Source organism: Ornithorhynchus anatinus, chromosome 6 (assembly GCF_004115215.2).
Source record: "Ornithorhynchus anatinus isolate Pmale09 chromosome 6, mOrnAna1.pri.v4, whole genome shotgun sequence".
Lineage (NCBI taxonomy): Eukaryota > Metazoa > Chordata > Mammalia > Monotremata > Ornithorhynchidae > Ornithorhynchus > Ornithorhynchus anatinus.
This window is the reverse complement of record NC_041733.1, coordinates 44,331,492-44,401,616: the sequence shown is the minus strand read 5'-3', so window position 1 is coordinate 44,401,616 and position 70,125 is coordinate 44,331,492. Positions and strand designations below refer to the sequence as shown.

Below are 70,125 nucleotides of genomic sequence, written 5' to 3'. Positions count from 1 at the left end.
GGGATGGAGAGACAGAGAGAAACCCAGAGGTGGGCCAGAGTGGTCGGTGGGAGGCGTACAGTGTGGTGGAGTTGAACTATGGGCAATGAGAGAGAGAGAAGGAGGAGGCAGCATGGTCTAGGGGAAAGAACATGGGCCGGGGAGTCAGAGGGCCTGAGTTCTAATTCCGGCTCTGCCAGTTGTTTGCTGGGTGACCTTGGGCAAGTCACTTTAACTCTGTGCCTCGGTTTTGTCAACCGTAAAGTGGGGACTGAGAACCTATTCTCCCTCCTGCTTAGACTCTGAGCCTCCTGTGGGACAGGGACTCTGTCTGACCTAATTAATTTGTAAAATAAGGTTGGTATTTGTTAAGCGCTTACTATGTGCAGAGCACTGTTCCAAGCGCTGGGGGAGATACAGGGTCATCGGGTTGTCCCACGGGAGACTCACAGTTAATCCCCATTTTCCAGATGAGGTCACTGAGGCACAGAGAAGTTAAGTGACTTGCCCACAGTCACACAGCTGACAAGTGGCAGAGCCGGGAGTCGAACCCATGACCTCTGACTCCGAAGCCCAGGCTCTTTCCACTGAGCCATGCTGCTTCCCCGTACCTACCCTACCCTAGTACTTAAAACAGTGTTTGACACGTAGCGAATACTCGTCTTATGCCGTCGAGTCGTTTCCAACCCATAGCGACTCCAAGGACACATCTCTCCCAGACCACCCCACCTCCATCAGCAGTCGTTCTGGTAATGTATCCTTAAAGTTTTCTTGGTAAATATATGGATCGGGTTTACTATTGATTTCTTCCATGCAGTAAACTTGAGTTTCCACCCTCAACTCTCTCTCATGACGCTGCTGCCCAGCACAGGTGAGTTATGACTTGTAGCATTTCTAGCTTGGGGAGTGGAAGGCCTCTGCTTGACTTTGCCTCCCGTAGCGGAGACGGGTAGAGTCGTGGAAACTCTCCAGGTGCGATCCTTTGATTAACAAATACCCTAAGAAAAAGGAGGAGGCGGAGTGGGAAGAGTGATGTGGTTCGAATAATAATAACTGCAATGCTTGTCCCTCTAGACTGTGAGCTCCTTGTGGACAGGGAATGTATCTTCCAACTCTATTATACTGTACTCTCCCAAGCACTTAGTACAGTGCTCCGCACACAATAAGTGCTCAATAAATACCGTTGATCGATTAGCACTTGCCATTTGTCGAGCACAGGATAATCAGGTCAGACGCAGGCCCCGTCCCTCATGGGGCTCCTCACCTAAAGGAGCAGGAGAACAGATGAGGCAACTGAGGCCCAGAGAAATGAAGTGTCTTGCCCAAGGTCGCACAGAAGGCAAGTGGAAGAGACCTCAGGTCCTCCGACTCCCAGGCCCAGACTCTTTCTACAAGGCCAAGCAGTTGCCCCTGATGTTGGGGGATGACTCTCCCCCGTTTCCTCGGGTGAGGGGCCGACTGACTCCACCCCATTTCCCCATGATGGCCGGGAGAGGATGCAATCTCCTCAAAACAGAGTAAGTGGCAGGGGAGACGGTGTCATAAAGCCCGCCGATTCTCCATGTGGGTGAGGAAGGGGGATGGAGAAAGGAGGAGAGAGGAGGGTGGAGACCCGGAAAAGGCAGAGCCTGAAGGAGAGACAACTCTCTCACTCTCCCTCCATCTCACCGCCGACCCCTAGCCAGTGTCCTGCCCGTGGCCTGGAAGGCCCTCCCTCCTCGAATCCCACAGACAATGACTCTCCCCCACTTCAAAGCCTTATTGAGAGCGCATCTCCTCCAAGAGGCCTTCCCAGACTAGGCCCCTCCTTTCCTCTTCTCCCACTCCTTTCTGCATTGCCCTGACTTGCTCCCTTTGTTCTGCCCACTTCCCAGCCCCGCAACATTTATGTATATCCGTGATTTATTTAATTGTATTGATGTCTACCCCCCCGTCTAGCCGGTAAGCTCATTGTGGGCAAGGAATGTATCTGTATACTGTTGTAGTGTACTCCCCCAAGCACTTAGTACAGTGCTCTGCACACAGTAAGAGCTCGATAAATATGATGGAATGAATAAGAGTTTGTTCACAGTAAGGCAATGGAGAGCTGAGGGAGGGGAGAATAGAGTTGGGGAGGAAGAAGAGGATGGTAGTGGGGGGGGCGGGGAAGGTTGCAGGGAATAGAAGCTCAAGAAGTGCTTTGGGGGTTTGGGGGGGCTTTGGGAGAGGTGGGAGAGGATAGCAGAGATGGGAAAGAAGGGGAGGGAACTGAGAGAGCCTAGACCATCTGACACCTTTTCTGGGGCACTGAGGGGTTGAACTGCTGCTGCCTCCAAATGTTGGGACGGCAGCTGGGAACCCTCTGCCTGGTTCTGGAAGCGGAATGGGAGAAGAGAGGAGGGAAGGAGAGAAGAGGGCGGGGGAGACGAAGGGAGGGAGGGGGCAGCAGAGAGGACATACTGTCCCCGGGGCCGGGGGGCTTGAAACCCAGGGCTTCAGCCGGTCTCCAGCTCAAGGAGGCTACGGAGGAGGGTCCTCCCCAACCCGCGGCCCCTCCCGAGCCCATTCCTGCCACGGACCACCATTATCATTGAGGAGATCCTTCCCTCCATTTCATAGGCAGAGTAATGGAGGCCCAGAGAGGCTGAGCGGCTTGCTCCGCGTACCACAGCGAAGAAGCGGCGGGCCCCTGGCGGTGCGACCGTGGTGGGGCCCTGGGCAGGCTGATGGGGCCTGAGCCCCTCTCCCTCTTTCTCTGCGATTCTGTCCCTCCATCTCTCTCTTGCCACCACCCCAGTTCTCCCCCTCCCTTCCTTCCTGCCCAACCTCCTGACTCATTCCCTCTCTAGAGAGGCCCGGCCATCGCTCTGTCCGGGCTCCTTTAGGAAAAGTCAAAGCGGCTTTTCCTGTTTGGGAAGCCTTGGATCTGCCAAGAAACTGAAGAAGTCTCAGTCAGACCTGCGTCCGCCTTCCTGTGCGGGCTGCCTCGGCTGCCTTATAGGGGCTTCGGGGCCCAGCGGAGGCGGGGGTGGGTGGGGGCGGGCAAGGGAGGGCAGGGGCGGGCAGGGGAGCTGCTTGGCTCTTGGGGAGAGCTGAGAGTGATGTCATGATACATTTTGGGCTACAACAACAGGAAGCTGGGGAGTGTTTACATTGGCAGCCCCACTTGTGATGTGATTTTTTTTTCTTCACTTCCTCAGTCTCTCTGTTTCCTCCGATTGAAACACCACAGTCAGGGCGGCCTGGTCAGGGAGAGCAGAAAAAGCACAAAGGCAGAGAGCGTGTCCCGCCCCTCGCCCCCTTCACGAGCCTATGCCCCTTGAACTGCACCCCCAAACGCGTGTCCCCCGGTGGGTACCCCCCAGTCTGCACCCCTACCCTGCCCTCCTCAATCTGTGCCCTCTGGCTTATAACCCCAACCAGCTCCTCTCAGCCTGCGCCCCCAACCCTGTTTGTCTCCAGATTGTACCTTCCAGCCTCCACCCTCAAACCTGTACCCCCTAGCCCTGGCCCCCAAACCGCCCCCCAATACCTGCGCCTCCAAATCTGCATCCGGCCGGTGGCCCCCGACCCTCACTGCCAGACCTGCCCCCGAACTCCAGGGAAAGGCTGCTGCCCGTTGCTCCTTGAGTCTCGGTCCAGTCTTCGGGCCTCTCGGGCCCAGCCAGGGGCGTGGGGCCCGTCGGGGGCGGGGGGGGTGAGGGGGCCGGCCAGCTCCAACGAGCAACCTTCCAAGCCTCCCTGCCGGCTTGCGGCCCCCTACACTGAACGGAGCTTCCATACTGGCCCCAAGGTTTTCAGGCCAAGTGTAGCCCCTCCCCAACTTTAATCCTCAGGCCAGACTGAGCCAGGTCTGGCCCAGGCCTCCAGCTCGTCGTCTTCTCCCCGGGCTCACTGGGGACGTCCTGGAGGCTGAGGGCTAGGCCAGACGGCAGACTTCTGGGGCCTGGGGTTCAGAAGAGATCCCGGTCTAACGCGGGCCTGGGAGTCCGAAAGACCTGAGTTCTATTACCGGCTTCACCACTTGTCTGCCGTGTAACCTGTGCAACTCATTTCTCTTCTCTGTGCCTCAGTCACCTCACCTGCGAAATAGGGATTCAAAGGCAGTGAGACCTATGTGGGACAAGAAACGTGTCTAACCCGATTATCTTGCACCTACCGGGGTGTTTAGTAGAGTGTCTGGCACATAGTAAACACTCAAAAAATACCGCAATTATTATTATCATATCTTTCACGAGAGAGCCAGCGGAGAAGAATTTGTTAACTGGTGCCAAGAGTGGGCACGCTGCCGCCCCCCACCCGGACCCGACCTGGGTGTGAATAAAACGCACACATTGCTGTGACCCTCAGGCTAGGGTCAGAGGGCTATGACCTGGCTGGGGTGGGCTGTGTCCACGTGGAAACCAGGAGCCCAAACTTCTGCCTGCCAGACACTGCTCCTCCCCACTGGATCCTTGCTTTCATTCATTCATTCATTCATTCAATAGTATTTATTGAGCGCTTACTATGTGCAGAGCACTGTACTAAGCGCTTGGAATGTACAAACCGCTAACAGATGGAGACAGTCCCTGCCCTTGGACGGGCTTACAGTCTAATCGGGGGAGACGGACAGACAAAAACAATAGCAATAAATAGAATCAGGGGGATGAACATCTCATTAAAACAATAGCAAATAAATAGAATCCAGGCGATGTACATTTCATTAACAAAATAAATGGGGTTCTAGTGTCAGAGTGTAACAGCCCCACGATCCTGGCCGCAGTGGCCTGGGACGTTGGCTTTCAGCTTCCTGGGGGTCCCGGGGCCTAACTTCCCCGGGCTGCAGGGTGGTCCCAGCTCCGCTCCGGCTAAAGGTCAGTTTCCCGGCCCACGGACCCACTCACCTCTTCATGTTGGCTAGCTTGGCATCCATGCTGCTCTGCTGCTCTCGCATCCCCTGGACCTCAGACAGCACTTTCTGCAAGGCTTCCGGGCACACTTTGAGATCCTCCGCTCACTTTCACTGAAGCAGGAGGCTTAGCTTTGTCTCCTCCTCTTTTATTTTTATATCTGCTAAGCAGTTACTCTGTGCCAGGCACTATACTCATCACCAGGGTAGCTACAAGATCATCAGGTTGGACACAGTCACAGCATCTGTCCCCCTTTTACAGATGAGGTAACTGAAGCACAAAGCAGACAAGTAGTGAAGGCAGGATTAGAACACGGGTCTTCTGACTACCAAGCCAGTGTTCTTTTATACTGATTTTGTGCTCCTAGTGTTTTACTTTCTCCTTGGGTGTCTGTCACCTGTTCTCTTCTCTTACTCTTAGATTGTGAGTCCCTTGAGGGCCAGAAGCCTATCTAATTCTCACCTGGGTATTCTTTCCCATAGTTTAGTAGAGTCCGCTGCACATAGTAAGCACCTAATAAATACTACATTACTTCGACTTCTCCTACCAGGGTTAGGTGTTCAGAATCTACAGCCCAGAGATAATAATGAACTGCCAAGGCTATGAACCTCCTAGCCCAGAGGTTCATTCATTCATTCAATAGTATTTATTGAGCGCTTACTATGTGCAGAGCACTGTACTAAGCGCTTGGAATGCACAAATCGGCAACAGATAGAGACAGTCCCTGCCCTTTGACGGGCTTACAGTCTAATCGGGGGAGACGGACAGACAAGAACAATAGCAATAAATAGAATCAGGGGGATGAACATCTCATTAAAACAATAGCAAATAAATCGAATCAGGGTGATGTACATCTCTTAAACAAAATAAATAGGGTGATGAGGATATATACAGTTGAGCAGACGAGTACAGTGCTGAGGGGATGGGACGGGAGAGGGGGTGGAGTAGAGGGAGAGAGAGGAGAAGAGGGTTTAGCTTTGGAGAGGTGAAGGGGGGGGTAGAGGGAGCAGAGGGAAAAGGGGGGAGCTCAGTCTGGGAAGGCCTCTTGGAGGAGGTGAGCTTTAAGTAGGGATTTGAAGAGGGGAAGAGAATCAGTTTGGCGGAGGTGAGGAGGGAGGGCGTTCCGGGACCGCGGGAGGACGTGGCCCGGGGGTCGACGGCGGGGTAGGCGAGACCGAGGGACGGTGAGGAGGTGGGCGGCGGAGGAGCGGAGCTTGCGGGGTGGGCGGTGGAAAGAGAGAAGGGAGGAGAGGTAGGAAGGGGCAAGGTGATGGAGAGCCTCGAAGCCTAGAGTGAGAAGTTTTTGTTTCGTGCGGAGGTTGTTAGGCAACCACTGGAGGTTTTTAAGAAAGGGAGTGACAGGCCCAGAGCGTTTCTGCAGGAAGATGAGCCGGGCAGCGGAGTGAAGAATAGACTGGAGCGGGGAGAGAGAGGAGGAAGGGAGATCAGAGAGAAGGCTGACACAGTAATCTAGTCAGTGTCACAGTGTCATGGTGTCTCAGAGGTGTCACAGTGATGCCCTAATCTCTGCCATTGCCCTGTTATATGGGAAAATCACTTAACCTCTCTGAGCCTCAGTTTCCTCATCTGTAAACTGGGGATAAAATACCAGCTCTTCCCAACTCTTTGATCGGGAGCCTGGTTTGAGACAGGATTGCGTCCGAACCGATGTATCTAGCCCAGTGCTTAGCGTAGAGGTTTGGCACTTAGGAGGTGCTTAATAAATGCCCAGTTTAAAGACGGGTTCACTAACTGAACCCAGAGGCTTTAGAATCGATTGGGGTTGCCCAGGCAGGATCCACCCTGGAATCTGACTAGAGCTGGGAGTTTCCCTCCCTGCAGCCAATCCCCAGCTGCCAGTGTGAACACCACCACCAGCATCCGCCATCCATTATCATCTCCATCATCATCGGTACTTACCGAGGGGCTAAGGCGAGCACTGTAGTGAGCACTTATTGGGTTCAGAGCCTTCTACTGGGAACCCGCAGAAAGCAGGGGACCGGACTGAGCACCTACTGCAGGAGCACTGCATTCAGAGTTTCTTGTTGCCGAGCACGGGGAGGCATTAGTCTTCCCTCAGTCTCTCCCATCGCAAGGCTCTCTTGCCTGACAGAATCACCACTGTTACCGTCCTCAAGCACCAAGCGGGACCGACTTCTCCATCGACTTCACTGAGGGTATTTATGGAACGCTCACTGTGTGCAGAGCACTGTACGAACTGCTTGGGAGCGTATACCCCGACCTTTCCCTCCCCCCCGCAATTCCAGTGCTCATTTGTTAAGCGCTCACTCTGTGCCGAGCACTGGAGTTGAAACGAGAGCACCAGGTCAGACACACTCCCTCTCCCACTTGGGGCTCACGGCCTAAGTAGTAGGGAGAGCAGGTATTGAACGCCTAATCTACAGATGAGAATATGGAGACCTAGAGAAGTGAAGTGCCTTACCCAGCGTCCCAAATCTCAAGATTTGAACCCAAGTCTTCTGACTCCCAGGTCTGAGGTCTTTCAGCGAGGCCTCACACCTTCTCTGTTGGGTCACATTTGAATCCAGGCCTTGCCATAGACCCCTGTTTAGCTGGGTTCACCCCTCAGAGTAGCTGCCGGAGCTGACTGCCCACGTCCCCCCTCTATCCCCAGCCCCGCTCCTCCTCGGTTTCTCCCTCCCTCTTTCGGCCCTCCCTCTCGGCCCCAAATGGACCGGGGTGGTGGGTCGGGGGGGGGGGGGGGGGATGGCGGGGCTGCCCCATTCCTCTCCCACTCTCTCCCTCCTCCGCCCCGGGATTGGCCACAGCTGTGCTCACCCACCCACCCTCCAGCCGACGCCGGCTACAGCTGGGCCCCCAACCTCCGCGTCCCAGTGGAGAGAAAGCCCGCTGGGCCTGTGGGAGTGTCCTCTGCAGAAGTCATCAGAGGGGCGACCAGCCCATCCCCTCCCCAGAACCACCACCTGTTCCCTACCCACAAAGACTGGTGCTGAACAGCCGCCCCGTAAACGCACACGGCAGACACGAGTTGAACACCATTCTTGTACACACACGGCAGACAGGTGCTAAACACCCACCCTGTACACACACAACACACACATACATGCAAACACACACACACCAGACATGTGATGAATACCCGCCCTTCACAAAGACACAAGACAGACAAGTGATGAACGCCTGCCCTGTACACACACACATAAACATGGCAGATACATTCACTCAGTAGTATTTATTGAGCATTCAGTATGTGCAAAGCACTGTAGTAAGTGCTTGGAGTGGACAATTCATCAACAGATAGAGACAATCCCTGCCCACTGACGGGCTTACAGTCTGAACAGGCTCACACTGCAGGCAAACACACACTTACACACATACAAAAAAACCCGAACAAAACCCAGCCCTTTGCTTTCAAAGATGACATTATTGAGAGCGAGAGTCTGTTCACCTGTATTTTTATTATTATGGAAAAGCAGTGTGGCCTATTTCGAAGAGCACGGGCAGGGGAAGCAGGGGACCTGGGTTCTAATCATTCATTCATTCATTCATTCAGTAATATTTATTGAGTGCTCACTATGTGCAGAGCACTGTACCAAGTGCTTGGAATGGACAATTCGGCAACAGATAGAGACAATCCCCGCCCAATGACGGGCTTACAATCTAATCCCGGGAGACAGACGGACAAATCCTTACTCTGCCTCTGGCCTGTGATGTGACCTTAAGCCAGTCACCTGACTTCTCTGTCCTTCAGTTTCCTCATCTGGAAAATGGGGAAAGCAGTGTGGTCTAATGGATCGAGCACAGGCCTGGGAGTCAGAAGGACCCGAGTTCTAATACCAGCCCCGCCACTTTGCTGTGTGACCTGGGGCAAGTCACTTTACTTCTCCGTGCCTCAGTTACCTCATCTGGAAAATGGGAGTTAAGAATGTGAGCCCCTCATGGAACAGGGACCGTGTCCAACCCGATTTGCTTGTGTCCACCCCAGCGCTTAGTACAGTGTCTGGCACACAGTAAGCACTTAACAAGTTATTAATACCTGTTCTTCCTTCTACTTATGCTCTGCGTGGAACAGGGACTGTGTTCAACCTGATTATCTTCTATTCACCCCAGTGTTTTTTACATTCCTTGGCACATAGTAAGCGCTTCTAGCACTGAGAACTGCAATAAGCTCTTGGGAGAGAACAAAAGAGATAAAGGACACGGTCTCTGCCCTTGAGGAGTGGCTATCTAGACTGTAAGCTCTCTGTGGGCGGGGAATGTGTCCGTTTATTGTTCTATTGTACTCTCCCAAGTGCTCAGTACAGTGCTCTGCACACAGTAAGGACTCAATAAATACAGTTGATTGACTGACTTTCTAATGGGGGAGACAGACACAGATGAATCTGCAGAGAGGATGAAGACCTTAGGTAGTAGAGACGGTAAATCAGGATGAGCCAAGGGTGCTGGGAGGTTGTTTGGGCCTAAGGGCTCAGCTGAAGGGAGATGAAATTGAAGGCTTTGCACACAGTAAGTGCTCAATAAATACTACTGAATGAATAAATGAGGGAATGAGGAGATGACCCAGGGAGAAGAAAAAGGAATCAGGGAAGGCATCCCGGGGATACGGAGATTTCAGAAACACCACACAGAGAGCGAGAGCCAAGTCCGGCAGGTTGCTCAGGGTGGAGAGGCCAGGCAGGAGGGAGGGCGTGAGCCGGGGGTCGGAGGTGGGACGGTCAAGGAGGAGGCCCAGGGAGGATGAAGAAGCGCAGTCCCGGTCTCCTCGCTCCGTTAGGGCGGCCATGCCACCTCCCCGGCACCCACGCTGGCTCCCCACCTTCCCATCACCGACATGGTCTGGACTGACCAGCCCACGGGGAGCAAAGCTGCTGCCAAGGCCCCTCGGCGTCCCCGCCACGAGAGAGCCGGGCCCGCCGCGGCTCCCTGCGCTGGCTCTCCTCCGGGCTGCCGAGGAGGCTCCAGCCCGTCTGGCCTTCTGCCACCCCGGAGAGACAGTTCTGCCTCATGTCACACCCAATCTTTCCCGCTGCAACTTGAGCGTATCGGGGCTCTGAGAGTGCGATCGACCGGTTTCCCGAGTGAGATGACTCTCCTGCCAGGACGGGGCAGCCCTGTCGAAGCGAGAGGAAAATGAAGCAGCGTGGCTCAGTGGAAAGAGCCCGGGCTTGGGAGTCAGAGGTCATGGGTTCGAATCCCCGATCCGCCACTTGTCAGCTGTGTGACTGTGGGCAAGTCACTTCGTTTCTCTATACCTCAGTTACCTCACTGTAAAATGGTGATTAAGACTGTGAGCCTCACGAGGGACAACCTGATGACCCTGTATCTACCCCAGCGCTTAGAACAGTGCTCTGCACGTAGTAAGCGCTAACAAATACCAACATTATTATTATTATTATTATTATTAAATGCTGGGGGACAGCTTCCTGACTCTGGGAAGGATGGTGGGCCGTTTGGCTCGATTAAGACCATGAGCCCTGTTATTAATAATAATAATAATAATATTTGTAAAGCGCTTACTTTGTGCCAAGCACTGTTCTAAGCTCTGCAAGGTAATCAGGTTGTCCCACGTGGAGCTCACGGTCTTAACCTCTATTTTCCAGATGAGGTAAACTGAGGCGCAGAGAAGACAAGTGACTTGCCCAAAGTCACACAGCTCATAAGTGGAGGAGCCAGGATTAGAACCCACGTCCTCTGACTCCCAAGCCCGGCTCTTTCCACTAAGCCACGCTGCTTCTCTAAGAGGACTGTGAACCTCTGCTGTGAGACGGGGACTGTGTCCAACCTGATTATCTCGTATCTATCCCAGTGCTTAGGACAGGGCTTGGCACACAGTAAGGGCTTAATAAATACCACAGTTATTATTATCACTATTATTCTCACAGAACCTTAAAGACAGAGAACAACCACCGCGCCCCGACCATCTGGGGAGCTGATGAAACTGTTGTCTCCTGTAAAAAGTGCTTTGGGATCCTTGAGGAGTGGAGAGAAGAGGTAGAATCTGAGAGCAAGTGGTTGGGGAGCGAGTGCTCTCTGCAGAGACATTCCCAATCTCCAGTAGCAGCATTCATTCGTTCAATCGTATTTATTGAGCACTTACTGTGTGCAGAGCACTGTACTGAGCGCTTGGAAAGTACAATTTGGCAACAGATAGAGACAATCCCTACCCAACAACGGGCTCACTGTCGAGAAGCGGGGGGAGACAGACAACAAAACAAAACAAGGAGCCAGGCATCAATAGCAGCATTCATTAGAGAAGCAGCGTGGCTCAGTGGAAAGAGCACGGGTTAAGGAGTCAGAGGTCATGGGTTCTAATCCCGGCTCCGGTGCTTGTCTGCTGCGTGACCTCAGGCAAATCACTTCACTTCTCGGTGCCTCAGTTACCTCATCTGTAAAATGGGGATTAAGCTGTGAGCCTCACGTGGGACAACCTGATTATCCTGCATCTACCCCAGCGCTTAGAACAGTGCTCGGCACATAGTAAGCGCTTAACAAATACCAACATTATTATTATTATTCATTCAATTATATTTATTGAGCACTTACTGTGTGCAGAGCACTGTACTAAGCTCTTGGAAAGTACAATTCAGCAACAGATAGGGATAGTCCCTGCCCAATGACGGGCTCACAGTCTAATCGGGGGAGACAGGCAACAAAACAAAACAAGCAGACAGTCTTCAGTAGACATCAGGTTGTCCCATGTGGGGCTCACAGTCTTAACCCCCATTTTACGGATGAGGCAACTGAGGCCCAGAGAAATGAAGTGACTTCCCCAAAGTCACCCAGCTGACAAACTGGGATTAGAACCCACAACTTCTGACTCCTGAGCTGATGCTCCTGCCATTAGTAGTAGCCGTAGTAATAATAATAATAACGTTGGTATTTGTTAAGGGCTGACTTTGTGCCGAGCACCGTTCAGGGTAATCAGGTTGTTCCACGTGAGGCTCACAGTCTTCATCCCCATTTTACAGATGAGGCACAGAGAAGCGAAGCGACTTGCCCAAAGTCACCCGGCTGACAAGGGGCAGAGCCGGGATTAGAACCCACGACCTCTGACTCCCAAGCCCGGGTTCTTTCCACTGAGCCACGCAATAGCGTTAGCAGTAGCAGTCGTAATCATTGTAGTAATATAGTAATAATAATAATGATGGCATTTGGTTAAGCGTTTACTATGTGCCGAGCACTCTTCTAAGCGTTGAGATAGATACAGGGTAATCAGGTTGTCCCACAGGGGGCTCACGGTTTTAATCCCCATTTTGCAGATGAGGTAACTGAGGCACACAGAAGTTAAGCGGCTTGCCCAAGGTCACACAGCAGACAACTGATGGGGCCGGGATTAGAACCCATGTCCTCTGATTCCCAAGCCCCGGTTTTTTCCAGTAAGCCACGCTGCTTCCTTCCCCCCCACCCACCTCCTGCCCTCTGCTCTTCCCCCTTCCCCTCCCCTCAGCACTGTGCTTATTGGTACATATTATTTATTACCCTATTTATTTTATTAATGAGGTGCATATCTCCATGATTCTATTTATCTTGATGATCTTGTTTTGTTCTCTTTTGCTCTGCTGTCTCCCCGGTTTAGACTGTGAGCCCGTCGTTGGGTGGGGATGGTCTCTATCTGTTGTCGAATTGTCCATTCCAAGCGCTTAGTCCAGTGCTCTGCACATAGTAAGCGCTCAGTAAATACTACTGAATGAATGAATGAGTGAATGAATGAGTGAACTCCCTTCTGTGCCACTCTTGCTCCTTCATTCATCCTCCCTCCCATCTCCACGGCATGTATGTATATATCTGGAATTGTTTTATTTATCTATTTATTTATATTAATGTCTCTCTCCCCCTCTAGACTGGGAGCTCACTGTGGGCAGGAATGTCTCTGTTGCTCTGTTGCACTCTCCCAAGCGCTTAGTACAGTGCTCGGCACACAGTGAACGCTCAATAAATGCGATTGAATGAACAGAAGTAGAAGAATATCGGTCGCAATAATATCTATTGAGCACCCACTGGGTGTAGTGCACTGCATTAAGCAGTTGGGAAGGACAAAACGAAGAAATCCCTATCTCATCTCCCTCATTCAACCGACATATTCAGCCTGTCCCCAAATCCTGCCGGGTTCACTAAAATCCGCCCTTTCCTCTCCATCTAAACTATTACCATGCTGATTGGAGAAGCAGCGTGGCTCACTGGAAAGATCACGGGCTTGGGAGTCAGAGGTCATGGATTCTAATCCTGACTCCGCCACTTGTCAGCTGTGTGACTTTGGGCAAGTCACTTCACTGCTCTGTGCCTCAGTTCCCTCATCTGTAAAATGGGGATGAAGACTGTGAGCCTCATGAGGGACAACCTCATCACCTTGTGTCCCCCCCAGCGCTTAGAACAGTGCTTTGCACATAGTAAGCGCTTAACAAATACTATTATTATTATTACTATTATCTGAGCATTTATCCTACCCCACCTTGACTACTCAGTCAACCTTCTCACTGACCTCGCTGCCTTCTGTTTCTCCTTTCTTCAGGTTTACTTCACTCTGCGGCCGGGGTCATTTTTCTCAAAAAAAGCGCAGTCCACGTCTTTCTACTCCTCGAAATCTGGCCCCAATTTTCCAAACATCTCTGTATCAAAGAGAAACTCCTGGCCTTTCCACTATCAGATCTCTCCTCCAGCTTATTATTATTGTTATGGTATTCAAGTGCTTATTATGTATCAAACACTGTTCTGAGCACTGGGATGGATATAAGTCAATCGGGACAGACCCAGTCCCTGTCTCCGCGTCATCTCAACTCGCTCTCTTTTCTCTTCCCCCCTTCACTCCGCCCCACAGCACTTATGTATTATGTATAATTATGTATAATTAGATTTATTTCTATCGATGCCTGTTTACTTGTTTTGTTGTCTGTCTCTCCCCCGAGCCCCCAGGCTGTAAGCCCGTTGTGGGCAGGGACTGTCTCTCTTTATTGCTGTATGGTACTTTCCAAGCGCTTAGTACAGTGCTCCGCACAGAGTAAATGCTCAATAAATACGATTGAATGAACTGGGAAGCTCACAGTCTAAGAAGGAGGAAGTATTTATTGCGCATTTTGCAGTTGCAGAACCTGAGGCGCAGAGAAGTGAAGGAACTTGCTCAGGGTCATACAGAGAAGAAGTTTGGCCTAATGGATAGAGCACAGGCCTGGGAGTCAGAGGGACCCACTTGTCTGCTGGGTGACCCTGGGCAAGTCACTTCACTTCTCGGTGCCTCAGTTACCTCTTCTGTACATTGGGGATTAAGACTGTGAGCCTGATGACAGGGACCGCATCCAACCGGATTTCCTCCTCTACCCCGCCCAGCACCTAGGCGAGTGTGCCTGACACATAGTAACTGCTTAAGAGATACCACAAGTAAAATTATTATTATCATACATGCAGAGCTGGAATTAGAATCCAGGTCCTCCGCCTCCCGGGCCCGGGCTCTTTCCACTGGCTTCTGCTCCCAGTTTTCTCACTGCTGACGTGCATACGCTGGCTCGGCTTTAGAGCCGGCGTTGAGTTTTTCACAAGATCTAACCAACTAAATGTGTGAAGATGGCTGCTGACACTGATTGACTGGTGTGTTGACTGACCTGACCGAGGAGAAGTTAGATGAGGAACAAAACAGGGGGTGTTGGGGTGGAGGGAAGAATTTTCCAATCGATTGCTGGATGGATTGGGTTGGGATGAGGGAAGGAATTGAGGGAACAACAGGACAAGGGAACTGCTGGATGGGGCCTGAGGGTCTCACCCTCCAGCTCCGACCCCAGACGTCCGGGCTTGGGAGTCAGAGGGCATGGGTTTGAATCCCGGCACTGCCACTTGTCAGCTGTGGGACTGTGGGCAAGTCACTTCACTCCTCTGGGCCTCAGTGACCTCATCTGGAAAATAGGGATTAACTGTGAGCTTCACGTGGGACTACCTGATGACCCTGCATCTCCCCCAGCGCTTAGAACAGTGCTCTGCACATAATAAGCGCTTAACAAATGCCAACATCATTATTATTATTACATCCTTTCCTTTGGTCCTGGGGCTTGAGCTGAGGCGGGAGAGGGGTTTGGGGCCTGGGAGTCGTGGGGAGGGGTTGTACATTCTCATCCCTGCTCCTCTCCCACTAACCTTCAGGCTGCACACTTCACTTCTCTAATACCAATCTGTTAACTCCGCCTCGAGCTTGACTCTTTTGCCCTCCATCCCTTGTTCACTCACATCTTCCTGCCTGGAACTCCCTATCTCGCTCATATTCTGTTGCCGAATTGGACATCTCAAGCGCTTAGTACAGTGTTCTTAGTAAGCGCTCAATAAATACTATTGAATGAATGGATCTGACAGACCACCGCTCTCCCCACCTTCAAAGCCCTCCTGAAATCCTGTTTCCTCCAAGAGACCTTTCCCTTTTCCCCTCTCCTTCTACGTCACGTGTGCGCTCAGGTCTGTGGCCCTTAAGCACTTTGATACTCACCCAACTTCATCTCCACAGCACTTCTATCCATATCTTTATATTCTGCCATTTCCCCTAGCTGAAATTTATTTTAATACGTGTCTCCCCCGTCCCAACCCCCCAGCACTTCTGTACATATCTGTAATTTATTTATTTCTATTAGTGTCTCTCTTCCCCTCTAGACTGTCAGCTCATTGTGAGCAGGGAATGTGTTTATTGTTATATTGTACTCTCATTCATTCATTCATTCATTCAATAGTATTTAATAATAATAATGTTGGTATTTGTTAAGCGCTTACTATGTGCAGAGCACTGTTCTAAGGGCCTGGGGGAAATACAGGGTAATCGGGTTGTCCCACGTGAGGCTCACGGTTAATCCCCATTTTACAGATGAGGCAACTGAGGCACAGAGAAGTGAAGCGACTTGCCCACAGTCACACAGCTGACAAGTGGCAGAGCCGGTACTTACTATGTGCAGATCACTGTACTAAGCGCTTGGACCGGACAATTCGGCAACAGATAAAGACCGACCCTGCCCAATGATGGGCTCACAGTCTAAACTGGGAGGCGGACAGACAGCAAAGCGAAACAGCACAAAACAACAACATCAAGATAAATAGAATCATAGAGATATACACGTCATTAACAAAATAAATAGGGTAATAAATAAAATGCACAAATATACACAGTGCTGAGGGGAGGGGAAGGGGGAAGAGCAGAGGGCGGGGGGGGCAATGGAGAGGGGAGGAGCAGAAGAAAAGGGGGGGGCTCCGTTTGGGAAGGCCTCCTGGAGGAGGCGGGCTCTCTCCCAAGCGCTTAGTATAGTGCTCTTCACACAGTAAGTGCTCGATTGCTATAACTGACTGACTTCCCGGCTAGATGGCAAGCTCTTCGTGGACAGGGATCGCATCTACCAATTAAACTGCCTTGTAGTAATTATTAATTATTATGGTATTTGTTAAGCGCTTACTATGTGCCAAACACTGTTCTAAGCACCGGGGTAGATACAAGGTCATTGAGTTGTCCCACATGGGGCTCATAGCGTGGCTCAGTGGAAAGAGCCCGGACTTGGGAGCCAGAGGTCATGGGTTCGAATCCTAACTCTGCCACTTGTCAGCCGTGTGACTGTGGGCAAGTCACTTCACTTCTCTGGACCTCAGTTACTTCATCTGTAAATTGGGGATGAAGACTGTGAGCCCCACGTGGGACAACGTGATCACCCTGTATCTACCCCAGCACTTAGAACAGTGCTCTGCACATAGTAAGCGCTTAACAAATACCAACATTATTATTATTACCATCCCCATTTTACAGATGAGGTAACTGAGGCACAGATAAGTTAAGTGCCTTGCCTAAGGTCACCATCTGACCACCTAGTCACCCAGCTCTCTATCGGTTGCCGAATTGTACATTCCAAGCGCTTAAGTACAGTTCTCTGCCCATAGTAAGCGCTCAATAAATACTACTGAATTGAATGAATGAATGACAAGTGACAGAGTCGGCATTAGAACCCACGACCTCTGACTCCCAAGCCCGGTCTCTTTCCACTAAGCCACGCTGCTTCCGCCCTCCCAAGCACTTGTAAGCTCTATAAATAGACTGTGAGCCCGTCACTGGGCGGGGATTGTCTCTATCTGTTGCCGAATTGTCCTTTCCAAGCGCTTAGTACAGTGCTCTCACCTGGTAAGTGCTCAATAAATACTATTGAATGAATGAAATACCGCTGTTTGGCGGCCCGATTGAAATGACATGTTCTCAGCCCTCAAGGAGCTCAAACCCTGATGGGAAAATGGACTTAAAAAAGGGAATTTACAAGTAGAGTAATAAAAGTAAGTAACTGAATGTACAATTGGATGAATATGCGTACCACATTTCTGCCAAGGTTGTGGGTCTGGGAGGCTGGAGGTGTCGGGTACAAGGATCAGAACAGCCTTGAAGGAAGAGGAGGAGGAAGAGGACGGGCCTGGGAGTCAGAAGGACCTGGGTTCTAAACCTGCCCCACCACTTGTCTGCTGTGTGACCTTGGTCACCTACCTTTCTCTGTGCCTCAGTTACCTCATCAGTAAAATGGGAATTAAGAGTGTGAGCCCTATGTGGGACGGGGATTGTGTCCAACCCGATTAGCCTGTATCCGCCCCAGCGCTTAGAATAGTGCTTGGCACATAGTCAGCGCCTGACAAATATCATTATCGCTTGCCTGCTGTGTGACCTAGGACACGTTGCTTTGCTTCTCTGGGCCTCAGTTCCCTCATCTGGAAAACGGGGATTAGATACCTGTTCGCCCTCCTATTTAGACTGGGAGTCCCATGAGGGACAGGGGCTGGGTCTGACCTGATTAACTTGTTCTTTCCCCAGCATTTAGTACAATGCTTGGCATAATTAATTAATTAGGTGAAGATGTGAGACTGTAGTTTAGATGAGAGGTCAGGACCAGAGAGGTAGATTGGTGGGGTGGGACACTGCTGAGTTTAGAGAAGCAGCGTGGCTCAGCGGAAAGAGCCCGGGCTGGAGAGGCAGAGGTCATGGGTTTGAATCCCAGCTCCGTCACTTGTCAGCTGGGTGACTGTGGGCAAATCATTTCACTTCTCTGGGCCTCGGCTACCTCATCTGTAAAATGGGGATTAACTGTGAGCCTCACATGGGACAACCCAATGACCCTCTATCTACCCCAGCGCTTAGAACAGTGTCGGCACATAGTAAGAGCTTAACAAATACCAACATTATTATTATTATTTCCTGAGAGAGTGAGGAGCGCAAAGAGTGGGGAATGGCAGGCCGAAGGGAAGCCAGCCAGAGAAACCGAGACTGAGCAATCAGGGAGAGAGGAGGGGAACCAGGTCTGCGCTTAGTTCCGTGCCTTGCACCCTGTAAGGGTTCAATAAATACCACTGATTGGTAACAGCCTGGCCTAATGGGGAGCGCACAAGCCTGGGAGTCAGAAGGACCTGGGTTCTAGTCCCTGCTCTGCCCCTTGTCCGCTGGGTGACCTCGGCCAAGTCGCTTCATTTCTCTGGGCCTCAGTTTCCTCATCTGTAAAATGGGGATAAAGACTGGGAGCCCCATGTGGGACAGGGACTGTGTCCAACCTGATTGACTTCTTTCTACCCCGGAATTTAGAAGAGTGCTTGACACACAGTAAAGGCTTCACAGAAACCATCATTACTATTATCCTTAACCTTTTCTACAAGGGCCTACCTCCGCCCAGGCTTCCAAAAGATGGAGGGGGGAGGAACAGGCAGGAGGGGAGATGAGGACGGGTGTGGGGGGGGGAAGGATTAAAGCCCCCAGGGGGTCTTTGTCAGCTTCTGGGGTGAGTGGAGGTTGGGAAGGAAGGAGGGGAGTGGCAAGAACACGGGGTTGGGAGTCAGAGGCCGTGGGTTCCAATCCCGGCTCCGTCACTTGTCTGCCGTGTGCGCTTGGGCGGGCTTACTTTACTCCTTTGCGCCTCAGTCACCACATCTGTAAAATGGGGATTGAGACTGTGAGCCCCACTTGGGGCAGGGACTGTGTCCAACCTGATTTCCTCGTATCCACCCCAGCGCTGAGAACGGGATTTGGCACACAGTAAGCGCTTAAGAAATACCATAATTATTATCCTGCTGTGTGACCTTGGGCAAGTCGCTTCACTTCTCTGTGCCTCAGTTGCCTTATCTGTAAAATGGGGATTATGACTGTGAGCCCCATGCGGGACAAGATGTTTACCCTCTCTCCACACCAGCGCTTAGAACGGGTTTGGCACAGAGTAAGAGCTTAACAGACACCATCATCATCATTATGATTACTGTCTGCTGTGTGACCTTGGGCAAGTCGCTTCACTTCTCTGTGCCTCGGTTACCCCATCTGTAAAATGGGGATTATGACTGTGAGCCCCACGCGGGACAAGATGTTTACCTTGTATCCACCCCAGCGCTTAGAATGGGGCTTGGCACAGAGTAGGCGCTTAACAGACACCATCATCATCATTATTATTACTGTCTGCTGGGTGACCTTGAGCAAGACTGTGAGCCCCTTGTGGGGTAGGGATTGTCTCCAGCTGTTGCCGCATTGTACTTTCCAAGCGCTTAGTACAGTGCTCCGCACTCCGTAAGGGCTCAAAGCGTAGGACTGAATGAAGTCCCTGTGCTCCTCTGGGCCTCAGTTACCTCGTCTGTAAAATGGGGATTAAGGATGTGAGCCCCACCTGGGACAAAAGTGTTTCCCTGGCATCCCCCCGGCCCCCAGCGCTTAGAAGGGTGCTTAGCACATAGTCAGGGTTTAACAGATACTAGTATTATTATGATTTTGTTCCGTCTCGCTCTGCCGTCTGTGTCCCCCGTTTGGACTGTGAGCCCGTCGTTGGGCAGGGAGGGTCTCAATCTATTACCCGACTGGCGACAGGGAAGCAGCGTGGCTCAGTGGAAATAATAATAATGATGGTATTTGTTAAGTGCTTACTATGTGCTGAGCACCGTTCTAAGTGCTGGGGCAGATACAGGGTAATCAGATTCTCCCACGTGGGGCTCACATTTTTTTAATCTCCATTTTTACAGATGAGGTCACTGAGGCACAGAGAAGTGAAGTGACTTGCCCAAGGTGGAAAGAGCCCGGTCTTGGGACTCAGAGGTCATGGGTTCGAATCTCAACTCTGCCACTTGTCAGCTGTGTGACTGTGGGCAAGTCACTTCACATCTCTGTGCCTCAGTTGTCTCATCTGGAAAACGGGGATGAAGACTGTGAGCCTCACGTGGGACCACCTGATTGCCCTGTATCTCCCTCAGCGCTTAGAACAGTACCCTGCACAGAGTAAGCGCTTAACAAATACCAACATTATTATTATTATTAAAACGGGGGTGAAGACTGTGAGCCTCACGTGGGACAACCTGATTGCCCTGTATCTCCCCCAGCGCATAGAACAGTGCTCCGCACATAGTAAGAGTTTAGCAAATACCAACATTATTATTATTGTCCATTCCAGGCGCTCAGTACAGTGCTCCGCACAGAGTAACCGCCTAACAAATACCAACATTATTATTATTGTTATTAAAATGGGGATGAAGACCGGGAGCTTCACGTGGGACAACCTGATGACCCTGGATCTCCCCCAGCGCTCAGAACAGTGCTCTGCACAGAGTAAGCGCTTAACAGATACCAACATTATTATTGTCCATCCCCAGCGCTCAGTATAGTGCTCTGCGCAGTGGAAGGGCTCAATCGAGAGGACGGAATGATTATTAATGAGGGAGGGAAGGAGGGGAGGGGAGGGGAGGGGAAGGGAGGGGAGCGGGCCCCACCCCCAACACGTGTCCGGGGGGCGGCTCTTCCTGGGTGGGGTTTGGGGAGCGGGGCCCGTTAGGAGGAAGCCGGCCCCAGTCCCGCCGCCCAGCCCGAGGAGGAGAAAGTCCCTGCCTCCCTGCTCCTGCCGCCAACTCGCCCCACTTCGCCGCCACCATGCCCAAAACGGTGAGTCCGCCCGGCTGCTCCGCGCTCGGGGCTCCCCTGGCCCCAACCCCGGCTCGGGGTCTCTCCTGCCCTCTCCCCACCCCCGGGCCCGGGTTCTCTCCTGCCCCCGCCCCACCCCCGGACCGGGGTCTCCCCTGCCCCCGCCCCACCCCCGGACCGGGGTCTCCCCTGCCCCCGCCTCACCCCCGGGCCGGGATCTCCCCTGCCCCCTCCCCATCCCCGGGCAGGGTCTCTCCTGCCCCCTCCCCCACCCCCGGGCCGAGGTCTCTCCTGCCCCCTCCCCCACCCCCGGGCCGAGGTCTCTCCTGCCCCCTCCCCCACCCCCGGGCCGAGGTCTCTCCTGCCCCCTCCCCCACCCCCGGGCCGAGGTCTCTCCTGCCCCCTCCCCCACCTCCGGGCCGAGGTCTCTCCTGCCCCCTCCCCCACCCCCGGGCCGGGATCTCTCTTGGCCCCGCCCCACCTCCGGGCCGGGGTCTCCTCTGCCCCTTCCCTACCCCAAGGCCGGGGTCTCCCCTGCCCCCTCCCTCCTTCCTGGGCCGGGGTCTCCCCGCGCCTCCCGCTCCGCGTGGGTCGGCCCGCCCCGCCCTTTCCCCCGGGGGTCTCCCCCGGACCGGCGGCGGGAGTCTTCCCGTTCCCGCCCCGTTCCCCGATCCTCGCCCACCGCCCCCCACCCGGGAAAAGTCCCGGGCCCGGCCGCCTCCGGGGGCGGGGGGCGGCCCGGGGGGATTTATCGTGATGATGTTGTCTTGTTTTTGCCCGCCTGTGTCCCCCGATTAGATTTTGAGCCCGTCAGTGGGCAGGGGTGGTCTCTATCTGTTGCCCAACTGGCCATTCCAAGCGTTTAGCACAGTGCTCCGCACTCAGTAAGCGCTCAATAAATACTGTTGAATGAATGAGGGCTGGGCAAGACCTCGACCGCGCGTCGTGGCCGAGGCCGCCGCCCCCCGCCCCTCGCCCCCCTCTCCCCCCCGCAGCCCACCCCCTCCCCATCGACCGCAGGCCCATCGAGGCAGCGGCCCCCGAAAGAGCAGGAGGCCGGAGGCCGCTTTGGGTGTGGCTCCGTGGGTCTTCCCGCTCCGACGAGGAACCGCCTGTTACTCTTCTCATTCGTGTCCCGGGCGAACCCAGGGCGCCTCCCGCGCCGTCGCCTGCCTCCAGCTCACGGCCGAAGAACCCCAGGAATTCTCCCCTCCGCCCACTCTCCACTCGAGAGCCCTGGGCTCTCTCTAGAACACGGACCTCCCCCTCCCGAACCCCCCCACGCGTGCCGAGCCCTCTTGCCCGGTTGAGAGCCGGTGCCGGCTCGCCCCTCTTTCCCCCCGCCCCGATCCGAGGTGCTGGGCCCTGCCCGCGTTCGTTCGATCGTATTTATCGAGCGCTTACTGTGTGCGGAGCACTGGACTGAGCCCTCGGAGTGAACGGATAGAGATGATCCCCGCCCGATAACGGGCACACGGTCTAAACGGAGGACCCACGGTCCAGATCCCGTGGATCGCTCGATCTCCGCTTCCCCGGAGGGGTCCCCGGGGAAGGACGTATCGATGCCGCGTATTGGTTTTATTAAAAGGTCCCCGGGCCCGTCCTCCCGCCCGCCCCTCGGCCGAGACGCCCGCGGCGACCGGGGCCGGGCCGGCGGCCTCCGGCTTCCCGGTTTAGGCCCGTGGGACGGCGGGCCGGAATTCGAGGGCTCGTCTGCGGCCGTCCGCGCCGGGGCCCGGCGGCGACGGTGCGGCTGGAAGGAGAGATCTCCCTCTTCCAGCGTCTTTGGAAAGTCACTCCGGATGAGTTCAGATCTCTGTGTTCTGAATGAAATTGCAGCGGTCGGGGCGGTGGGCCTCGGGAAGGAGGAGGAGAGGCAGAGAGGTGCCTGGCTCCGGGCGTGTGTGTCAGGCTAAACTTTAACAGTGGCACCGAGGGCGCTCTCCCTCAGACCATTCCTAGCGTGACTCCGGCCCCGAAGAGGCCCTTGAGTGGCCCTCGGTTAATAAGAGGCAGTTTCAGCTCTGTGACCCTTGAGTCAGCCCTGCCCTGGTGTGATGCTGAGGGTGCGGGAGGGGGAGGGTGGAGTGGGGACGTGTGAGTGTTTGTGTGTGCAGAGAGTGTGATGGAAGTGCCTTCCGGGGTAGAAAAAGGCCCGTTGGGGGAGAGCAGCGGAAGATCCCGGTCGCGGGAGTCCCCGTCACCCACTCTCCTTCTTCTGGGTGAACTCTTCTCTGACCACCTGCTGGGCGGCCGAGGAGGAGTTGGGGGGGGTCTGCTCCGAAGGGGTGCCGATGCCTCAGACTCACAGTGCCGCAGGCAGAAGGCCCGCTTCCTGAGTTTCTTGGCCAGGGACCGGGTGGGAGGGAGGGAGCTGAGTCTGTAAATTCCCTTCCCGTCTCCCGCTCTCCCGGGCCCGGGAAAGTTGCTGGCCCGGTCACTTCCCAAGCTGCCGATTGGTCAGGGGAGAGGACTGGTCTGATTGTGAGTGGCCGGCTGCCCTGTCTGTCTCCCCACCCGGGTCTCCCGACTCATTTCACGCTTGGTAGAGCTGAAAACCACTCCTGATGCCAGATCCCAGTTGTGGTGAAGGCTCCGTCCCTGGAAAGCTCAGGCCCCGGGCTTCATTAGTCTTGAAAACTAAAGCAAAAACCCTCTTCCATTGGCCCCAAGTTAGGCCCTCCGCTACCTTCCACCTCCGCCCCCTTTTCCCGGCCATCCCAGCTAAGCCCCGTTTTAGAAAGCACGTCCAAAGAGAAGCAGTATGGTCTAGTGGTTAGAGTCAAGGTCCGAGGTCAGAAGGACTTGGATTCTAATCTCGGCTCCACCGCTTGTTTCAGTGTCCTTGGGCGAGTCACTTAACTTCTCTCTGCCTTCCTTCCCTCATCCGTAAAATGGGGATTAAGTCCGGGAGCCCATATGGGACATGGACTAGGTCGAACCCTATTGTCTGGTATCTATCTCAGTGCTCGGTACAGTGCCCGGCACCTAGTGAGTGCTTAATAAGTACCATTAAAAAAAAAAAAAGGCAACAAGGCCTAAGAGCAAGGAGTCAAAGGAGCTCTGCTCCCAGCTCCTCACTTGGCTGCTGTGTGATCTTGGGCAAACCTCAGTTTCTACATCTTTAAAATGGTGATTTAGTACCTGTTCTCTCTCCCACGTAGACTGGTGAGGACTGTGTATCTACCTCAGCGCTTGGCACAGAGTGATTTACATGCTATTATTAGTAATAGTATCTTCTCTGCCCTCTGCCCAGACCTACTCTCCCCAACTCTGGCGCGGAAATGAAGACCCAACACCCCCTTCTCCTGAGTTCCGCTTCCAGCAGGGGCTCTTGAGAGCTGAGAGTTGGGGGTTCAGAATGGGGGTGTTGAGTGGGAATCCTTCTCCTTCTCAGGATGGGTTAGCATTCGTCTTAATTCAACTTTCCGGGTCCGTGACGAGGTGCTAGTTTGGGGGGTGCAGCCGGGTCAGCCTTAAGAACAAGGCTAGAGGGATTTAGGGTAGTCCAAATGAAGAGCTCCCTGCCTATAACTCTCTTGTGAGCCAAAGCACTTTGAGCTCCCTTAGCTCCTCTGTACAATGCCTCAGGAAGATAGGAGCAACCATTCCCAGATGGGAGGGAAACTGAGCCCCAGAGAGGGCAAGAGACCAGTGACGGATCTGAGACTAGACCCAGCTTCTTTCCCTCCAGCCCGGAGTTTTCCCCCAAGCTTTGCTGCTCTTTGTCAGACGGTAGACTCCTTGAAAGTAGGGATCATGTCTACCAACTGTATTATCCTCTGCGGAGTGCTTAGTACGGTGCTCTGCGCACAGTGAGCACTCAAATACCACTGACTGATTTGAAACAATCTCCAGGGGAGGTTTCCTGCTGGAGGGTTTTTCAGGATCTGCTCCTGCTTGTCTGTAGTAGCTTTGGTCCTGGGAGAAGTTTGCAGGGGGCAGGGCAGGGGAGGGGAAGCCTATTTGCTGGACTCCTCTTGGTCACTCCCCTTCTCCAGCTGGGGCCTGGTTGAGCCTTAGCACGATCCTTGTCCCTGTTTGCCCCGGCCTCAGGGAGCCCCCCCCCCCCCCCCCCCATCAAGCCAGGCCTGCAGTTCCTCCCCCAGCAGTGCCCTTGCGAATCGGGGGTCCAGTCCCCCCGGCTGCTCTGGCCGCCCACCTGCCCCCAGCTTTGATCTCATCTGTCTGTTGCTGTCTGGTCTGGGCCTCCTCTGCCCCTTCAGCAGGTTCTCTCCCCCGTCCTTTGCTCCTAGTCTCCTCCCAATCTGCTCTGCATCCATCTCTCCCTCCCTTCCTCTCTCCTCCCCAAAGCAGGAAGTCAACCAATCTAGCATTCCAGGCACAGATCCCGCCAATACTTGGGATCTGTTTGGCCAGGAGGTGGAGAAACTGAGGCCCCAGGGAGGGTAGGTGCCTGGCCAGAGGTCGTCCCACTTGTGGGTTATGAGACAGAGCCAGGGGTAAAGTGTAGGTTTCACTGAGCCCAACTTCTCTCCCTGCTCATACCCCAAGGCCCTGCAGACTTGGGATGGGAAGTGGCCTCCCCCAGACCTTGAGTTCAGGTTCTGCTCTCTATCCCAGCCCGCAGTCAGAGCCAGTTGGCTTCCACTGGCCATTCGGGCCCAGGGAAGAAGCTGCCGGGCTGGCAACGGGCAAAGTGCCCCCTTCCCCAGTGCCAGGGTCAAGGCACTGTGGCCGGCTTGCCTCGGCAGTCAGAGCCACCCACTCCACAGGAGCCATGGGGGTCCATCATCCCTGGGGCCTTTTTGACCTGGACGGCCAGCCCGGCCTCTCCCATCCCAGATACCTGAGGAGGTCTGAGCATTTCCTGTCAGAGTCGAAAAGACCCACAGCTTCCTGGCCCACCCCACCCGCCCAAAATGGCCGGCCGCCCTCAGCCACCCTGCTAGGGGCCGGGTTTACTTCGGCCGGCCGCCCGACCGGAGGGCGGCACTTGCTAGCCCAGTCGCCTGGCATCCACCGGGGTGGATTCCTCTTTCTCGGGGGCGTTTGTCTCACAAGATGGCCGCCTGCCGGAGTTCCCCTAGAAAGCACCCTCGCCTTCGGGAGGCTTCGGGGAGGCTGACTCAGTCCTTCCCTGGCCTGCCCCGCCCTCCCCATTTCTAGTTTTGAGTGCTGAGCTGGAGCGGTTTCCCCAGCCCCGGGTTCTGCTCTGACTCTCAAGGTGGTGGGGGAGGAAGCCAGCCACTCCCCCCTCCCCGGCTGAAACCGACTGGTCCCCTGAGGCTTCTGCATCCCCAGCCGGAGGAAGGATGTCCCTGATGGACTGGACAGGGGATGGGGGCTGGGGGGGGAGAGGCTGGGCAACACCCCGAAGGGCGGTGACTCTGGAATGAAGCTGCCGCAGAACACTGGCTGATAAAGATCCATCGGGAGTATGGATCAGCTCCTGTGCAGCGGAAGGGCAAGAGGGGAGGAAGATCGCAGCCTGGGAAGTTGACCGAGGCTGCCCGACGTCCAGTGTAGCAGAGAGAGGCCCGGAGGTCTTAGTTGACCACCAGCGTCGGGAGAGGCAGCCGAGCAGAGCCACGGAACGGGGTACTGGGATGTGGCGAGGCCGGCGGGGATCCTTCTGCTCTACGCCAAGTGGCCCAGCTTGCCAAGAAAATGATGTGGAGAGCGGGGAGAGGGTATGGACAGCTGACAGCTTGAAGGAGATGGAGCTGGGTTTTTTAAAAATGATATCAGTTAAGCACGTACTATATGCCAGGCAGCGTTCTAAGCGCTGGGGTTGATACAAGCTAATCAGATGGGACAGAGTTCGTGTCCCCAAAGAAGCTCACAGTCTTTATACCCATATTGCAGATGAGGGAACTGAGGTCCAGAGATATAAAGTGACTCATCCAAGGTCACCCAGCACTCGAGTGGCGGATCCGGGATTGGAACCCAGGTCCTCCTGACTTCCAGGCCTGTGCTCTATCTACTAGGTCGTGCCGCTTCCCGCACTGCTTCCTGTTGGGAGTCCGCTGGTCTTCTCTGGTCACGGAGCACGCTTGTTCCGTCAAACGAGATCACAATCGGTCAATCGTATTTACTGAGCACTTACTGTATTCAGGGTGCTGTACTAAGGGTCTTGTACAACAGAATTAGCAGAAGTGTTCCCTGCCCGAAACAGGCTTACCATCTAGAGGGGGAGGCAGACATTAATATGAATAAATAATTTATAACATTTAAGGATATGTACATACGGGCTGTTGGGTTGGAGGTGGGGCGAATATCAAGTGTCCAGAGGTCACAGGTCGACGTACGTAGACGAGGACACCCCAGCAGGACTCGAGGGGGGACACGAGGACACCGTGCAGGGGTAAGCAGGCTCCCCAAGCATTCCACGGGGTAGACACCCTGTGTGTCCTGAGAGAACTTGGCGGGAGAGATCAGATGGCGGCTGGGTCCGAGTAGGCATTGACATGGCAAGGTTGGGCTGTTGGGAGCAAGGGGGTGGAGGGTTCCCCACTGGGGCCAGGAAGACTGCCTTCCTGCTCTTCTCCCCCCACCCCGGCTCTTGTCCCCTCCTGTGGGGGGGATGGGGACAAACAAGAGCCTTGGGGCGAGGGACTCTGTGTTGCCCAAGTGTGACATTAGGCAATTTCCCAAAATGTCATGTTGAGTGACAGGCACCAGAGTTGCTGTTTCTTTGAAATCCCTTCCCACTCTATGGGTGGGTTGTGGTGTATGCGAGGTCCTGCTGCAGCACAAAGCCCCATTGTGTGTGTGTGTCACTGGCCACCCTGGTCCTGGAGGTCCTGCGGAGGTCTGCATCTCTCCCGTAAGCGGCCCTGACGCCCCTCTGTGTGTTGGGAGAGCTGAGAGAGGTCGGTGCCCCGTTTGATGTGTTTGGTACCTGGTCTTTCCCCTCCAGGCAGAGGGTGGCACCCCGCCCTCTCACCCCTCACCCACCCCAATCTCTGTGGGCTCCTTCCGACCTCCCCACCCCCGGAAGACTTTTGGGTTTGGGCAGGGAAGGGTGAGAGAGAGAGCCGCAGCCCATCTCTTGCAGTGTTGAGCGAGTTCTAGGCCGCTTGGCCTGCGGCCCCTTGAGCAGAGCAGAACCGGCCCCAGCCCCCCGCTGCGTCTCTATGCCCTGGCCGCGCTGCTGCGGCCGGTGGGGGGACTGGCGGCCAAGAGAGTGGCCAGGAGGGCGGGCGGGCTGGGTGTCTGCCTCATGGCTCCCAGCCAGCTGCCAGAGGAAACTGATGACAAAAGGCTTCCTCCCGGCGACGTCAGCTCCTGGATGCCTTTCCTGGTCCTGCCCTCCCTCAGCCGGCCTTGGGACGGCCCTCTCCTCACCACCCTCCTTCACCTCCCTGCCCCCACCTTCTCCCCCTCGCTATCCCCAAGACCCCCTCCCTCCGGTCTCTCTCATGTAGCTCCTGCTGCCCTCCACCCCCTCCATGGTCCCCCGGATTAGCAGCATTTTGAAGGCCCACAGAGTAAGAGGTAGGGGAAAGGACACTAGAAATAGATCCCCCCCACCCTTACACCGGATCGGCCACTCTCCCCGCCCCCCCCCATCCTCCCGGAGTCCCCCAGGGGCGTAGTTCTGCAGTGTCAGCCTCCGCCTGGCCCTGTCCCTTGATGGCTCGCTGACCCTCTGACCATCTCCTCAGCTGCCATGAGCTGGGGCCGATGCATAGGGGCTGATGGGCTGCAGAGCCCCCAAGCCAGGCGGGGCGAGGCAGGCTTGGGGAGGAGGGGCTGGAGGGAGCCAGAGAGGAAGAGTGGTCCCCGCCTGGGGGGGCGGCTGGTGGTATCGCTTTGCTCGGGCTAGCGGAGCTGGGAAACACCCATCGCTGGCTCAGTGCCAGCTCCAACCCATAGTCAAATTCTCTTGCTGGTGGCTTCGGGGGCCGGGGGTGCTCACCAAAGCGGGAGCAACCCCCCTAGGGTCCACCCCACAGAGCCAGGGCCTGGGTGGGTAGGAATGGGGCTGCGGGGACCCTTCCCAACCTCTTGCTTGAGCACTGCGAACCCTGAGGTTTTGGGGGTTTTGTTAAAATGGTATTTGTTGAGCACTTATGTGCCAGGCACTGTACCGCGCGCTGGGGATAGCTACAGACTTATCCAGTTGGAGACACGGCCTAGTGACAACAGCACGGTCTTGGGAGTCAGAGGATGTGGCTTCTAGTCCCAGCTCTGCCACTCGTCGTCTCTGTGACCTTGGGCAAGTCACTTTACTTCTCTGTGCCTCAGTTACCCCACCTCTAAATTGGAGATTAAGACTGGGAGCCCCACATGGGACAACCCGATTATCTTGTATGTACCCCAGCGTATAGTAAGCCCTTAATAAATGCCATTATTATTATTAGGCCTGTCCCACGTGGGGCTCACATTCTTAATCCCCATTTTTCAGAAGAGGTAACTGAGGCATAGAGAAGTGAAGTTACTTGTCCAAGGTCACACGGCAGGCAAGAGGCAGAGCTGGGATTGGAACCCAGGTCCTTTTGATTCCCAGGCCCATGCCCTATCCAGTAGGCTATGCTGGTTGGGGTGTTCTCCGGACTGGACCCCATCCCCCTGGTTGTAGGGGGTGTAGCTGGGTCAGCCTTCTGCCACAAACTTGCCACCCCCTCCTGCCGTGTCCCAGCAAGCTCCGAGCTGAGTGGGCCTTGTCCAGTGGCTGCTAGCCTGGTGGGAGTCCGAGCCTCACCTTCCTCTCCCCTCCCACTCCCCTTCCCCGAAGCAGCATGGCGTAGCGGATAGAGCACGGGCCCGGGAGTCAGAAGGTCGTGCGTTCTAATCCCGGCTCCGCCATTTAGGCAAGTCACTTCACTTTTCTGTGCCTCAGTTACTCCATCTGTAAAATGGGGAATAAGACTGTGAGCTCAATGCAGGACAGGGACTGTGTCCAACCCAATTTACTTGTACCCACCCCAGCACTTAGTATAGTGCCTGACACATAGTAAGCATCTAGCAAATACCATAATTATTATTATTACATCTTCTCCTCCAGCCAGCGTGGCTACCATGGAGCCTTCCCTGGGTGTTCCGAGGGGCTTGGTGAACCGAGCTGTGGGGAACAGGTGTAGACGCCCATCCATAGGCCTCTTGTTCCATTAATAATAATAATAAGAAGAAGAAGAATAATAATGTTGGTATTTGTTAAGCGCTTACTATGTGCCAAGCACTGTTCCAAGCTCTGGGGTAGGTACAAGGTAATCAGGTTGTCCCACGTCGGGCTCACAGTCTTCATCCCCATTTTACAGATGAGGTAACTGAGGCCCAGAGAAGTTAAGTGACTTGCCCAAGGTCACACAGCTGACGAGCGGCGGAGCCGGGATTAGAACCTCTGACTCCCAAGCCCGGGCTCTTTCCACTGAGCCACGCCCATTGCCTCTCCTTGTACTCTCCCAAGCGCTTAGTACAGTGCTCTGCACACAGTGAGCACTCAGTAAATACGATTGACTGACGGCCTGACTGATTTCCTCCGTCCCTCACCACCCCGGCCTCCAGAGCCTGGTTTCTCTGTGCCCGCCCTGATGCACAGGGGAAGGGGCGGCTTGGGGCACCCCCTCCTGCTCCCCGACACCCCTCTCCCCGCCCCGCCCCAGGCCGCCTGCCTCCTGAAAGGCCACGGGGTCACAGTCAACGCACATGACCCAACTTCCTCGGCGGTGCCCCACTCTTCCTGCCCTGCGACCTCTCTCGGGGCCTTCTGCGGGTCTCCCCGAGTCTCCGTCTCCCCTCCGTCCTCGGCACCGGGGCGGCCCGAGGTTCTGGGCGAGGACTTGTAGGTATGGGATTGCTGGGGTCTCCGCCGCCGAGGTTTCCGCGCCGTCGTTCAGCTCTTGCTCAGCCAGGGGGCCGGACTTCCTCGATCTGTCATAATCCCTCCATGAGTAACCAACCCCCACTTCCCGCTGGGCCGGCTGCTGGCCTTGTGCCTCCCCCCGCAACCCAGGCTTTCCCGTGAATGAATCTTCAGTCCGTTTCCCCTCTCCTCGCCTCCTCCTCCTCCTCCTCCTCCCCCGCCGCCGGCAACAGCCAGCCTGTGGCTCCATCTTGGGCCGCACCCCCGGTTTTCCGGTGAATGAATCTTCTCGGTGGCGAGGTTGGCATGGGCCGCGGGCCAGTGGCTCTGTCTTGTCCACTGCCCTGAAGTCCCAAAGCTACCTTTCTCCTCAAGCTCAGTGTCCCTCACTGGGAGCAGGGTTGGGTGTCGGGGCGTCGGGCGCAGCCTCGAGGTCTCCGTGGGGATGTTTCGGAGGGCTCTTGGCCATGGCCACCGCCGACAATGTCATGCCCACGTATTTCCACCTCAGCTGAGGGACGAGTAGAGCCATGCTGGGGGCCTGGTGGGCAGTGCTGGGGGACCCCGAGACCCCTGAGGCACAGGGGCCTGGGCTCAGAGCTAGACAGGAGGAGGCAAGGGCAAGGAGTGGGGGTGGGGAGTTCGAGGCTTCCCACTTCAATCGACACAGAAAGAGTAGGGGTGGGTCAGCCTGTGGTGGTGGGGGAAGGGTGGGCCTATGCTTAGCTTCCCCCTCTTTTAATTTTTTAAGATATCTAAGCTCTTACTCTAAACCAGGCACTGAGCTAAGCACTGAGGTAGATACAAGCTTATCAGGTTGGATGCTGTCCCTGTCCCACGTGGGGCTCCCGCTCTTAATCCCCATTTTGCAGATGAGGTAACTGAGGCACAGTGAAGTGAGGTGCCCTGGGTCATACAGCGGATGAGTGACAGATCTGGGGTTAGAACAGATCCTTCTGACTCCCAGGCCTGTGGCTCTATCTGCTCGGCCATGCTGCTTTCAGGGTAAACCCGTGTCCCCACATTGGAAGTGAGGGGGAGTCGGAAGGTCACTGCCCCGGTGAGTGGTTGAGGGCTGAGTGGGCTTGGGTACTTGCCCACAGCAGCACATCCACAGGAGGAGTTCTTGGTCGGGGGTTGAGACAGGGAGAGCAGAAGACATTGTCCCCTCCCCCAGCTCGGGCTCCTGAATTTGGAGGGTGGGTGGACCGAGGGGTGGAGCATGAGGCTACAAAACAACTCTGGGCCTGGAGGGGACATGTATACTGAACCACTGTCACAGTGAAACAGGCCCTCAGTGGTATTTACTTGTGTGCAGGGACTGTACTAAGCACTTGGGAGAGGAAAATTCGATAGAGTTGGGAGACAGTCGTATTTATTGAGCCCTTACTGTGTGCAGCGCACTGTACTGAATGCTTGTAAGAGTACAGCACGACAATAAAACAGACACATCCTCTGCCCGTAACGATCTTACAGTCTAGCGGGGAAGCTAATCACATTGGGCACAGTTCCTGTCCCACATGGAGCTCAGTTTTAATCCCCATTTTACAGGTGAAGGAACTGAGGCACAGAGAAGTGACTTCCCCAGGGATACGTAACAAACAAGTGGCAGAGCTGGGATTAGAACCCAGACCCATGCTCTATCCACTAGTCCACACTCCCTCAGGGAGACAGACACTAAATCTACAGATAGGGGAAGCGGCAGAGTATGAGGATACGGGGCTGGGTGTGTGGGCTGAGAATCAGAGTGGTTGAAGTGTACAGGCCCAAGTGAAGGGAGGGAGGAGGGGATGGGTAGATGAGAGGTTAGTCAGAGAACGCTCCTTGGAGGAAATGTGATTGGGGTCTGTTGGATGAGAAAGGGAAAGGAGTTCCACGCCAGAGAGAGGACGTGGGCGGGGGGCCGGTGACGAGATAGAGGAGATGGAGGTACGGTGAGTAGGTTGGCATCAGAGGAGCGAAGTGTGCGGACCGGGTTGAAGTGGGAGAGGAGTGAGGTTTTGTGGGGGGAGGTACGGCCCCTTGGCCGGTAGGCCGGCCACCAGGTCAGGGCAATGTGAACCTCCCTCAGGCAGTCCAGGGTCCAGAATCCCCAGGAAACCTGAGGCGGGAATGTGCTGTCAACCCCAGAGGTCGGAAACCTGGCTCCTTGGGTCAGCACGGCCCCTGCCCTGCTTGGACACCTGCTTCGTGTCACTGAAACCTGGTGGGCCTCACAGAGTCCTCTTAATGTCGAGGGGTTGTTGTCATACAGGCAGACTCCAGGCATGGGCTCGTTCCTGATATTTATTGAGCACCTACCGAGGGTGGAGCAGGTGGGAAAGTCCGACCAAGACACCCCATCTCTCCTGCCTTCCCAGAGCCCCCACCGTCCTGCCCGTCCTTTGCTTTAAGGGGAAAATTCCAAGCCCGAGTTGGGTGAGTGTTCCCATGTGACTCGGAGGGCAGTGTCATGCTACCTGCTGGCCCTGCCGTCCAAGCTTGCGCTGAGAAAGCGGAGCCAGATCACGGGCAGCGGGTTTGGGGTATTCATGGATCCTCCCTGCTCACAGCAATGATGCCCTACTCCGGGTCCAGGGGATGGGGGGTGTGGGAAGAGGCTGAGTCCTGGGTTGGGCCAGCCATGGCTCTTGTCTGGGGTGAGATTGGTCCAGGCTGAGGTATTTCTTAAGCACTTACTATGTGCCAAGCACTCTTCTAAGCACTGGGGTAGAGAGTAGGTAATCAGCTTGGACACAGTCCCTGTCCCACGTGGGGCTCATGGTCTTAAGCCCCATTGTACAGATGAGGTAACTGAGGCCCGGAGAAGTGACTTGCCCAAGTTGATTACCTTCTACCTACCCCAGACTCTATCCAATATACCGTGCTGCTTCAGCGCAGGCACTAGGTGGCCTTTAGGGCTCCCAGGTCCCACAGGGGCCCCAGGATGAGCCCCCGGGTCCCTGTTCTCCCACGTGGGCCCTCGCTGGCGGAAATGTTCTCGTCCGGGTTTCCGGCGGAGTGCTGGAGGAGGAGCAACCCCGCCAAGCGAGGCAGGCTGGGTGGTGCTGCCAGGTGAAGCGTGTTCAGGTGCTTGTGATCGGCTCGCTGCAGCAGTCACTTCTGCCACTGCCTGTCAGTACAACTTCTCCACTCAGTTGGGCTTGCTGCGCCCAGGGACTGCCGTGCCCAGGGGCGGCCTGGCTCAGGGCGGGGACGGACTGCCCGCCCACTCCCCTCCCTGCCGCCAGTCACCTGTGCTCGGGGCTCCGTGCAGGCCCAGGCTCGGGGTAGCAGGGCGTCTCTCTAGCCTGGGTGTTGGGCACCCTGACCCCGCCCTTCCGGAAGGCTCTTGCCAGTTTGCCGTAGGGTTCAGAGCCGAGGGGCTCGCTGGACGAGCGCGACTCTACCTGGGGTGGCCTTGAGGAAAAGGGCCTCTGGCCCCCAGGCAAGGTGGTCCTGTGGGCTGAGGGCCCCAGCGGGCAGCTTTCAAGCCCCCATGGGTTGTCTGGCTTGAGGGCAAGGGAGACTGAGAAATTGTAGCACTGTACTAAATGCTTGGGAGAGGACAATACTTGGTAGACATGTCCCCTGCCCTCCAGGAGCTCACAGACACAAATAGAAAGAAATTTCAGACTTAAGTGAAAGTAGGGCTGAGGGTGGGATGAATACCGAGTGCCCAAAGGGGACCGATCCCGCCCCGCAGACGTGCCCGGGACTGGGTAGTGGAAGGGAGGGAACTCAAGGCCAGAGAGGAATTTCCCCTCATGCTCCCTCCCGTGGGGCCAGGGCAGCTGGGTCGGGGGTGGGAAGAGGGTTCCAGCTCCGGTGCCTGCCCACCGGAACCTCCCCTCCCCCAAATCCCTCAAGCTCAGGTTTGGCTCGAAGCCAGCTTTCCTTTGGCCGGCCGGTGGCGGCTGTGGCGGGCCAAGTGAGGGAGAGCCGTTATTCCCCCTGATCTCAGCCGTTTCCTAGCAGAGCCGAACGGGCCAGTCGTGTCGGCCCGCCCCTCTGGCCCTCCCTGCCTGCGCGGGCCGAGCCCCAGTGGTTTTTGCCTCGTCGGCAGGCCCGGGCCCTGGCAGGGTGTGGGCGGTTCCCTCTCTGCTCCTCCTGCCCTTTCAGACAAACAGGAAGCCGCCCGCAGACTAACGGCTGCTGTTGTGCCTCCACCGCCGCCCCCCGCTGAACCCCCTCTCCAGGCCCAGCAAGCGGGCTGGCCCTCTGCTTCCGGATTTGGGGGGTGTCGAGGAAACGCTGGGCTTTGGGGGGACCAGGTGGAGGTGCTGAGGGAACGTTGGGCTAGGTGGGGGTCCGGCGCTGCCAGGGCTCGGGGCAGAGCGGCGGGTGCCTGGGTTTCCTCTCCTTCCAGCCACCCCGGCTAGGCCTGTGGATGAGGGGTGACGGGCGGAGGGGGTCAGGGGGCGGAGTCACATATCCCGCCTCTTCTCAAAGTCACCACAACCCCCTGCCCGGTCTTAACGCTTCGGTGGAGTGGACGGTTGGACGATCGGTGGACTGGGGCGTGTCCATTCGAGGCCCAGGAAACGGGATGGATTTGGTACCAAAGGGGAAGAGCCAGCCTGGACCCTGGGGAACTCAGTGCAGAGGCCCGCCTCCTAGCTTCCTTCCTGCAGCCGAGCGGAGGGAAGAGGAGACTGTTTGCGTGCACGTGTATCTGTGTGCACGCATGCGCCCCCGCCCGCCTGTCTCTCCCTCCCCTTCTCCCCTCCCCGACCTAGAGCCCTGTACAGGAAGGGGGTAGCCCAGCCTCCCTTCCGGATCTAACGTGTTCTCCCTCCTTCAGCTCTGCACCCCTAGCTGGAGGATTGGAGGAGGCCCGGGTTTCGGTGGGCTGGGGTGGGGCGTCCTCTTGAGCCAGGGTCTTACACGCGTGGGTTCATCCAGTTGGGTTTTGTGAGGGAGAGGGGGTGCCCGATCCTACGGAGGACACTGTTTGTCCAAGGCCCCATGGAGGGGCGGGCGGGAGGGGGCAGCAGGGATGGGTGAGTTATGGGCTGCACCCTCAGACGCCCACTCTGGGCTGGCGCCTCAATGGTGGATCTTGGGCCTGCTCCTGGGTGGCAGTCCCAGTTTGCCCTGGGGGTGGGCCCGGCCTGGGCCCTCGGAGCGACTTCCTTGGGGGTAGGAGTTTGGGCAGGGGCAGGGATAGGGAGGGAGATGGGCCTCCAGCTTTCCAGGGCTGCCTTTGAGCGAGGTGGGGGCCCATGCCATGAGTCTGCCCGTTGCCGTTCCTTGGACAAATGAGATAGTTGTGGGGGCGGGAGAGGACACCCCGACTCCAGAAACTCCCTCCCACTCCTTCCCCAGCCCTCCGAGAGGAGCGGGGCGGGGCCCGGAAGCCGCAGGGCTGGTAGTTGGGGACCATTGAAAGAACCACAAGAGTCCGGCCCTGGCTTCCGTCCGTCTGTCTTGATCGTCTTTTTCCTCCTCCTGTCCCCCCAGTGCCAGGCAAACTGGGTCTGTTGTCTGCTCGAGTCCTCCCGGAATGAAGGCCCCGTGCTCTCGCTCAGGGGCCCGCTCCCCTCTTTAGTTCTTTTGGCAGTTAGGAAGTTCCTCATCTGGTCTAATTGAGGGCTCTCTTGCTGCAGTCTCTGGCTCCTGGCCAATCTGCAGCTGCCGCCTGAAATTGGTCTCCATGTAGGGGTTGGGGAGGGGTGGGTGGGGCTTGGCTTCTAAATTGGGGTTTCCTGGGGGAAGGGCCTGGGGCTCGGGCTCCCCGAGGGGCGGGGACCTGGGGCGTAGTGGGCCCTGAGCAGCGGGTGCCAGAAGAATCCCCTCCCTGAAAGAGGGAAGTGAGGCCTGGCAGCCCCCAGTGGGCAGGCCAGGCAGTAAGAAGCTATCTTTAGCCTGCGAGCTCACTGTCTGGGCATGTGCGGGGTGGGGGGAGAGGGCGGTGGGCCATGAGTTACCCTGGGGCGGACCCGTCGTGCTCGCTGAGTCACAAAATCCACGGAGCTGCTGACTTCACTGGGCAGTCACTGCAACTCCTTCCGGCCTAGAGTCAGAGCCCGGGCGGGGGTCCAGAGGCCGGGGGTCGGGGGGTGGACGGGAACCAGGAACAGAGGGGGCCCTTCCCTCCTGCAGCGTGGGGTTTCCACGCACCCCCCCCCCCCCCCAACTCAGGCAGTTCTGCTCCAGGGGGCTTGGATGGTGGGGAGCGATCGGCTGTTTCCCCTGGGCCCAGGCTGGCCTGCGGAAGCTGGCTGTGTCATTCTGTGTAAATGGCTTCTCTCTCCTCCTGCCCTGGACTGTTCTCAATCGATCAGTCAGTGGTAATTATTTAGTGGTGACTGTGTGCAGAGCACTGTACTGAGCACTCGAGTACAATACAGTAGAGTGCCTTGGGGTTGGAGTGCCTAGCCTGCCACTTGCCAAAAATCTCCGGTGGCTGCCCATCCACCTCCACATCAAACAGAAACTTCTTACCAATGGTTTTAAAGCATTCGATTAGCTCGCCCCCTCTTATTTCACCTCACTGATTTTTCTACTATAATCTGGCTCGCCGGCTTCGCTCCTCTAATGCCAATCTACTCTCCGTACCTCAATCTCACCCACCCCGCCACCGACCCCTGGCCCACATCCTCCCTCGGACCTGGAACTCCCCACCCCTTCGTATCCGACCGCTCTCCCCGTCTTCAAAACCCTCTTAAAACCCCATCTCCTCCAGGAAGCCTTCCCAGACTAAGCCCTCATTTCCTCTCTCCTCCCTCCCCTCTGTGACACTTAGGCACTTGGCTGGTTAGCCCCTAAGTATTTTGATATCACAGTACTTAGGAACCTATTTTTATACTCTACTCTTTCCCTTATCTGTAGTCTATTGTAAAGGGTCTTTCTCACCCTGTAGATGGAAAGCTCCATGGAGGCCGGGATTATGTCTATCAACTCTATTGTACTTTTCCCCAATGCTCAGTACGGTACAGCTCAGTTACTCATTGGTTAAAAAATGAGGGCTTAGTGAGGGAAAGCTTCTTGGAGTTGTGATGGCGATGGGGAGAGTGTTGGCTGTTGGATTTAAAGAGAGAGGGAGTTTCGGGCCCGAGGAAGGATGTGGGTAAAGGGTCATCAGTAAGACAGGTGAAATGGAGGTACAGGTTGGCGTTAGAGGAGTGATGTCTGTGGGCGGGGCTATAGTGGGATATTCTTTCCTTCCTTAGAGGTGGGCAGTGTAGCCTCGTGGACACAGCGTGGGCCTCATTTGAGAATGGGGTTCTAATCCCAGCTCTGCCACGGGCCTGCTGTGTGACCTTGGGAAAGTCATTTTTCTTCTATGCCTCAGTTTCCTCATCTGCAAAATGGAGATCGAATTTCCCCTCCTCCTTAGTCTGTGAGTCTTGTGTGGGGCAGGGACCGTGATCTGATCCGATTACCCCGTATCTACCCTAGTGTTAGGCACACAGTAAATGTTAACAAACATCGCCATTATTATTATTATGAAGGGAGGCTACAAACCCATCCGTCCTGGCCAATGGGGCAAGGGGAGGAGGAGTGGGCCAGGGCTGGGCCTCTGGCCGATTTCAGTCCCCTGTTCCTGTCCCCTGGGGTTAAGATGGAGCCCTGTATAGCAAACAAACAAGCAAGGAGCCCTGAGCTATGTGCATTCAGGTCCAAAGCCTGGGCCTTGTCTCTGCCTGTCTGCCCCAAGCCCAGACAGGCCCTGCTGGGGACCCTGGCCCCCTTCTCCTCCCCCTTGCTGCCAGGAAACCGTGAGAGGGGGAGGGGGACATTATTTCCTTCCTAAAATTAATGATGGTGTTTAAGCGATCATTAAGAGCCAGGCCCTGTACTAAGCCCTGGGATGGGTACCCCAGCAAAGCATCAAGAAACTGGGTGCAAAGCATCAAGAAAGTGGGTGCATCTCCCCCTCTTCACCCTACAAAGCAAGGACCCCACACAGCCTGTTTTCTCAAGCTTTAGTCTAACCTAGCTGGTGTGCCCTCTCCTGGCCCCAGCCCTGGGTGGGATGGGGTGTGCGTTTGCACGTGTGTGTGTGTGTTTGCACGCACCCCGAGGGGTTCTCCAGGAATGAGGGCAGGTGGCAGCAGGAATAGGGACTGAATCACTAGGCCCCCCCCCGGTTGGAGAAGGGAGGAAGGGAGGGAGCTGCCTTCAGCCTGCCCGGGAATGCTCCTCCCTACCACTGCCGTGCACTTTCTTCTGCCCCCACCAACCTGCCTCTGAGGCCCAGGCAGAGCCCTGCTTCCTCTGGACCGCCCCCCAGAACACCTCTCAGCCCCCAGCTCTGGAGTCACCTGGCTTTCCCGGGGTCACAGATCTTAGCTCTGAACCCTAAACCAGCCCTGCCAGGTAGAAGGCAGACAAGTGTGGGGCCGTACAGCTCTGAGTTTCAGGGGCTCCTTGCTACTAGCAGAGTGCACCCCCCTCCACCCCGCCCAAGAAGTTGATGATCTGGGGAAGCCTCCCATCTCCCCCTCTCCCTGATCTCCCCCCGGCCCCCACCGCGGGCCCAGCCAGGTGTCATTTCTGGCCTGGCCCAGCTGGCTCTAGCTGATGCAGGCTTCCGGTGTTTCAACGGGGCAGGGACAGCCATCTCAGGGGCCACCAGGCCACGGGGCTACTCCTGGGAGGCCGGGAGCAAGTGGAAAATTGGCTGTGACTGGTTGGCTTGGGCAGGGCCCCCCTCCACCCCCAAAGGCTACTCGACTGAGGGTCGGGATGCACGCTGGGCATTGGCCAAGCAGTCTGGACCCGGACTGGTGCTGCGGGGAGGTGGATGGGGTCCCTCCACCAGGCTACCCCCTAGGTCGACGTGAAAGGTGCCGCTCCCATTCCTTGACTTTTGCGGCAGCTTAGTATTTATTGAGTGCTTACTGTATGCAGAGCACTGTACTTGGAAAAGTGCAATATAAGACACATTCCCTGCCCACAGTGAGTTTACAGTCTAGGGGAATCAGTTGTATTTATTGAGCTCTTCCTGTGTGCAGAGCACTGTACTAAGTGCTTAGGAGAGTAAAATATGACAATAGACACATTCCCTGCCCTCAACGAGCTTGCACTCTAGAGGAATCAATTGTATTTACTGAGCTCTTCCTGTGTACAGAGCACTGTACTAAGTGCTTAGGAGAGTAAAATATAACAATAAACAGATACATTCCCTGCCCTCAACGAGCTTACGGTCTAGAGAATTCCTCCTAGTGCTCCGTTAGCCTGGCACCTGAGTGCCCCTGGGTCTGGAGGGTTCAAAGTGGGGGTCTGGAGGATGGGGTGGGCCTTGAGAGGGGTCCTCCCCTCCCAAGACTGGGGAGGGTCAGGTCAAGGGACCCCCACTTGCAAACTTCCCCAAGCTTCCCAGCAGGACAGACTCCTGTCCCAGGGCAGGGTGGCGTCAGCCACTCCTCCTCCTCCACCCCACGTTCTGTGTGACATCTTCATTTCCCACCGCACATGCACGTGATGCCTAGGTTGGCTCCTCTATTAGATCCCCTCATATTCCCCCCCAGACTTTCTCCACCTCCTTTTCCCAGACACCACCACTACCGTCCCTGTGTCTCAAGCCTGTAACCTTGGCATTATCCTCGACTCTTAACTCTTTCAACGCACATATTCAGTCATCACCAAATCTGGGTAGTTTTTTCTCCCTTCCCAACATCTCTGCAATCATTCATTCATTCATTCAATAGTATTTATTGAGCACTTACTATGTGCAGAGCACTGTACTAAGCCCTTGGAATGTACAGTTCGGCAACAGATAGAGACAATCCCTGCCCATTGACGGGCTTACAGACTCCACTCCTTCCTCCCCTTCCATGCTGGACCAACTCTTTGGCATCTTTCAAATTGACTTCTATAGCTACCTCCAGCCCATACTTTCTCTTTCCCTGATTATTTTTTAAATCATCCTTTTGCAGATGCCTCTCCACTCCTCAGAACCCTCCAGTGGTTTCCCATCCCTCCTCACATTAGAAACTCTTCACCATCCTCCTCCTCATCAATTTTAAAGCCCTCCACCACCAGCTCTTGCCCTCCTACCAATCCACTTCCTTTTCCCACTATAGCCCAGCTCCCTCTCTTCAGTTCCTCTCAGGCCAGTTTACTCATGGTGTTTTGTTCTATACCAGCCAGCTCACAGTACTCCCCATCTTCAAAGCCCTTCTGAGATAAAATTTCCGGGAGGACTGGGGAGGACTTCCTTAGTAATCTCTGATCTCCCTTCCTTATATCCCTCAATTAACTCTTAAGTACTTAGGTGGTGCCAAAGGGATGAATTTTATCTCGATACTCTCTTACTCCCCATATCTCTATCTGTCTTCTTGCAAAGCCCCTTGGGGGCAAGGATTGCTCTTTAATTCCTTTTTTCTTTCCCAGATTCATAGAAAAGTACTCTATGGGTGCTCAACAAATGTCCGTTTGGCCATCGCTGATCTGTCGCCATCTTTGAAAAGGGCAGCAGCGGTGGCCATCTTTGAGAAGGGCTCACAGAGCCATTCCCCTCTGTGACAACTGCTTATTGCACATTTGGTCGGAAGCCAGCCCTGCTTCCCAGCCTGTGACTGGAAGCCCAGCCTTCCTCCAGGAGGGGTGTGTCGTGGGACAGGAGGCTTGTGTCAGAGGAGAGAGATATTAATAAATGTGGGAAACTGGAAGGCCAACGTCTTCTCTCTGGGGCTGGGAGAGAGAGAGACACCCACTCACCGCTCAGTCTGGCCAGTTAAAGCCTGCTGGCCTGGGCCAGGGAGCACCGGACTGGGAATGGGGTCTCTTGGATTCCATTCTCAGGTTTCTTTTCCCAGGAGCTGTCCTCCCCATTTGATGGTTTTTGGGCCTGAGTCCTTTCCCTTATCAGGGGTGTGTGTGTGTTTTGGGGGGTGGGCAAAGGGTCACCCCTTCAGGGTGACCAGGAGGGACTGTGCAGACGCAAAGTCTCTGAGGCGGACGAGACCTTGGAGTTACCTGTCCCGGGTTGGACTGTACTCAAATCTCACCGCGGGCTCAAAGAGAGTTCCTCCCACTGTCTGACTTGAATCTTTCCTGCTGTAACCCTGTCTGGCTCTATTCCCAGGGCTCATTGTCCTTGCCCCAGTGACCTGTGGTGAGATCAAAGCCTAGCCTGGAGATTGGCTAATGTGCTTCTGTGGACAACATGCTGCTTGGTCGGTGGATGGGGGGTATCCCTGCCCCACCATGGGATAGATGGACGGAGCTTGGGGACCAGATGTGGCCTCCATCCTTGTGGAACTCCCAGATTAGTTGGGAAGTCGAGTGGACCCTTGATGGTCCCACTGCTGTTTGATGGCGGACGCACATCGACCCCACTGGGTGATGTGGATGGGATCAGTCAGGGAGCACTTCCTGGAGGAGGCATCATGGGCATTATGACTCCTTGGAGGGTTGTGGCGGGTGGGGATGAGCTGTCTTGGTTAGCCACTCCCGGTTTCTCATTCCAGCCTCCCTAATAGTTATACTAATGATGATAATATTTGTGGCATTAAGCACTTATCATGTACTAAAATGCAAAAAAAAATCAAGCTGGAGTCAGGCTCTGTCTCTCATGGAGCTCACAGTCTAAAGGAGAGGAGGAACTACAGTTAATCCCCATTTTACAGAAAAGGCAACCGAGGCTATAGAAGTGAAGCAACTTGCCCCAGGTCACACAGCAGGCAAGTGGCGGAGCCAGGATTAGAACTCAGGCCCTTAGACTCCCAGGCTTGTGCTCTTGCTTGTCATCCAGCAACCAGGCTCTTCCTGAAGTCCAGAGGGTCAAACTCCTTGCTGCCTGGCTGTAAAGCCAAACCCAGGCAGGTCCCTGTCCTCCAGGTGCTCTGGGAGTAAGGGAGTTTCTTAAAGGGCTCCATCAGATTCACCCCACATCCCTATCCAGGCGTGGGAGACTCTCCTCTCGCTCCTCAGATTGGGAAGCAACGTAACCAAGTCAAAGAGCCCAGGATTAGGAGTCTGGGGACCTGGGTTCCAATCCCAACTTCCGCCACTTGTCTGCTGTGTGACTTTGCACCTCGTTTTTATGAGCCTCTGTTTCCTCATCTGTAAAATGGCGATTGAGTGCCCATTCTCCCTCCCTCTTAGATTGTGAGCCCCCGGCGGGACAATTTGATTACATTGCTGTTACCTAGAGCTTAGCACAGTGGTTGACTGGTAGAGTAAGCACTTAACGAGTACCGAAGTTGTTCTCGTCAGATCGTTCAGTGGCAGCTGGCTGTAGGGATGGAGCGGGGAGGGGGCCTAAAAAAGGCAGGGGTGAGGGACGAGGGTGGCACAAGATTTGGGCCTGGATTGACTGTGGGGAAGAGTGGGGTACATCCGAGTGGCTGTGTGCAGGTAAACGGGTGCAAACGTCTGGAGGCTGCACTCTACTGCAGGGGAATGCCCTTTTGTCCCTGGAAGAGGGGGATTTTATATGGCTCCCAGGTGAGTTGTGTTGGCAGAAGGGAGGGCCCTAGGCTCCCTCGCTCTTGGTGTCCTGGGCGTGATGTGGGCCTGGGCTGCTCCCCGCCCCCGCGTGCTGTGGCTAGAAGGAGGGAGGATGTGGCTGGCTTCCTGGGGAGGGGCTGCAGGCACCACCTCTCCTCTGTGAATTTTCCCCAGCACGACAGCCCTCCCTTCCCCTCCCCCCCTCCCCAACCCCTCCCCCCCCCCTCACTCAACCCCTCAGGGGCTGGGCCCACCTGGGGGACAGAGTATCAGCTGGGGACACTGAGGCACACAGGCTTGGGCGCACACGCTCTCTCTCTCTCTCTTATGAAGCGCTTACTATGTGCCAGACACTGTATTAAGTGTTGGGGCGGATAGAAGCTAATCAGGTTGGATACAGTCCCTGTCCCAAATGGGGCTCACATTCTCAGTCACCATTTTCCAGATGAGGTAACTGAGGCCCAGTGAAATGACTTGCCCAGTGTCACATAACAGACAAGTGGCGGAGCTGGGATTAGAACCCAGGTCCTTCTGGCTCCCAGGCCGGTGCTTTATCATTCATTCATTCAATAGTATTTATTGAGCGCTTAGCATGTGCAGAGCGCTGTACTAGGCGCTTGGAATGGACAATTTGGCAGCAGATAGAGACAATCCCTGCCCAGTGACGGGCTCACAGTCTAGGCCACGGTCCATGAGCAGATTTCCTGTCCAGCAGCCCCCCACCCATGGCCAGTGCCCCCAGAAGGAGGGCTTGTGAAGCCCAGGGAGTGAACTTTCCTCCCCAGGCTCAGCCCCTCCCTGCGGGGAGGGGGTCAGCTGTCCTTCGCCCTCGGGGGCTAAATGTCTGAAATCCCTTCAGCAGTTGTAAGCGCTGGCATGTGACCCCCGCCTCCCTCCCAGGAGCTCCAAGTGGCAGTGAGTTTGTCTGAAATAATACCCATAACAGATGCCCGGCTTTCCTCTTCCTCCCCCTCCACCCCTGCTGCTGAAGAAAAGGAGGAAGTAGGTCAGGGGCCTTGGTGTCGGGCATTCTGGGATGGAGGGTGGAGGGACAGGCTGGGACGTGGCTGACTCAGCGTCCCCTCGGCCTTGCCCCCTCCAGACCTCTCGCCGCTCCGGCTTCTGGGCCCGGAGTCCCTTGGCGTCCCCGAGTTTCAGTTCAGGGGATCCGGGGTGAGGGGTGGTGCTAAAGGAGGCTTGTGCTCCCCTGCTGTCACCCCACGACTTCAGTGTTAGAGCGGACCCTCGTCCCCCTGGGTGCAGGGCACCGGGGGTACGATGGACGGTCTGTGCTGGTGAAGGGGCGGAGGGAACGGGAGCCACTAGGGATCGTCCGTCTTGGGGGGATGGCCCCCCCACCCCTCTCCCATTCCCCAGGCCCTCTGGGGCCAGGCAGTCATTGGCGTGGTCTTGTGGGGGCAGTCGGTGCCTGGGAGACCAGGAGGAAGTGGGCGGTGTCGGGGCGGGGGCCAGAATGGGAGTGACGGGGAGGGTGGCTGACAGAGCAGATGCAGACTCGGCTCCGGGCGACGGTCCTGGATATCCCGGGCAGGGCGGGGTGGCTGCCCTGGGGTGACCGCGGTCTTCAGACCCGGTCCAGGATTCGGGGTGCTTTGGCTTCCAACGGTCACCCTGGTAGTCCCCCTGCCTCTCACTTTGCCAAATGGCAGAGGATGAAATCGTCAGACCCCTGTCTGGCCCCCATCCCACTGCTGTTCCCGTGATTCTGGGAGATCTGAGGGTCGGGGTGGAGGGTGCCCTTGGGGTCCTGGTGGGAGGGCGGTCGGAGCTGCCAGTGGTGGGGGTACCGGGAGCACCCGGAGTACAGTAAAGTGATGTCTAACTCATGTTGGCCGAAGCCCTGGCGCTGCTCGGGGGGTGCCATTCTGGGTGACAGGTTAGTACCCACACGGTCCAGTGGGCTTGGCCTATAGTAAGCGCCTAACAAATACCACAGTTATTATTTTATCATTATTGGTCTGATGGAGGCAGGGACCCGCCCGTAGCCTGCCGCCGGCCGGTGCCCAGGCCACAGACGGACCCACCCTCTGTCAAGCCTGGGTACGCCACACTTCTCCTCTGGACACTGGCCAAATGGACTCTCCCTGGGGAAGGGGAGAAGCAGAACCCAACTTGGGGGCCTGGGAAGTGGATGAGGCGTCACTGGGGAAGTGATACTAGGGGGAGGGGGGAGGAGGGGACTGGGGCTACTGCTGAAAGTGGCCCGGCTGCCACTTACAGAGGAGAGCGGGGAAGCGGGTGTGGGGGGCCTGGTAGAGGGGTGGCGGGTTAGGGGTTTCTCTTAGGCTCCCCGGGCTGCGAGCGGCCTTGTGAATTCATATCATCCATCCCTTTCTCCAGCCACCCCCTTGCTGACCTTGTCAGAGCATCGGTGCTGGCGCAGCCTGCTCGTGCCGTCCCTGGGGAGGGTTGCTTTGCTCCCTCTTCCTGCCCCACCTTCTCTTCACTTCTTTTATCTGAGCCTCTGTTACCTTATCTGTAAAATGGGGATTGAGACTGTGAGCCCCGTGTGGGACAGGGACTGTGTCCAACCCGATTTTGCTTGCATCCACCCTAGTGCGTAATTCAGTGCCTGGTATGTAGTAAGCGCTTAACAAATAGAACGATTATTATTATTATCATCTTCATCTCTGGGAGAGCCTTGTTCTGGAGCTGGGCCGGGGAGGAGGAGGGTTTAAATTTCGCTGAGTTCGGAGGGGCGGGGGAGCGGCCCATGGGAGGAGATAAACTGTACCAGGTACCGCGTCTGTGTCCGGCGGCATCCAGCGCGGGGGCTGAGGCCAAGCCTGGCTCACGGGAAGCTGGGAGGGGGTGCGTGAGAGGAGGTCAGGGAGGGTGGGGGCACCCTCAGGGTGTTTTCCTTCGAGGAAAACAGCTTCTTCGTGGCCCCCACGTTGCCAGGTGGGTGTGTCCTCTGGGCAAGAAGAGACATTTCCACTACCCTTTCCCTTCACGGGTTGTAGCTCTGTTGGGGTGCACTGGTCACTGGACCCCCGCCACCCCCACCCATGCTTGGAGCCTGGCTCCTGCAGGGAGGGACTTTGTCCTAGCTCTGGAGACAACCCCCCCAACTCCCCTCCCCCACCAACCCTATTTATTTTGTTAATGAAATGTATATCCCCTTGATTCTATTTATCGTGATTGTTGTCTTGTTTTTGTCCGTCTCCCCCGAGTAGGCTGTGAGCCCCTCATTGGACAGGGATGGTCTCTATCTGTTGCCGAATTGTCCATTCCAAGCGCTTAGTACAGTTCTCTGCACAGAGTAAGCGCTCAATAAACACTACTGAATGAATGAATGAATGAACTCGGGGCAGCCGAACCTGGCTGTGCTCATGGGGACGTGGCTGAGTGCGTGATTCTCCAGGCCAGGCGCACCGTCAGAAGCCAAGCCTCTGGACTGGAAAGGGCGAGGTTGGGAGAGTTACTCTCCCTTAGTTTATTGATCGTGTTTATTGAACGTTTAGGGTGTGATGAACACTGTACTAAGCACTTGGGTGTATAACATATACGTTCCCTGCCCCTAATGAGCTTACAGTCTAGATGGGGAGACTCTGTCCTGGGGGTTCCCCAGGTCCACAGCTCCTTGGTGGGGGTCGGCGAGAAAGAGTGGGACTTAGAGCCGAGGGAGGCTGAGAAGATGGCCGTCGGGGTGGTCCGGGCGACAGGCATGGCCCTGGGAGTCAGGGGAGCTGGGTTCTAATCCTGGCTCTGCCCCTTGCCTGCTGTGGACCTTGCGCAAGTCACTTCTCTGTCCCTCAGTTCCTTCATCCGCAAAATGGGGATTCAATACCGGTTCTCCCTTCTACTTAGACCGTGATCCTCATGTGGAACCTGACTATCTTGTATTTATCACAATGTTTAGTATGGTGCTTGGCCCATAGTAAGTGCTTAACAAGTATCACCATTACAATAATATCATTATTATTGTTGTCCAAGAGGCCAATCTGGTGTGGGACCAAGTTGACTTCTCAGGGTGGCTCTGTTGTAAGAACATACTGGGAAAGCCTCTGTGTGCTCTCTCCGAGCCCTGAGTTTGGGGCAGTGAGATAGGGGACTCCCGACCCACCCGGCCCCTCCTCTTCCCTGGGCACAGCTGGGTCAGTGCCAGGCTGACCATGACCAGTGCTCTTCTTCCCTCGGCCCGCAGATCACCCTGCTGACCGCTGGTTTCCAGCACAAGCTCGGGCGGGGTGGGACTGGGAGGGCGGCCTGGGTAGAGTCCTGTGGGCAGGGGTGGGCTAGGGGATGTGAGGACCCCAAAACTCAAATGGTGCTTTGTCTAGCTGGGGGAGCCCCTGGTGCCTGAGCTGGCCCCGCAGGTGGAGACGGTGTCCGACCTTCTCTGCCCGGCCCATATCCTCAAGCGGTTCCAGCTGTATCTTGGACCATCCAAACTGGGAACTGGAGACCCCTGATCACGTGTCGTCCTCTCACACGGGCCAGAGCCGAGAGCTCTAGCTGGGCAGAGGAAGGGTGGGGGAGGCCGATTTTTCCACGGGCTTTCTCTGGGCCTCCCAACCCGGCCGAGCTGCCAACACGGCCCAGGGGCCAGCCGAGGCCTGGCCGTCCAAGTGGGGCCGGGCCAGCGCCCAACCTATCCCGACGACTGCAGACTCAGCTGCAGACCCACGGGCACAGCCTGCACATGTGCTTGCTGGGTGGCCCCACCCAAGAAGGGTTCCCGGGAGGTCCGGGGCTGGTGGCCTGCTGCAGAAGAATGGGCTCAGGGGTTGTTGGTGGATTGGACCCCCCTCTGGGTCCCGTCATGGTGGCCTTCCAGCGGGAGGGCTTTAGGATTCTCGGAGTCAGAGGGGCAGCCTCCTCTTTCTCCGCTGGTCTGTCCATTCATCCGTCCAAACCTGCTGTCCAGGGTTCGCCCGCACCAGTGACTCCCTCTGTTCTCCCCAGCGCCCATCATAGAGCAGAGCTCCCAGGCCCCGGACACCGTCTCATACAGCTGGGTGGGGGAGGCAGTCCGAGGCTGCTTGCCGAAGTCCATGGGGGCAGGAGGTTGCTGGGTACAGACGTAGGACCTGGCTTTGGCTGTTGGGGATGGGGGGTGGATTAGCCACCCCTGGGGAATGGCTAGCAGGGAGGCAGGATAGACTGTGCGTGGCCTGGTGTTAGGGAGTGTGGGTGCTCAGGCCGTGTTCAGGAGTGGGTGGAAGCAAGAGGCCAGGTCCAGTGGGGTGGATGGAAGCCAGAGACCGGGTTCCGGGAGGAGGGCAGAAGCTGGGACCGGGGGGCTAGTCAGTTCAGGGGGGAGGAATCAGAAGGCCTGCTGCCTTGGACCCCGAACAGCTACTGGCAGCTAAACTCTGCAACTTCCGCCGTACCCCTCCCGCCGTGCTCCCCCTCCATGTCACCCTCTACCGCGCCCCTCCCCAAACTGTACACGCCACCTGATGCTGTGCCTGTGCCTGATGCTGTGCCGGGCGTTGTGAGCTAGCGGGGAGTGTGAAGGGCGGAGGGCTTGTGGTCTGACTGACGCCCCCGTCTGCTCTCACCATTCAGATCAGCGTCCGAGTGACCACCATGGATGCGGAACTGGAGTTCGCCATCCAGCCCAACACCACGGGGAAGCAGCTGTTCGACCAGGTCAGTGGGGCTCTGCCTGCAGCAGACATTCGATAAGTCCTGCGGCTGGAGGTCGAGGATGGGCTGGTGGGGGGCAGCTCCCTTGGGATCCCCTGGGCTGGTGGCAGAAACCCCTACATGCTGGGCCTCGGGAGGGGGCTCCACAGGGGGGGCCGAGGGGAGCCTGGAGCTGTTGGCTCCAGCCCCAGGGAGCATCCTTGCCTGCTCAGGGCTGGGCCGCTTCCCTTCCTCCCTCCCTCCCCTGCCCCCCCCCCCCCCCCCCGGCAGCACGACCCCCTCCGTTGTCCAACACAGAGGATCTTTGTCCGGAGCACGGCGTCCCGGGGTGGGAGGAAGGCTTGGGCGGGAGCCCGGGCCGTAGAAACCCGGGAACAAGGACCCTTATTAACTCCAAAGCCTTGCCCCTCCCTCCTTCCTCCTCTCCCCGCTTCTGTCCCTCCCAAAACGGCCTCCGGCCCCTCTTCTCCTCTTCCCTCCCCCTCTTAGGGCTGTGGCCGTGGTTGGTCGGAGGCCGTGGGCGGGTTTTGCCGGGATGCCCGGGTGGGGCTCTGTGGAAAGCCCAGATGGAGGAGGGCCTGCCTGGGAAACTGGTGGAGGGGAGGGCACTGGCCCGGACCCCGTGAACAGCTGGGGCGGAGGGGTATGGGGAAGGGAACCCTGCGCGGGAGTGATCGGGAAGGTGGTCGGGGGTAGTCATTGCCGACAAGACGTCCCTCCTCATGCGGGTGATGGATGGTTGGTCTGGGATTCCATCCACTGCCCGAAAGCGCCGGGAGGAGCCTCTAAAGGCCGGGGATAGCAGGACCGACTCCTGTGGCCTGTGGAGATGACTGTTGCGCCAAGGTTGCTCCTGAGTTTGGGGCGGAGAGGGAAGAATTGTCCTCAGCGACTGCTCCCCAAGCCTCCCCCGACACCCGCAGTTAATAATAATAATAGTAATAAACTTGCTTCCCACGGAGATAGGTGGCCGGTTGGCCACTGTGGCCAGCAGCAGCCAAAGTAAGCCCTCTCCGGGTTTAGGTGTCTGGGCACGGGGGCGTATCATCTCTGCCAGGTCTGTCCCTGCCCCATCCCTCCCATCTTCCCTGCCTCCATCCTCTCTCTCTCCCAGTCGATCAAAAAATCAATCAGTGGTATTGATTGAGTGCCTACTGGGTGCAGAACACTGTCCTACGTGCTTGGGAGAATACTTCATTCATTCAAACGTATTTATTGAGCGCCTACTATGTGCAGAGCACTGTACTAAGCACTCGGGAGTATAATATAGCAATATAACAGTCATATTCCCTGCCCACGACGAGGTTATAGTCTAGAGGGGCTTAGCTGGGCCTCTCTACCTCCTTGGCTGGTCCCCGACCTGGGTCGTGTGGATGGAAGGCGGGCAGGCTGGCTTCCTGTCTGGCCAGACCCCGGCTGTCCCTGCGGGGGCGTTCGTCCGGCCACTTGTCACAGGTGGCACCCGGCAGCCTACAGAGCGACCCCTCCCTCGGCACTGGCGTACCCGTCCGGCCTGACCGACCTCTGCAGCCCTTGGCTGTGGCCAGTACTCTCCGTGGTGGTTTTGGTCTCTGCCGGTCCCCGGGGCTTGTGACCCACAGCTGCCCTGTTACCCGTGTTCAGAACCGGCCAGGCTGCCCGAGTCCCTCCGAAGGCCTCCAGCTGTCAGGATGTTAGCGTTGGCGGCTTTAACACCCCCTTCCCCCATCCCCTCCCGCTCCCAGCCCAGCAGGGCTGCTTCCACCTGGTGTGGGGTGGGGACTGGAAGGCCGATTTGAGCGTGGGCAGGGCTTTTGGGGGCTGGGGGGCACGGATCAAGTCTGACCACAACCCCTCCTATCTCTACCCGCATTAGATCTGCTGTCAGATCCTAGCCTGGGAGCTGGGGATGGGAAGGGCCCTTTTGGAGGGCTATAAGGTTTCTGCTCCCCCTCCCCCGACTTTCTCCCCCTCCTGCTCTGTGCCAGGAATGCCACACATGTGCCCGCTCCATGAATTCCCTAGATATCCGGCGGGGGTGCGGAGTGAATCTTGGACATCTCTGGAGTGTCAGAGTGATGCCTGGGAAGGCCAGGGGAGGTGGTCTTTAGGTCCTAAATCCAACCGAGACGCTGGGGGGCTCAGGGGCTTATAGCTTTTTTTTAATAGTATTTAAGCGCTTCCTATGTGTCAAACACCGTTCTAAGCACTGGGGTAGGTGCAAGTTAATTGGGTTGGACACAGTCTCTGCCCTGCATAGGACTCAAAGCTGTGTCTCATCCCAGAGACCCTTCTCCCCTCAACCCTGGGGTTCCATTTGAGCCGGGTGATGGGGGCTATGAGGGGCCCAGGGCAACTTGGCCACATACGCTGGCCCTGCGACCTCTGTCGTGAGCCACCCTCCCCGTTACCTTTGCCGGTGGGGCCATGGGATCTGAGCCGGGATGGGCCGCAGGCCCCCCTCCTTCCGTCTCCTGCCCAGTCAGGCCTCAGGCCCAAGGGGTTCCCTCCACACCATCCTGGCTGATCTTCTCTCCCCTGAAATCTGCTCCTGTGGGTTGAGCTGGGGCTGAAGACTGCTTTCCAGAGGGCAGGGTTGAGTGGGCAGGACTGGCTGCTGCGTCCTCCCTTCTCGCTCTCCCTCTTCCCCACCGCCCTTTCTCACCTGGAACCCAACCCTCTTTCCTCCACTCAAGCAGTGAGGTCTGGGAGGAGGCAGGCCCCCTTACCGCCCCCATCCCTCTCCCACACTTCTCACCCTCAGGTTCCGCAGCTCCGTCTCTGACCTCGCTGGGCTCCGTGGCAGCAGCACTGGGGACAGCCAGGGTGGGTGACAGGAGGGGCTGGACAGTCCCAGCTGAGCTATCCTGTCTGTCCTCTAAACTGTCAGCTTATTATGGGCAGGGAATGTGTCTGCTAATTCTATTCTACTATCCCAAGCACTTAGAACAGTGCTCTGCATATAGTAAGTGCTCAATAAACACGATTGATGTGTCCAGTTTGGGCACACGGTTCCATCCTACAGGCCCTAGGTCTGGCCTGAGGCTCCTCGCCTCAGTTTTCCTAGCTGGAAAATGGGGCTGAAAGGCAGGGGGGGACCTCCTCCCTCATCCGGCTGACCCACCCAATCACCCCGCAGGTTGTGAAGACCATCGGCCTGAGGGAGGTGTGGTTCTTCGGTCTGCAGTACCAAGACACGAAGGGCTTTTCCACCTGGCTGAAGCTGAACAAGAAGGTGAGCAGCCGGCTCTCCATCGTGGGCTGGCAGGAGACACTCTGGGGGGCGTGGGGGCGGCTGGGCGGATATAGAGGGGGGCATGAACGACGTGACCTTCAACCCGGCTGTATCACGTGCCCCCCAGGTGACCGCCCAGGACGTGCGGAAGGAGAGCCCCCTGCTCTTCAAGTTTCGGGCCAAGTTCTACCCCGAGGATGTGTCCGAGGAGCTGATCCAGGACATCACCCAGCGCCTGTTCTTCCTGCAAGTGAAGGAGGGCATCCTCAGTGACGACATCTACTGCCCACCCGAGACTGCCGTGCTGCTGGCCTCCTACGCCGTGCAGTCCAAGTACGGGGACTTCAGCAAGGAGGTGCACAAGGCTGGCTACCTGGCCGGAGACAAGCTGCTCCCGCAGAGGTGAGCGCGCCAGTGGGCTGGGCCTCGGGAGGGTGGGCTGGGTGCTGGGTGGGAGGAAAGGTTTCTCTCTGTGGCGAGCATCCAGTCCCCAGTGTACTCTGGTCGAAGCTCTTCCTCCTCCCTACCCTAACTCCCTTCTGCTGCATTTCTGGCCCACTTCCCATTCTGCCCGAGGCAGCCCCCTTCTGGATGGGTAGACGGGGCCCCCCGGCTGCTTGCCGCCTCTGGCCGCCGGCCCAGGGCTGACAGCCGGGGTCTTCCAGGGTCCTGGAGCAGCACAAGCTGAACAAGGACCAGTGGGAGGAGAGGATCCAGGTGTGGCACGAGGAACACCGCGGCATGCTCAGGTAACCACGCCCGGCAGCGGGCATTTCCCTGCGGCGGGCACTCCCTCCTCCTGGGCCATCTGGCTGACGCGGTCTTCAGCCTGTACCCCCAAGTGCCCCCAGCACCGAGCAGGAGATTGGGAAGGGGGTTGGAGTCCCCAGGTCCGAAGAAGCAGGCCCACCCTGTTCCCCCACAGACCCCCGCCACGCACTCCATCTCACTCCTTTCCCCGTCCCCGATCTGATTTGGGTTCCTGGGATAGAGGTGTTTTTGGCCCCGCTGCTGGGGTAACCTTGGGGGCGGGGAGCCTGAGCCAGGCCCCGGGAAGGTGTTCTGCCCAGTTCCCAACCTTCTTCCCCGCTGGGTGCTGCAGGGAAGACGCTGTCTTGGAATACCTGAAGATCGCTCAGGACCTGGAGATGTATGGCGTCAACTACTTCAGCATCAAGAACAAGAAAGGCTCTGAGCTGTGGCTTGGGGTGGATGCCTTGGGCCTGAACATCTACGAGCAGAATGACCGGTCAGTCCCCAGGCCCCCCGCTTTGGGATGGGCCATCGCATCCATCCCCCTGCCTCCCGCCAGGGTCTCCAATCCACTTTAGAGGCTCTCTCACTCATCCAGTCTGGGCAGCCTGGTCCTTTGACCCCCACTCTCTCCCCTGACCCTTTCCCAGCCGCTTTTGACTGGAGTCCCCATTCTGGGCTGCCTCTAGTCTCTTCGTCCACCGTGGTCTGCCGGGTAACTGAGTGAGCCAGATCTCGGTTTCCCCACGCTGGTAATTGGGGGTGATGACGGTGGTCCACTCTGGCTGGGGAAGAGGAGTGCCGTGAGAGCCAAGCTGATGTCCCGTTTTCTGCAGCATCGTAGGCTCTTGGTGCCCGGGGATTGCCCTCAGGTTGACCACTGGGACCCTCGCTGGGGCCTGATCCGGGGTCTGCACCTCCTGCCCCCGTAACGAAGGACACACACGGCACCTCTGCCAGACATTCGACTGGCACCACCCAGCCCACGCTCCCTGCTGGGGGAACTGTGAAAGAGGTCAAAGGAGTCCTTTTCTCCTCTGGGATTCACATTGCCAGCCCTCCCCCACCGTTGTCCTTTTCTGATAAGGGACACGGGACACCCCCACTCATCCACACACCCCCTCTCTCTCACTCTTATCCACACTCCCTCGCACTCTCTTTTGATCTCGCTCTCTTGTGCTCTCCTGCTCTCTCATTCTAATTCTATCACTTGCTCTCGCTCTCTTGTTCTCTCTCACTCACTCTCTCTTCCCCCACTTTCCTCCCCCCTCTTTTCCCCTTCTTTCCTCCCTCTTTCCCCTTCCTCCCCTTCTCTCTCCCACCCAGCTGTTAACCAGGGACCCCCTTCCCAGTTACCTGAGCGCCGCCTAGAGTGGAGCCATGCTGCTCACTTCTTTCTCTGCTCACACCGTCCGCCGTGCAGGCGTAGTATGTGCTGGTATGTTACATGCACTTGGCATGACCATGCACGTGAGCTTCTTGCCATTCAAAGTCATCATCTTCACCAGTGTGTGTGTCTGGTTGCTACGGCGAGGGCACAGGTCAGCTAACAGGTGGACGGCCCCTCCTGTAGGGCAGTGGGGCTTCTGGTCAATCCACAACCCCGCTGTCAGGTTCCCCTAGAAGCGCTTGCCCCCATCTGTGGGGCTCGTCAACCTGAACCCGTCCCCTCCTATCCCCCCACCCCTGGCAGGCTGACTCCCAAGATCGGGTTTCCCTGGAGTGAGATCCGGAACATCTCCTTCAATGACAAGAAGTTCGTCATCAAGCCCATTGACAAGAAAGCACCAGTAAGCAGGCCCATCCTGTCCTACCCCTCCCCACCCCGCCACACCTCCCGCCTGGGTCTGGGCCCCATGGTCACCCCCAGGGGCTGGTGCGTTGGGCAACTGGTGGGGCCAGGAATAAAGAAGCGTTCGACCCAAAGCCACGATGCCTTTCCCCTCCCTCGCTCCCACCCCCGGAGTCCTGACCCCCAAACCTTCCTGGGGTAGGAGTCTCGTGGGCGGGATGCCTTTGCTGCTTCCTGCACCTCATAGTTATCTGTGGTCCCAGAGGCAGGAGACTGGGGGGAGGTGGGGCCGGTGGGGATAATCCAGAAGCCCCATTGCAGCTCTGAGCTGCCTGCGTCCCTTCCCAGCCCTGCCCCCGTGCTCCCCCTCTGCAGGTCTGGAGGAGGCTCCCGTGAGAAGGAGAGCCCCAGACTATGGGAGAGAGGAAGACGAGCCCTGATATCTCTCTTCCCCTCGAGGCAGGATGTGTGTGTAGGTGGTGTGCGTTGTGTGTCTGCGTGTGCATGCATGTGCACTCGGGCGCGCACACACTCAGGTGGCTCACCCCTGCTCGCCCTCCCGCCCCGCTTCTGTGCAGGACTTTGTGTTCTACGCCCCGCGGCTGCGGATCAACAAGCGTATCCTGGCGCTGTGCATGGGCAACCACGAGCTGTACATGCGTCGGCGCAAGCCGGACACCATCGAGGTGCAGCAGATGAAGGCCCAGGCCCGGGAGGAGAAGCACCAGAAGCAAATGGAGAGGTGGGCACCAGCTGCTGCCCCCCGCCCCAACACACACACCCACGCACACACTTCCTCCCTGGCCCCAAACTCGGATGGCAGGGGCTGAGAAGGAGTCACGGGGGGCGGCCGGCTGGGGGATGTTTAAGAAGGCCTTCTGGGACCACGAGGAATCTGGTAGCTGGGGGTGGAGAGTCAGGCCGGGTTGTGTCTCTGGAGCTCCGTGCTGGATGCAGCCTGTCCATCCCTCCCTCCCTCTCTCCCTCCCCAGGGCCCTGCTGGAAAATGAGAAGAAGAAGCGGGAGCTGGCAGAGAAGGAAAAGGAGAAGATCGAGCGGGAGAAGGAGGAGCTGATGGAACGCCTCCGGCAGATTGAGGAGCAGACCAAGAAGGCTCAGCTCGGTACTGGGCTAGTCCAGGGGCCGGTGGGTGGGTGGAGGGCAGAAAGCCCGGACCGGGGACATCGCGAGTGATCTCCCACCCCTGTCCGCGGCGGCTGCAGAGCTGGAGGAGCAGACCCGCCGGGCCCTGGAGCTAGAGCAGGAGAGGAAGCGCGCCCAGGACGAGGCTGAGAAGCTGGCCAGGGAGCGCCAGGAGGCGGAGGAGGCCAAGGAAGCCTTGCTTCGAGCCTCTCGGGACCAGAAGAAGACGCAGGAGCAGCTGGTATGGCCACCGCTGGCCGGGTCCCAGGGGTGAGGGGGTAGGCCCGTCCCAGCCCAGTCCGCCCCTAGCCAGGTCAACGCTTCAGAGCAGGATCTGCCAGCGGATCCCTCCACCCCTCTGCCATCTGTGGGAACCAGGGGCCGGGACCTCGCTGCCTGGCCGGCCCTCTGGAGGGGGGTCCCGGGGTGGGGGGAGGGGGAGGTGGCACCTTCAGTCCCTGATTCCTGGCATCTGTCCCCACCCAGGCCTCCGAGATGGCAGAGCTGACGTCACGCATTTCCCAGCTGGAGGCGGCTCGGCAGAAGAAAGAGAGCGAGGCCGAGCAGTGGCAGCAGAAGGTAGAGGCGGGAGACCTGTCTGGTCCCACCCGGCTGAGATGGGCCGGGGGGGAGGAGGGTTGGCGGAAAGGGTAAACCTGCCCGCGTGAACCCCCGTGCCAGCATCTGACTTGCTGCCCGGAGCCTTTGCTTTGGCCTAGGTCGTGGCTTTCAGGGCCCCCCAAACCTCCCTAGGTCTCCCCCAGCCTCCCTAGTTCTGTAGGTCTGTGGAGGTTCTCTCCCGGCGGGAGGGGGGTGGATATCCTCTAGCCTGGGCAACTGGCAGTGGTGGGTCCCTGGAGGAGGGTCTTCCCTCTAGCTGGTCTGGCCCTGGCCAGGAAAGGCAAACTCCGCTTGCTGGGGTCCCGGCAGCCCCGACCTCCCGGCCGTGAGCCTGCTGACCCCGGGGGGACCCGGGCAGGGGAACTCCGTGCCCTCCTCACTCCTGAAATCACACCGCCTCCAGGAGGCCTTCCCTGATTCATCCCTCCTCCTCCCCCCCCCCCCCCCCCCCTTGGGGACCTGGGAGCACAGTAGACACTCAGGAGAGAGCACTGATGGATTGGCGGACTGTGCCCTCGGTCCCCTGCAGCACTGGGTGCTGAGGTGGGTGGGGGCCAAGCTGAGCAGGGTCGTGTGTGTACGTGTTTGTACGGGCACAGGCTCAGATGGTGCAGGCAGACCTGGAGAAGACACGGGAGGAGCTGAAGAGCGCCACGAGCACGCCGCACGTGACGGAGCCCATGCAGTCCGAGAACGAGCACGACGACGAGCAGGACGAGAACGCGGCTGAGGCCAGCGCGGAGCTGCGGGCCCACGCCACCGCCAAGGACCGCAGCGAGGAGGACCGCACCACCGAGGCCGAGAAGAACGAGCGCGTCCAGAAGCACCTCAAGGTGCGGACTGGGGCCCCGGAGGGAGGGGGTCGTCCCGAGCTGCCCCCCGCTCGCTCCCTGCCCCGGCTCCGCCCCGCTCCCGTTTGGGCGGGCCAGACCTCGGGTTGGCGGCAGACTGAGCCCCCGCCCCCGCAGGCGCTGACGTCGGAGCTGGCCAACGCCCGGGACGAAACGAAGAAGACGGCCAACGACATGATCCACGCGGAGAACATGCGGCTCGGGCGCGACAAGTACAAGACCCTGCGCCAGATCCGCCAGGGCAACACCAAGCAGCGCATCGACGAGTTCGAATCCATGTAACCGCCCCTGTCCCCCCCGCCCTCGAGCTTCCCACCCTCCCGCAGCTGTGCCCCCCCCCCCCCGCCCACCGCCCAACCACCAACCCAGAGAAACCCCTGCCCGCCCACGTCCCCCGCTCTGGTCCCAGCAGGGGCGGGGGGAGCCAGGTTTACTGGTGCAAGGGGCACGGCCTGGGGGGGACGACGGTCTCCCTGCCCATCTATGCAAGCCATCCTGGGCGTGGGGGACGTGGGTGGCCGGGGATGGGGCATTTCAGTGTTAGCACCAGATGGCAGTATTTCCCAAGGACCGGGCCCACCCTCCTGCAAAGTGCCTGGGGCGGCCGGGTCTACCCAAGCCGTCCACCTGTCCGAGGAGGAGCCGGCGGCTGCCGAGCTCTGCCCTCGTGCCTGCCCGTCTTTCGTTCCCCAAAGTCGGAGGCCGCTCCGGGGGAGCCGACTCCCCGCCCCCCCGCCCCTCACACCCCTCACCAGTATTATCTCTGTATCCCAACGTCACCTAACCCAATGTGGATCTCTGCCTTCTAGCTATGCACAACTAGGAAACCGTAGTCAGTGGGGCAGGATATTTTCTTTCCTACCCTGACCGGCCCCCGCCCCACCCCTTCCCACACCTGGTCTCTTCCTCCTCCTTGCCCCGGGGGATGTGTACGCTGTATTATAAAGAGGATATTTTGCGAGAAAATTAATGTAAGGAGCTTTCAGTGTTAGTGATTTCGACATCACTATAGGTCATTCTAGTTACATTTTTTTTTTTTTTATTTGTCTCAAGGCATCCCCTTCCGAGGGCTCTGCCTGGGCCAGCTGCCCCTCCGGGTTGGTTTATTGCTGTAAATTATATTGACACTCTATGTGTGACCAGTCTTTCCCTCTTCATCTCTGGGTGACCTCAGGACCTTAGCCAAGACCTCATCCCCCGGTGCACTCTAGAGAGGAAGAATTTAGATTTTTTTTTTTGGTTCATTTTGTCTGGAGGGGTTTATCATTTCATGTGCCAATAAAGTTTAGACAAACCACTTCTGCCTTCCGGGTGCGTGTGGTTCTAGGAAGCTGCCTCTTGCCAGGCTTATTGACCCTGGATCCGGAAGTCCTTCTGGGCGTCTGACCCGGGTCTCTCTCTCGCGTCAGCCCTCTCTGGGCCTTTGAATCCTGCAGGGCCGGAGCCAAGAGGTCGGTGATGGTGATCATGGCAGCGATGGCACGGTGAGCCCCTCATCGGGCAAAGATGGTCTCTATCTGTTGCCGAATTGTACATTCCAAGAGCTTAGTACAGTGCTCTGCACATAGCGCTCAGTAAATACTATTGAATGGATAATAGTAGTAGGATAATATTAAGCATTTAGTATGGGTAAATGTACTGTACTAAGTTCTGGGAGAGAATACACAGGTGAGAAATAGACACGGTCCCTGTCTCTCGGGGACTCACAATCTAATAGGACAGTGGGGGAGGAACTGGAGAGAGACCCAAGGAAAGATGGAACAAAACACCAACAAAAGAAGGAGCATGGCTTAGGGGCAAGAGCCTGGATTTGGGAGTCAGAGGACATGGGTTCTAATCCCGGCTCCGCCACTTGTCTGCTGTGTGACTTTGGGGTGAGTCACTTCTCTGGGCTTCAGTCCCTCAGACGTAAAATGAGGATTAAGACTGTCAACCCCAAGTGGGACAACCTGAATACCTGGTATCTACCCCAGTGCTTAGAACAGTGCTTGGCACGTAGTAAGCGCTTACCAAATGCCATTATTATTATTAATAGCAAAGACCCGGATGAGTCCACAAAAAACCACAAAGCTCAGTAGGGCCCTAGGGGAGCAGAATTTCCAGATCCTCACAGCTCAATGGCCACAGTCTCAACCGCGGCCACAGTGCCCACTCCAGAGGCAGCCACCGTGGTCTTCCCGAGGTGCCATGGGGATGGCCCAGGCTGGGGCTGCTTTTCTGGGCCCTGACCGGGTGGTGCGAGGCGGGGACGTGGAGCAGAGCTCTGGACGGATGCGGAGGAAGAGGTGGGAAGAGTGGGAGAGCTGAGGACCCTTGGAGGCAGGCAATCAGTTGGTCAATTATTGAGAGCTTGCTGTTTGGAGAGCACTATGCTAAGCTCTGGGGAGAGTACAATATTGCAATATAACAGGCACGTTTCCTGCCCATGATGAGCTTACTGTCTAGAGTGGGAGACAGACGTTAATATAAATAGATTACATATATGGATATGTCCTGTGGGGCTGGGAAGGGGGGGGATGAATAATAATAATAATGATGATGGCAATTGTTAAGCGCTTACTATGTGCCAGCCACTGTTCTGAGCACTTGGGTAGATACAGGATAATCAGGTTGTCCCACGTGGGGCTCGCACTTCTAATCCCCGTTATCCAGATGAGGCAACTGAGGCGCAGAGAAGCGAAGTGACTTGCTGAAGGTCACAGCAGACAAGTGGCCGACCTGGAATTAGAACCCAAGCCCGGGCTCTTTCTACTAAGACATGCTGCTTCGATTAAAGGAAGCGAGTCGGGAGCGCCGAAGGGAACTGAAGGAAAGGAAAGGAGTCGGGGAAGGCCTCTTGGAAAAGATGTGCTTTCAATAAGCCTTTGAAGGAGGGGAGAGTGATTGTCGGATATGAAGGGGGAGGGTGTTGCAGGATGTGGGCGAGAGGTCGGTGGCGAGATAGATGACATCAAGGTACACCGAGAAGGCTGACATTAGAGGAGCAAAGTATGTGGGCTGGATTGTAGTAGGTGAGAAGTGAGGTGAGGTAGGAGGGGGCAAGGTGGTTGAGTGCCTTAAAACCAAGGGTGAGTTTTGTTCGATGCAGAGGTGGATGGGCAGCGGGCACCTAGTCAGGAGGGAGAAGCCTGGGGCGTGCTCTGCAGGGCCCACGGTCCCCGAGGGTTTATTTGGCCTCCTGGTAGCTGGGGACACTGTCTCTCCTGCCCCTCCATCTGCCAGCCGGCTGTCTGTCCTGAGTGCCCACTGTGGGTAGGGCTCTGTTCTGAGTGCTCACTAAGAGGAGAGGGTCCTTGCTCCAGGACTAAGGTGGGCACACCCGTCTGCCCCCCGGGATCCCGTCACCCTCTCTGCCCGGTGCCCACCTGGCCCTGAGCGGGGCAGACCGGGCCCTCCCAACTGTGCTGTGGCTCGGGACGGGACCCTCAGGTTCCTGCCCGGCTTAGGGTCCACCTCAGTCCTGGCGTGGTGAAAGAGGGGCTTCCCGGAGGGGCCGTTGTGCCGAGGTTCACCCACAAGTCAGGAGCCTTGACTTCTCCCTGCTCTGGCTTTCTTCAGCTCCCCAGCCTCGGGAGGGGGCACGGGCCAGGCCTGCCATGACTCCTGGAGGGAACCAATGGGCTGGAGTCCTGGGTGGTGGAGGGGGCAGGGTCGGGGGCTGAGCAACTCTTTCTCCTTATGGGGAGGGGCCCTGAGTGGGCGTAAAGCTCTGGTGGGAGGCGGGCGAGGGCTGGGGACTGAAACCGGGGCCAAGAAAGGAGCTACTTTCAGCACCTCTGCAGAGAGCCTTGGTCCCTGCCTACCAGCAAACACCCAGACCCTCTGCTGCTGGTGGGACCTGCCTGCTGTGGGATCCAGCATCCTTTCCCTGCTGTCTAGCCGATCAGGATTGGTGGTGATCTTTGGGTTCCAGCAGCCCCTTAGAACACAGGAGGAGTGGTAGGAAAGGTATTCAGCGGGAGCTCCCTAGGTGCAGTGCATTGAACTGAGCACTTCGGAATTCCAAAGAAGCACAGGATACATTCCCTGTCAATGGATCAATCAATCCGTCGGTCCTTCCGGCCCTTCCTCGCAGCCTAGTACTCTGTCTGGTCCTGGTCTGCTCCACCCTGATCCCCACCACCCTCATGCCCTGGAGGCTGTGAGGACTTTGGGAAGAGGGTTTTCCTATTTCCAAACAGTTGAACTTTCTGTTGTAGAGAGGGTGACCTTTACCTTCTGATGACCCTTTTTGCCCCCATTGGCTAACCAGGCAGAATTTCTGTTGGTCTCCTGCGGCTTTTGTTCCAGCTGCGCCTCGGAGGATGGGAATTTTAGGCAGCTCCAAGTTTCCAGGAAGCCCCATGTGCCTTCGCAGCATCTGAGCATCTTCCTAAACACCTTGCCTTTCCAGAGAGTTCCTTTTCTAAAATCACACATCCTATTTGGGATCTGGGGCCTCGGCAGCAAAAAGGTGAAATTTGATCAAGTAGTGATCCCTTAGGGACACCCTGCCCCCCATTTAAATTGAAGCTCCTTGAGGTCAGGGGGACATGTCAGTTCATGAATCTACTTTCCAAGCACCTAGTACAGTTTACCATATCTCATTGACACTCAAAAAGTGCTTCAACTTCTCTGTTGTATTTATTCATTCATTAAATCAATCAATCATATTTATTGAGTGCTTATTGTGTGCAGAGCACGGTACTGAGCACTTAGAAAGTACAATTCGGCAACAAATAGAGACAATCCCTACCCAACAACGGGCTTACAGTCTAGAAGGGGGAGACAGACAAGACAAAAAAAACCAAGTAGGCATTAATAGCATCAATGTAAATAGACATAGATATATACACATTAATAAAATTAATGGGATAGTAAATATATACATATATACAGAAGCGCTGGGTGCGGGGAGGGGAGTAGAGCAGAGGGAGGGAGTCGGGGCGATGGGGAGGGGAGGAGCAGAGGAAAAAGAGGGCTCAGTCTGGAAAGGTCTACTCGAGGAGATGATCTTCAGTAGGGCTTTGGGGGGGGGGATTGTACTAGTTTGGCAGATGTGAGGAGGGAGGACATTCCAGGCCAGAGGTAGGACTTGGGCCAGGGGTCGATGGTGGGACAGCCGAGAACGAGGCACAGTACTCTCCCAAGCATTTAGTACCGTATTTTGCACTCAGTGCACAATAAATAAGTTCGAATGAATGAATGCCATTACCCCACTCTGGCCCTGAGCTTCCAACTGAGCGTCTCCTTTTAGCTCCAGAACATTATATTGTACTCCCTAAAGGGAGTACGATTGACTGATGTCCCCTGGTTGCCCCACCAGCCCCTCAAATTCACCATCTCTAATAGTGGTTATAGTATTAAGTTCTTACTGTGTGCAGAGCAATCTACTGAGAGCTGGAGGAAAATATACAGGTGAGAATTAAACATAGTCCCTGTCCCTCAAGGAGCTCACAATATAAAACCTCATCTTTAGATGGTAAGCTTGTTATGGGCATGTCTGTTAATCCTGTTGTGTTGTACTCTCCCAAGTGCTTAGTACAGTGCTCTGCACACAGTAAGCGCTCAATAAAAACAAATGGATGAAATATCTATCAACTCTGTTATGCTGGACTCTCCCAAGTTGAGTCTCTGCACACAGTAAGTACTCTACGGACATGCGTGATTGATAATTATTATTATTAAGTGCTTACTGTGTGTCAGACACTGTACTAAGCACTGGGGTGGATCCAAGCAAATCGGGTTGGACAGTCCCTGTCCCACATTTGGCTCACAGTCTCAATCTCCATTTTCCAGACGAAGTAACTGAGGCCCAGAGAAATGAAGTGATTTGCCCAAGGCCACACAGCAGGCATGTGGTGGAGATGGGATTAGAACCCGTGACCTTCTGACTCCCAAGGCCGTGCTCTCTCCATTATGCCATTCTGCATCCCAATCGATTGATCGATATCACCACCCTCCCTGTCGTAGAAGCCCATAGCCTTGGTTTCATCCTACGGCCTATCTCCGGCTAAATCCTGCCAGTCCTTCCTCCAACACGAATCTCATAGCTCCTTCTCCTCCTTCCAAATTTCTCCAAAGGTAGTTGAAGCTCTTATTTTATCAGCCTTCTTGTTGGTCTCCCTGCCACCAGCCTCTCTCTCCCAATCTGAACTTCGCTGTCCTGAATGGATCATCTTCTTGAAGCTCTCGAAGCTTGCCTGTCATTTCTCAGAACCCTACGCGGGCTTCCCATCAAGCAAAAATTCAAGATCTTTCTAAATAGCATTTGTTAAGCACATAGTAAGTGCTTAACAAGGTGCTAGGGTAGATATAAGAACAACAAATTGGACACAGTCCAGGTCCCACATGGGGGTCATGGTGTTAATCCCCATTTTCTGTAGTCTCACATTTCCTCTTGCCTTTCTAACAGCTCTTTCTGAATTCATTCATTCAGTAGTATTTATTGAGCGCTTACTATGTGCAAAGCACTGTACTTAGCACTTGGAATGTACAATTCGGCAACAGATAGAGCCAATCCCTGCCCAAGTGTCAGGCTCACGATCTGAATATCTCTGCAACACCTCAAATTTACCATATCTGAAACAGAACCCTTCATCTTCCCACCCAAACCCCATCCACTCCTTGACTTTTCCTATCACCCTAGACAACCCCACCATCCTCCCTCTCAGAAGCCCTTAATCTTCGCTTTAACCTCAACTCATCTCTCTCATTCAACCCACATATACAATCTGTCCTCAAATCCTGTTGGTTCAGCCTTTGCAGTATCACTAAAAATCTTCCCTTTCCTCTCCATCCAAACGGCTACGACATTAATAGGAGCACTTATCCTCTCCTGCCTTGATTATTGTGTCGGCCTCCTTGCCGACCTCCCTGCCTTCTGTTTCTCCCCACTCCGGGTCGTACTTTGCTCTGTTTTCCAGATCATTTATCTGTCAAACCATTCAGTCCATGTTTCCCCTCTTCTCAAGAACTTGCAGTGATTGCCCATCCACTTCCACATCGAACAGAAACTCCTTACCATTGGTTTTAAAGCACTCCATCACCTTGCCCCCCTCCTACCTTATCTCACTGCTTTCCTACTCCAACCCAGCCCACACACTTCGCTCCTCTAATGCCAACCTATTCACTGTACCTCAGTCTCATCTAACTCACAGCCAACCTCTCGCCCACGTCCTCTATCTGACCTGGAGCACCCTCCCTCTTTTTTTATGGCATTTGTTAATTGCTCGCTATGTGCCAGGCACTGAACTAAGGCCTGGGGTGGATACAAGCTAATTGATTTGGACACGGTCCACGTCCCCCATGGAGTTCCATCTTAATCCCCATTTTACAGATGAGGTAACTGAGGCCCAGAGAAGTTAAGCGACTTGCTCAAGGAGACAAGTGGCAGAGCCAGACTTAGAACACAGGAACTTCTGACTCCCAGCCCTGTTCTGTGCTCACTAAGCCATGCTGCTTCTCTTCACATTCGACAGACTCCTCCCACCTTCAAAACCTCATTAAAAGCACATTGACAAGAGACCTTCCCTGACTGAGTCCTCATTTCCTCTTCTCCCACTCCCCTCTCCATCACTCTTGCACCCCTTCCTCAGCCCCACAGAGAAGCAGCGTGGCTTAGTGGAAAGAGCCTGGGCTTGGGAGTCAGGTTCTAACCCTGGCTCTGCCGCTTGTCAGCTGTGTGACTCTGGGCAAGTCGCTTTGCTTCTCGGTGCCTCAGTTACCTCATCTGTAAAATTAGGATTAAGACTGTGAGCCCCACATGGGACAACCTGATCCCCCACCAGCACTTAGAAGAGTGGTCAGCACAGAGTAAGCGCTTAACAAATTGCATCATTATCATTATTATTATATATGTATCATTCATTTAAGTATATTAACGTCTGTCTCCCCAAGTAAACTGTAAATTCGTTGTAGGCAGGGAATATGTCTACCAACTCTTCCATTGTAATAATAATAATAATAATAATGATAATGTACTTGTACTCTCCCAAGCATTAAGTACAGTGCTATATACACAGTAAGCTCTCAATAACTATGATTGATTGATAGGGACTGTGTCTGACTTGATTACTTTGTAACTATCCCAGTACTAAGTACTGTGCTGGACACATAGTAAGCGCTTAATTGATAGCACGGTTATTATTTCTTCTTTCCACATTAATCTTCTGACTGCCTCTTATTCTAGACTCCCTGGCCTCTGTCCTCCTCACTCACACTGTTTCCCCACCCTAAATAATAATAATAAAAATGATGGTATTTGTTAAGCACTCACTATGTGCTAAGCACTGTTCTAAGCATTGGGGTTGATACAAGGTAACCAAGTTGTCCCACGTGGGGCTCATAGTCTTCATCCCCATTTTAAAGATGAGGGAATTGAGGCACAGAGAAGTGAAGTGACTTGCTCAAAGTCACACAGCTGACAGGTGGTGGAGCTGAGATTAGAACCCATGACCCCTGACTCCCAAGCCCGGGCTCTTTCCACTGAGCCACGCGCTTCTGATATTGCTACTAATCCCACTGCTTCTATTCATTCAAGGTCACACAGCAGACAAGTGGCGGAGCCGGGATTAGAACCCACGTTCTCCGACTCCCAAGTCCATGCTCTTTCCACTGAGCCACGCTGCCTAGAACTCTCCAGACCACAGCTCTCCTCTTATTGAAATTTCTAAAAACTTAGTAGAGTGTTCTGCACACAGTGAGTGCTCAATAAATACAACTGACTAAAACCTCACCTCCACCCAGAAGCCCTCCCCTTTTAGCCAATCTTGAGCCCTACAAAAGCCCCAGCCATTTCTAGCATGCAGGAGCTTATTTACACTCAGCCTTGGCCTCTGTGTAGAGATGTTTATTTGACTGCTCAATCATTTATTTTGATTTCTCCGTTTGTAGATGTGAGCTAGGATCCTACGCCTTCCCGGACCCCCCATCAGAGCAGTTGAGTAACAGGAAATGACTCCCGTTATGGGAAGAGAGCTGAGTTTACTGGTCAGAACCACAGAGACCCTTATCCCGGGCTAAGCAACCCCCTTATCCCCAAAGGTCCACAGGCCAAGAGACCCAGGAGCCCGGCGCCCTGACTTTAGCATGTGGGCTCTGGGGAAAAGAAGCAAAGAAGCCCCTGGACTCACATTTTATCCCCCACATTTCCTTCTCCACCCACAAAGTCTTCCGTGCGGAATTAGTATGCACTAGCGTTTAACGTACCCTTGAAGTGACCATTCAAATGAGCCTCTCGCCAGGTAAAAATCATCACCTCTGCACGGTTCTCGTTGCTAGGGCAAAGACAGAGGTCAACAGGGTGGCCTGGCAGAAAGAGCGCAGGCCTGGGAGTCAGAGGACCTGGGTTCTAATCCCAGCTGTGCCACTGGCCTGAGGTGTGACCTTGGGCAAGTCAGGTTGTCCCACCTGGGGCTCATAGTCTTCATCCCCATTTTATAGATGAGGGAACTGAGGCACAGAGAAGTGAAGTGGTAGTCGTAATAATAGAAGTCGGAGATGCAGCACGGGCCTGGGAGTCAGAAGGTCATGAGTTCAAATCCCGGCTCCACTACTCGTCTGCTCTGTGACCTTCGAAAAGGCACTTCACTTCTCGGTCCCTCAGTTACCTCTTCTGTAAAATGGGAATTGAAACTCTGAGCCCCTTGTGGGACAGGAACGACGTTCAACCTGATTTGCTTGTCCCCATCCCAGTGCTTAGCACAGTGCTTGGCACGCAGTAAGGGCTTAACAATGACCTCAATTATTAGTATTATTATTACCAGCGATGGGGTAGGTACAGGGTCATCAGGTTGTCCCACATGAGGCTCACAGTCTTCATCCCCATTTTACAGATGAGGTGACTGAGGCACCGAGAAGTGAAGCGACTTGCTCAAAATCACGCAGCTGACAGGTGGCGGAGCCGGGATTAGAACCCATGACCCCTGACTCCCAAGCCCGGGCTCTTTCCACTGAGCCACACCTCTTCTGATATTGCTACTAGTCCCACTGCTTCTATTCATTCATTCTTTCATTCATTCAGTCGCACTTATTGAGCACTTACTGTGTGCAAAGCACTGTACTAAGAGCTTGGGAGAGTACAATACAACAACAAACAGACACAGTCCCTGCCCACAATGAGCTCACGGTCTAGAGGGGGAGACGGACGTTAACATACATAGATAAAAAAATTCTACTAAAATTTCTACTATTACTATTAGCACAGAAAAGCTGTTCCACATCCATCCATGGCCAGAGGTTTAAATAATAAGAATGAAGGTATTTGTTAAGTGCTTACTATGTGCCGAGCACTTTTCTAAGCACTGGGGTAGATCCAGGGTAATCAGGTTGCCCCAAGTGGGGCTCACACTTTTAATCCCCATTTTACAGATGAGGTAACTGGGAAATTAAGTGGCTTGCCCGAGGTCACACAGCAGACAAGTGAGAATGCTGGGATTAGAACCCACGTCCTCTGACCCCCAAGCCCGTGCGCTTTTCACTAAGCTGCATGAGCGTGCAAAGCCTCCAGATCCGCTACGAGGCCTACCTCCCAGATCAGCCTCTCTCATGCAGCCCTCACTCCCAGTCTGTCCCAAATCCTGTCCGTTCTACCCTCGAGACGCCTCTAGAACCCCCGCCTTTCCTCTCCACCCCACAGTTACCACACTAGCCAAGCTCTTGTCATATAATAATGTTGGCATTTGTTAAGCGCCTCCTATGTGCAGAGCACTGTTCTAAGCGCTGGGGGAGATCAGGTTGTCCCACGTGAGGCTCCCAGTCTTCATCCCCATTTTCCAGATGAGGTCACTGAGGCACAGAGAAGTGAGTTGCCCACAGTCACACAGCTGACAAGTGGCAGAGCAGGGATTCGAACCCATGCCCTCTGACTCCCAAGCCCGGCCTCTTTCCACTGAGCCACGCATATCCCACCTCCAAGCTACCTCAGCCTCTTTGCTGGCCTTCCTGCCTCCAGCCTCTCCAGACCACACTCCGCTCTGCTGCCTGCATCATTTTTCTAAAAAAAACTTCTCAGTCCATGTCTCCCTACTCCTCTAGAACCTCGGGTGGTCACTCCTCCACCTTCACATCAAGTGGAAACTCCTGACCTTCAGCTTTAAGGCATCTATCGGCTCTCCCCCCTCCTCCTAGCCTCACTCCCATTACAACTCAACCCCCATACTTCAGCCCTCTGAAGCCAACTTGCTGCAGAGAAGCAGCATGGCTCAGTGGAAAGAGCGTGGGCTTGGGAGCCAGGGGTCGCGGGTTTTAATCCCGGCTCCACCACCTGTCAGCTGCGTGACTTTGGGGTAAGTCGCTTTACTTCTCTGTGCCTCGGTTCCCTCATCTGTAAAATGGGGATTAAGATTGGGAGCCCCATGTGGGACAACCTGATTACCTTGCATCTCCCCCAGCGCTTGGAACATAGTAAGCGCTTAACAAATACCAACATTATTATTATTATTACTACGTACTCACCGTGCTTTACGTTAGCCAGGATCCAATCTGCAGGTGGTGCCCGTGGTGTTAGGAACTAACTCGGAGCAGCTCCATGTGACCCAACAGTAAGCCACACCGGTCACGGGAAGAGGGCAGAGTTCACAGGCTCCCACGGGCCCTTGTAATAATAATTACGGAATTGTGTGCCAAGCACTGTTGTAAGCGCTGGGGTAGATAGAGGTTAATCAGGTTGGACACGGTCCCTTCCCCACACGGGGCTCCCAGTCTCAATCCCCATTTTTCAGATGAGGTAACCGAGGCCCAAAGTCAAGTGACTTGTCCACACAGCAGACATGTGGCAGGGCCGGGATTAGAACCCAGATCCTTCTGACTCTTAGGATTGGGCCCTGGCAGGGTGTCCCTCCTCTGTCAAAAGACCGAGAGACCCCAGACCTCCATGTGCAGATTCTGGAGCTCAGACTACAGGGACAGGACCACCTGTCCCCCACTCGGGTCACAGTAAGTGCTCAGTAAGTACCACTGATGGATTGATTGGCTGATTGATTGAAAATGACCCTTTAGGTCAGGGTAACTAATTAAACAGAGTAGGGCTCACCCATCTGGGGTAGGGGACAGCCACGTCCTCTACTCCTCGTAGAAACCCCGGGACCCCTCTTCTTTTATTCGAACGAGAAAAGGATATTTACTTTATTCCAGAAAGCGAGTTCCTTGGATCACCAAAAAACATCTGCTTTATAAGGATGCTATTAAGGAGTCATGTGACCTATGGAACTGCCTGTGGGCCTGGGACAAGTCGGTCTGTGGGACTTGGGCAAGCCACTTAACCTCCCGTTGCCTCCATTTTCTCATCTGTAAATTGGGGATAAAGATATTTGTTCTTCCTCCCTCTTAGGCCAGGAGTTCCCATGGGGGACAGAGACTGTGAACACGTGCTCATTCTACCTCAGCCCTTAGCACAGTGCTTTGGCACCCAGCAAGTGTTTTATACATATCACAGCTTTAAGTAACCAACGGGATTCGAAATGTATCTTTTTACTGTTGGATTGTACTCCCCACAGCGCTTAGTACAGTGCTCTGCACGCAGTAAGCACTCAAAAAATACAATTAAATGAATGAGTGAAGCAGAGAAGCAGCATGGCCTAGTGGATAGAGCAGGGGCCTGGGAGTCAGAAAGTCAGGGGTTCTAATCCCAGTTCCTTCACTTGTCTGCTGTATGACCTTGGGCAAGTCACTTCACTTCTCTGGCCCTCAGTTACTTCATTTGTGAAATGGGGATTAAGACTGTGAGCCCCACATGGGACAGGGACAGTGTCCAACCCGATTTGCTTGTATTCACCCCAGCGCTTAGTACAGTGCCTGGAATATAAGGAGCGCTCAACAAACACCATCATCATCGACCAGTGGAAGATTCAGAGATTATGAAAGAGCATTAGTAGATGGTGAAGAGAAGTCTAGGGCTGATCTTGGTCCAAAGCCCAAGATTTCTCTAGACTTTTAAGTGCTTCTGTAATTAGCCCAGGACCTCCCTGGGCCCAGGAAACAACCACTATAAACCACTTAGTTGGTTTCCTCGAACTTTGGGTTGCCTTCACGAGCTCTTGCTCTGTCCCAGTCACAGACAAGATTCAAGATTCAAGTTCAAGTTCCAGGCAAAGGGCAGCAGAGAGAGCCAGTTTCCTGCCCCGGGGGGCTGTTAAGAGCCTGCCTTGTTCTCAACACCCCCGCCCCCCGCCCCACCCCACTTCCTCTCTCCAAATTGGCTGGCCTCAACTGATGCTATCAGGCAGGCTGGAGGGAGGTTGTGGTCAGATGTAGGGGTGCGTTACTAGGCTCGGGCTGGGGAAACTGAGGTTCAGGAGTGGGGGGGCAGGGA

The 70,125-nt window shown here is 55.8% G+C and overlaps 1 protein-coding gene across 1 annotated transcript; it reads left to right on the top strand.

Moving 5' to 3' along the window:
• The first annotated feature begins 20,591 nt into the window (after positions 1-20,591).
• Positions 20,592-58,135, top strand: MSN (moesin). Its single transcript, XM_029067710.2, has 13 exons — positions 20,592-20,709; positions 48,380-48,463; positions 51,579-51,674; positions 51,802-52,076; positions 52,340-52,423; positions 52,777-52,923; positions 54,121-54,217; positions 54,798-54,961; positions 55,212-55,342; positions 55,443-55,603; positions 55,849-55,941; positions 56,583-56,816; positions 56,952-58,135. Exons 1-13 carry the CDS (start codon positions 20,698-20,700, stop codon positions 57,114-57,116), a joined length of 1,743 nt encoding a protein of 580 aa, XP_028923543.1. The 5' UTR covers positions 20,592-20,697; the 3' UTR covers positions 57,117-58,135.
• The last annotated feature ends 11,990 nt before the right edge of the window (positions 58,136-70,125 follow it).

Bases quoted from the DNA above. Each gene is read 5' to 3' on its own strand.
- MSN (XM_029067710.2), top strand. The intron at 52,924-54,120 runs GTCAGTCCCCAG...CACCCCTGGCAG, and splicing joins ATCTACGAGCAGAATGACCG to GCTGACTCCCAAGATCGGGT. The intron at 54,962-55,211 runs GTGGGCACCAGC...CTCCCTCCCCAG, and splicing joins CACCAGAAGCAAATGGAGAG to GGCCCTGCTGGAAAATGAGA.